Consider the following 72,089-nt stretch of genomic DNA (forward strand, 5'->3'; position numbering starts at 1 on the left):
AGTCATGACATATTATATTCTTGGAAATCGTCAAGAAACGTACATATATTTTCAGGTCCTGACTTTGTTTATATTCCCTTGTTTTAGCTTGACCCAAAATTCTCAAAATTCTCGTCTTAGAAAAATAAAATACTTAAATCAAAATTAAAAGGTCCAAGAAGCTACGTCATGCATGATTGCGTGACTTATCATACTTCATTAATTTATCCAAGATTAAGTTTAAACCTTTGAAGCTTATTATATCCATGTTGTTTTATATTATCTTTCATTATCTTTAACAAGTAATGTAACATGAATGTCAATTGTAAACTTTTTGTTGCTTTGTATAAATATTCATTCACCTCTTTCACTTCGCCCCTAACCTTATCGAATATCTTAGTATACATATACACTAATCCAGCATCCAATATAAATACACTAGAAGTTGCAGATAAATTCGAGTATCATTCCTTTTACAAAGAGAAAGATTCAAGAGAAATTACGGATATAATTTATAATTTATTAGGATCATCAAGCATATATGGAAGGAGCTAATAATAACAGAACAATATTTGTGAGGGGCCCACAGTTCTTCAACTATCGATGAAAAAGAAAAATTACTTCTGTGGTGGCTATGGATATGCAGTTAAAGATGCTAATGGTAATCTCATCCTCACTATTAAAAAAGTGTTAGGATTCTTTAGTCGTACCAAGGTGCTCATCTTTGATGCTGCTGGTATACCAATTCTCACCCTAAAAGGCAAGGTACGTACGAGATCGATATAATCAAGTTTAATTTGTTCTTAGATATGTTCCTTTTTTCGGAAATATCAGTAAACACTAGTTGATTTCGTCAGGATTGAAATAACAAGGTGTCATGCTGTCTTGTTAAAATATCTTACATAGGTGGTTTAAGAGATGAGTGACTCCTTATATGTACTTGTGCAATCCTCCCTTCATGAGTTAGTTTTTGAGGTTGAGTTAGGCCCAAGATTCATATCTTTACATGGCATCAGAGCAAGACTCATCCAATTATTATTTCCCGATAGTGGGCCCCATATTAAAATTGCCCACGCACTAGATTTCCAGCACTGGGCGTGAGGTGGGTGTTAAAATATCCCACATATGTGGTCAAGCAATGAGTGTACTCCTTATCTGGACTTGGGCAATCCTCTCCTCATGTACTAGCTTTTGGGGTTGAGTTAGAACCAAGATTGATTTCTTTACAAATCTAATAATTGCGAACCTTGAATGATGATAAATCAGAAACAAAAAAAACTCATTGTATACGGTAAAAATCGGGTATCTGCTGGACCGGTGGACCGGAGGAGTGTTTGGACCGAAGAGAGGAAGGACCTTCATTTGGTCCGGTTTCTTCATGGCCGAGTTGATCGTGGCCGTTCCTCCGTTTGATTGTGGTCGTTAGTCCGTTTGATCTTGGCCGTTGGTCCGGGAGATCCGTTGTGTTGTTGCCACGCGTCGATAACGTCCTGCCATGTTCAACTGCTAATCGTACGGATGTCAGACCGTACGGCCAACCTAATCCAACCTAATATGTTTAAGAGTTTTTCTTTATTTTTTAGTTTCTCTTGTTGTATGGAGCCCATGAGGCAACATTATAAATAAGGGTCATTGCCCACTTTTGAGGGGTTGGCTTCCTCATATCAAGAACTCTTGTAATAGCAAAATTATATAAATCTCTCTCTCAAATATCTGAGTTCGGTCCACATTTGCTGTGTTCATCTCTTAAATTTATTCAATCAAGTAACACTCATATGTTAGTAAACACACAAATCTACAGCAAACCACCGATTATCAGTTGCTTCTTCATAGTATATTCATATATTTCTTTTCTCTATTTCAAATAGATTCAAGGCACAACCACATATCCTATACCTCACTCACAAATTTAATTTATTATCCAAATTCGGGTTAAACACTCATAATAAAAGAGACATACTCCCTCCGTCCAAATTTATGTGCCACCTTTCGAATTTTAAGATTCAAACAAGTCTTTATTTGACCGTACTTTTTTAATATATCATTTGAATATTTTGAATTAATAATTACTGTGACTTATGTTCCTTTTACGTAGTTTTCAAATATGTAAATTTTATTTCAAAAACTTAAAGATTTTATGCTCGAATTCACGGTCAAAATCAAATTATTTGACTCTCGATATCCAAATTGTGCCACATAATCTGGGACAAAGGGAGAAATATACTTTAATAAGGTTTGAGCAATTGACCTACATATTAGAAAACTAATATGAAAAAAAGTATAAAAACTATTGAGAGAATAATCTTCCCATAAACAAGACTCTTTTAATAATCATAAGAAAAAAAATTACTAGTTTTCTTTTTTAGAAATAAAACACAATTATTATAGTTAAATTTCATAAAAGTACAACTTAGAACAGTATATTACATTTACATAGCCAAATTAAAAAATTACAATCATGTAGCCTTACAAAATATAGCCTAAATGTCCAAAACTCAGATTTGTTCAGCAAAACTACATATTTCACCATCTACCAGTAGTTTGATGATTTTTTTTCTCATTTTCGTTTTTCATTCCTAAATCAGATCGCTTCTTTTGTTTCATTATTTTTATTTTTCATACTTATCTAGTGTTATAAAATCAAATAAGAAGGAAGGTCTCTGAAATTATCCCTTAAAATAATTATGGATCAAAAATATTAGTTTGAATATGCATTATTGTCGAAAATTAACTTTGTTTACAAAATTATGTATGGAGAAAACATTATTTCTAAAACTCGTTTCAAATAACAGAGTACTTGTCTTTAAAGTTAGGCAGAACTCATTGGGAGCCTCCTTAGGCGAACACGATCTTTCACTTAAACAATCTTGTTTCATGTAGACACCTGAGGTGGGCTCTGACTATGTCATTTAAACTCTTTTCAATGATCTTGACAAGTTTTGTGGATTTCAGGGGTGTGGAAAGGTCAAAAATCAGATTTTTTTAAATTTCCTTCTTCATTCCTTTTTATTCTCTTCTTTCTCCAATTTTTTTACTACTGTCTTCTTACCATCACCAAGATCACCGTCGCTGCTATAACTATCGGAAAAGAACATCAATTACATTTTAATTCAACTCGATTTCTTGCTCTCTCTCCTAGTAAAAAGAAAAAGAAAATCAAAGGAGCTTATCGAATCACCATTAACGGGTTCTTTTGAAAGCTTGAAGATTTAAAATGAGTTATTTTATTTGATGAGAATTTTGAGAAATTAATGTTTGGGTTGTATTCGGGTCTTTGTGGAGAATCTTTAGTTGAAGTTATAACAAATTTGGAGGAGTTTTTCTTGAAATTTTTAATTAAAATCATGATTGGAACAAGAACACACATGAAGATGGTGAAGAACACCATGAACATGATTTCCGGATTTTTCTTTTGTTAGTAAATGTGTGTGTGTGTGTTTTTTTTTCGTGTTAATAATGTGTAGGGTTTAGAAAATAGATTTTTTTTTCTTTTTTGAAATATTAGTTTTTATTCAAAATTTATTTTTTATATTATAATGGGATCAAACGACACATGTTTGTTTACTCCGGATTCGGATAATCAATTGAATTTGTATGCGGGTATAGGATATGTGCTTGGATCTTGATATATGTTTGATAGTGGAAAATAAGCGTGTGAGTATTTAGTAATAAAACGGCTAATAACGATAATTTGCTCGATTTGCTATGGACATGAACATTTAGAAGCTATGTTCAATACTTAATGGAAGAAGCACAACATAAATGGAAACAAATGGCCTTGGCCGGATCAGATATTGAGGGAGAGAGATTGTGTATATGAGCTCTTTTATTATAAATGTTCTTGGAAAGTAAAGGAGCCAACCCTTACAAAGGAGGGGGATGTGCTCTATTTATAGTGGTGCCTCTATAGGCCTCTTCCCATACAAATGATTAGAATAATAATAAAAAGGACAGCTCTGAGCAGATTTGGTGGGATTAGGTTGGCCGTACGATCTGACGCACGCATAGTTTGTGGTTGACCATGGCAGGACGCTATCGATGTGTGGCAACCGCGTAACGGATCTCCCGGATCAACGGCCATGACCAAAACGGACTAACGGCCAGGATTTCCTAGACTAACGGCCACGATTTCCCAGACTAACGGCCACGATTTCCCGGACTAACGGCCACGATCAAACGGACTAACGGCTATGATCAAACGGACCAGCGGCCACGATCAATTTGGACCAACGGCTATGATCAAACGGACCAGCGGCCACGATCAATTCGGACCAACGGCTATGATCAAACGGACCAGCGACCACGATCAATTCGGACCAACGACTATGATCAAACGGACCAGCGGCCACGACCAATTCGGACCAACGGCCCCGGTCAAACGGACCAACGGCCACGATCAATTTGGACCAACGGTCACGAATGCTCGGGTCACCGGGCTTGGTCGTTCCAATGACGAAGAAGGCAGATCAGTCGGTCCCCTCGCTCCACCGGTTTGCCTCGCATCCAATTTTTACCGTATACAGATAGCCCCACACTTCCCGGATCTCCGATCTATCGGAGTAACGGGGAGTGGATAACTTTCGAAACCGGTGGCCCTGTCAGCTCGTCGTTACCTTCTTATTTCTTCGTTTTGAATGTTTTCCATTATTTTTGTCATGATCGTTGGTCCGTTTTAGGATAGGTCGACTCATAGTCGTTAATTCACCGTGCCCGTGGGACTTATCCGATGCTTCATAAGTTCAGATGTCTCCGAATTACGATAGGAATTTTCTTTAGGGTCGGTATTTTTTCAACCTTGGCAAAGTTTTTGATGTAGCAGTCCCCGTTTTGGGAATTTGCCGAGCTTTGGCTTGGGTCATTGTGACCTTGTCGCCTTTGTCGAATTTCAGGCACAATCCTCGATATAAGAGTATGTGAGTGGGGCAGTGCCAGAATACGGCGGTTACCATCGGGGCGAAGTCCTTTTAATAGAAAGACACCCAAGATTTTGTTATACCAGCTTTTGATAACTTTGTGTTTGCAAAATGTTTGTACATATGAGAATTTTAATTCCTTCTGCCTTTGCTGTAGCAAATATACAACGGGACACGATTCGTTACGATCGTTTGGTCCTTACATCGAAGGCTATGGCCGGTGACCGGGCCTTAGTTTTGCTGTAGCAAATGCTAAATGGGACACGATTCATTATGATCGTTTGGTCCTTACATCGAAGGCTATGGCCGGTGACCGGGCCTTAGTTTTGCCGTAGCAAATGCTAAATGGGACACGATTCATTATGATCGTTTGGTCGTTACACCGAAACCTAATGCAGAAGGTCCGGTCTTGATTTTGCCGTAGCAAATATTGGGGGGACACGATTCATTTTGATCGTTTGGTCCTTACACCGAAACCTAATGCAGAAGGTCTGGTCTTGATTTGTTGAGCTCCTCCGTTTTCCACTAACCGGGGTAAACCTCGATGTGGGTATAAGTCCCCTAGTGTTTATCCGAGCTGCAAGATCAGGCGAGCGTTATCAAGTCCCCACTCGTAGGCCGTGACCCCGAGTTCCCGGCCGTTTGTCCTTATTTTTGTTAAGTAACACGTTGTACTTGTTGCCTCATTAAAAACCTTGTCGAAAAACCCATTTTGGGACAAAACCGTACTAAGGAAAAGAGTGCAACACGCGTTTTCAGACCTAGATCCTAACTTTATCCGGTACTTGACTTCCTGCAAAAAGAAAAAGGTTAAACATGAGGTGTCCATACCTTAGCAGTAATATCCCTTGAAATGAGCCACGTTCCGGTTGTTGCACAATCGCTGCCCGTCCACGGATTCCAGCTGATACGATCCTTTGCCCATTACCTCGGTTATTTTGTACGGTCTTTCCCAGTTCGGACCCAGTTTTCCTCCGTTGGGATTCTTGGTGCTCAAGGTATCTTTCCGAAGCACCAAGTCCCCAACTTAGAAATGTCAAAAATTGGCTCTCCGATTGTAGTACCTTTCCATTCTCTGTGTCACGACCCAACCCCGTGGGCCACGACTGGTACCCTAACTGGGTACCCATACGTACCTACCTAACAGAGTTGGCGAACCAGACAGAAAATTCACAATAGGTGTTCACATATTCAAGCCAATACAATTACGGCGCGCGCGAGAATATATACATACATAAACATAGTGAAACTTATACATAAGCCGATGAGGCTAACATAACGGACGGAGTCACAAAATCGTACGTACCTACCTGAACAGTAGCAACCCGTAACCCACATACATATCTACAGGCCTCTAACAGACATACAGAGTCATATGACGGGACAAGGCCCCGCCGTACCCGGAGTTACCATACATACAGAATATACAGAAGACAGAAGATATATACCAAAAGTACACGCTCCGGATCAAGGAGCTTTTCAAAATAGCAGAATCTGAGCCCTAGACTGGCGGCGTATCTCCAGGTGCGTCTGTACCTGCGGGCATGTAACGCAGCCCCCGAAGAACCGGGGGTCAGTACGAAAAATGTACCGAGTATGTAAAGCCGAAACATAACAAACATAATCATAGCCTGAACCGGAAGCACAGATATATAGCGGACAGAACCATAAATCAAACGGACGGACAGAATTATGGTCCAGACGGACGGGCAGAATCACAATCCATACGGACAGACGGAATCATAATCCATACGGACAGACAGAATGATAATCCATACGGACAGACAGAATCAGAATCCATACGGACAGACAGAATCAGAATCCTTACGGACAGACAGAATCAGAATCCAATCAGACAGACAGAATCAGAATCCATACGGACAAACAGAATCAGAATCCATACGGACAGACAAAATCATAATAGGGCACAGGAACGTGGTCGCCACTCCTGCCTTTGGCGCCACAACATATCATATTTCAGAAGATTTCATATCTTCGAACATTTCCATCACATACCACATCATATCATAACCACGGTAAACCCGAGGACAGATCACACGCCGGGAAACCGGACACATCATACTTCGTAACATATACACGGTAACCGCGGACGGACATATACCACAGTACCCTGAAACCGGACACATCATACTTCGGAATTCATACATGGGACCCGGCCCCCGACAAGGGACTCGGTGGCCCATCCGCACGATATCAACCGGCCCGGGATCCGGTGAAAGGAAGCATTGAGACATCCACGAACAGATTAATGAGAAACCACATACATACAGATCGTTATACCGACTCAATCAAACTGAAGTATGCCAAACGGCGAGTCAAATCAGAGTATTCGGATAGTGTCCATAATACGCGCCTATATCCTACTTGGAAAGGCACGACAGATTATTACCGGAATCAGATTCCCAGATGTCAAAACCATTTTGTAAGATTTATATAAAAATTAGTCCTATCGTGATCAGAATAATAGTTCTGATGTTGTTTGTGAAAAACGGACAGAAATAAGACAATTTAGGTCATACAATAGGTATCGGGGCTCCGTGGGCCCACCTCGGACCAACTCGAGGCGACATGCGTAAATTACTGATAATAGACCTTATGAAGTCATCCATAATCATGTGGAAGTATTCCGACTCCGTTTAGGAAGGTTTCATGCAAAAGCTCACTTTAGGGACAAGTTATAAGAAAAATGATTCAATCTTACTGAAGGAATTGGAGCGGATTTCCATCTCGAATTCCGAGGAACAGAGTCGTATTTAAGGCTCGCGGCCGAGCCTATTACGTTCAGAACATGCCTAAGAATGAAGGGGTAGGCTTTACATACCTCGATTGCGTCTTACGCTCGCTTGGCTTAGATTCCAATTTCGTCCAGAATCTACAAATGGTCTAGTTTACCAATTGTCAAATTCAAACCTTAAGACTCCAAGTTTATTATATATTTGCCTACCGAAATTTCGGCAGCACTTCCCCTATATATATAACATCCCCGAGACTTAGCTCGGCTTAATATATCAACACAGCAACCCAACAACAACATCAATAACAACAACAAGTATCACAAAACACATAATATGGCATACTAGCCATCTTTCTGACATAACATCACATCTTTCATTCTGACCTTACATTTCCAAACCAATCTTACCATTTTCATATTCATCACTTATCAAGGCCATTACAACATGATTCGGAGGCATGTCATATCATTTTCACCAAATATACATAAAGTATACACAATATACAAGTCTCCTGGCAAAGACATAATTCACCCACAACTTCCAATCTTTTAGCAAGCATGTTCATGACATATTCATATCTTCCAACTTCATCAATGACAATCCTAATTTGCCTCTTACTACTTTCATTTCCATATTTACATAAGTTACAATAAATTTGCATAATTTCTTATAACAACATAGCAACCATTTTTCCATGACAACAAGAACTATTATCTTTTCATTTACTTCACCATAACACACTTAACATACTAACAAAACTTAATTCACTTCCATTTCACTCCTTACATCTCACGGCCACATACTATTTTTTTCCAACTTTCACTAATTCATTCAACTTTCACTTCCAATACACTTTCTACCACAACCACAACTAGATTTCATCATGAATTCAAGTCATCATGAATATGCAACACATGCATACATACGACCAATATACATACACACCCAACACACAAAATTTTCATGCTTTTCATTCATTTCCACACACTACATCATACAAGCATCTTCCATAACATAACAAGGCATGAAATCCTTACCTTTTCCAAGACTTTCCACTTGCCACTAGAGTTGTCCTCTTGCCAAGATAATTGTATCACTTTGTAGAGAATCTTGAGCTTAGTAGTAATTCCAAAGAAGTTGGATTTTTGAACCAAGAATTTAGCTCCAAGATTTTTTTTTCTTTCTCCTTTCTCTTTTTTCTCCTCTCTAGTCGTGACCTCTTTCTTTTTTGTTCTTGATTTTTCTTTGTTTTTCTTGAAGCTTCTTTGGATAGAGATGACTATATAATGTCACATGGAAATTAATTAATTCCATGGACTTGGGCCATGTTGTGGCCGGTTGGGCTCCCATGTTTTGGGCCTCATTTTCTTATTATTTTGTGAGCCCAAATTGTAGGCTAAATATTATGATTCATGGAACAAGTTTCCAAAATTCCAATTTTTCCCTTGGCCTCCTTTCGTAATTTCACACCAATGTTATCCTAGCCGACACATTCATACCAAGTAAGGTCCAAATATGGCCTTATTCCTTACAAGTCAAGTTATCTCGAATTTTTCGAATATGCAAAAATGCCGGATGTAACATCTTCCCCCCTTTAAAACATTCGTCCTCGAATGTTAAATTGAATTCATGGGCGTCATACTACTTCGGGAGGGTTCTTTTTATAATTGTCCTTTGTTGACGTTTCGATATGGATTCTTTACCAATATGATGGAGTAATTCTTCACATTACTGACTCATATGTTTTCATAACGTATTTTCTCACATCCCACACAGTCACTGAGCCATGAACTATATCCTAGTGACCGATGAATGCTTTTCGCCCTTTCACGGACATTGTGTCCCTTCTTCCTTTCCTTCAAAGCTTTTCAAACGTTATAATTTACCACTTCTTGTCACACTCCTCGGTTCCTTACAACGTTATCATAATCCACGTCATACCAAACAGATTCATAATTGGGATCGGACGCATAGAAGCGTATCGGACAGATTCGTAATCGGAGGCAAACGTACTAAACTATGGCGGACAGATTCGTAGTCAAAGTCAGATGTATGGGAGGGTATCAGATAGATCCGAGATCAGAGTCAGACGTACAGAGATGTATCAGACAGATTCGTAATCAGAGTCAGACATACAGAGTTATATCAGACAGATTCATATCCAGAGTCAATCGGACAGAGGTGTATCAGACAGAAACGTAATCGGATTCAGAAGTACAGAGGCGTAATAGACAGAGCCTTATCAGAATCAGAGATGCAGAAGTGTAACAGATAGAGTTTTGATTAGAATCGGACCACTCCTATTAAGGCTCCAATGATTTACGAAAATTTCCCTTTGTCGACATCTCATTATTCACCCCGACCATTGTATCACAGATTATCTCATCGAAACCTGTTCACTCATTCATAAACTTGTTCGTCAAATTGTCATTCAAATCGTCTTACGTGTCGCTTGTCAGCTCTTTCACAGATTCTGCTTATTCACATTTCTTATCCTTCATCTTTCCTACTACCCATACTCATTTTCTTTTCCAAATATCGTCGCACTAGACTAAGTGATAACGTAACCTAAGTTTATCTATTATATATATTTTTGACAACATTCATATCCTTGTCTCCGCTTTGTTTCATGTATTCGGTTTAGTAAAACCTTTCGTCTATCACAACATTAGTCGCCGAGGCTCAGCTCTTGATCCATATGATCACCAGACGAAAATCATACACATACATATACATTTACTAATATCTTATTTGCGAACGTCTTCGACCGTTATTCAAATTGGCCCAAATTCTCGAGCGATATCACACTTCTTCTTTTCGCCCATTTAGTCCGTCTCGGCCTGCGCGACTCCCGTAAGGGTACTAGTTACTCCACACATTCTCTTTTCCTTTTAGGTTACCCCAAATTTCCATTTACATATATCATACTTACACTTGTGAAAAATTTTGTATTACTTCCTAGGGGGTCACATCCCAGAATTGCCCTGGCCTTAGCACGCTTAACCTCGAAACTTTCATGCATTTTGACGCGTTAGGGCTGGTATAATTTCGTCGACAGCCCCGCACGACCTTTGTCACATAATTTAGGGCAGATCGGGATCTTAATAAATTTTTGGAAAATTCTCATAGTGGGTCCCATCCCAGGCTAAACCATACAATTACCATATCGCCCTTCCGAATTCTCAATGTCTATCAGGTTAACAATTACCTTGCTCTTATTAATATTCAGAAGAAGAAAATCACATAATATGATAAAGTATAGACCCATTCATACACATATCCCTCAAGAAAAGATCACTAACATACCTGGGTGTGCACTTGAAGACGCTCCTGGGTCCTGCCGGCCGGTCAAAGCAAATACGCGGTTCGTAGGACCGCTGTAACCAGAAGCTGCACCTCGACCTCTGCCACGACTCGCTGGCGCTGGTGCTGGTGCTCCTCGCCCTGTGGGGCGTATGGCTGCCGAAGGAGAAGGTGAGCCAGCAACTGACCCGGTAAGCTGGGCTGAACCACCTGGACCACCCCTATACGGACACTCTCTCATCGTATGACCTTGTCGGCCACAAGAAAAGCAGGCACCAGTGGCACGATAACACTCACCCGAGTGACGCCTCCTGCAATAAGGACACCGAGGTATGGATGACCCCATCTGACTGAAACTCCCATTTACTCGCGAACTCGAAGCCATGGAGTTCTGTCCCGAAAACTGTGGGGGCGTACTGTGTGCTGGCTGGGACGAATACCTGTTACCCTGCCGCTGAGAAAACTCACTCTGAAATCCCCCTGAATACCCCGCCGATCTGGCTCTCTTAGGACGGCCCCTGTCGTGGCCCCTATCAGGCCGACGTTCCCTACGTCGGTCCTCCATGCCCTGGGCGTGCGCCTGCACCCGAGCAATATGCATCCCTGGCTGAGAAGCCACCGCCAGGCAGCTATCGATCAGATGGTCATCCAGCCCCATCACATATCGGCGCACCCTATCGGCCATATCCGCTACTATAGCGGGTGCATACCTAGCTAGTGAGTCAAACTCTAGGTTGTACTCTCGAACACTCCTACCGTTCTGTCTCAGGTGCAAAAATCGATCAACCCTAGCTCTCCGTAGCTCTGGAGGTAGAAAATGATCCAGAAAAGACTTAGTAAACTCAGCCCATACCGCTGGGGCAGCCTCGTCACCCCTGGATAGCTGCCAGGACTCATACCAGTTCGCCGCTACCTCATATAATAGATACGAGGCCAATTCAACGGACTCAGTCGGCGAAGCCTTAATCAACCGTATCGTGCTCTCCATCTTTCTAATAAACTCCTGGGGGTCTTCTTCGGGTTTTGTCCCGGAGAATTCTGGAGGATTACACGTCAAAAACTCACGAGCCCTGGAGCTTTCATATCTGTCCGCACGACCACCCCCAAATCCTTGCATGCGAACCTGCTCCGCCATCAGTGTGGTCAATAACTGAACCGCATTTCGCATGGCCCTGTCCTCCGCCCCTGGCTGTGGAGCTGGAGGCTCGGGCACTGGAACCCCGGGAGCTCGCGGTGGAGTCGTCCCTTGATCAGCAGCTTCTGCTGCTCCGATCTCCTCCGGTAAGGGGGGTGTAACAGATCCGGCTGACGGGGGTTCATCCTCAAGCGCTAGCCGCACACTGGCCTGGTAACTCTCTGGGCCCGGCTGGTCTCTCCTACCTCCACCCCCGCTTTGCCCTTCTGGACAGCTGTTGCCTTCTTCGGAGGCATCGCTGAAAACATAACAAATCGTAAGGAGGGGATCATCCTACTAATACAGTTCTATCGCACGATCTAAGATTCAAAGAAGGGTAACATCCTAGATGCCCTGTAGCCTCCTGTTTATAGATGTGGTGCACAACACACCGATAAACAAGACTCTACTAGACACGGCCTGTAGACATACCGAGGACTAACAGCTCTGATACCACTTCTGTCACGACCCAACCCGTGGGCCACGACTGGTACCCTAACTGGGTACCCATACGTACCTACCTAACAGAGTTGGCGAACCAGACAGAAAATTCACAATAGGTGTTCACATATTCAAGCCAATACAATTACGGCGCGCGCGAGAATATATACATACATAAACATAGTGAAACTTATACATAAGCCGATGAGGCTAACATAACAGACGGAGTCACAAAATCGTACGTACCTACCTGAACAGTAGCAACCCGTAACCCACATACATATCTACAGGCCTCTAACAGACATGCAGAGTCATATGACGGGACAGGGCCCCGCCGTACCCGGAGTTACCATACATACAGAATATACAGAAGACAGAAGATATATACCAAAAGTACACGCTCCGGATCAAGGAGCTCTTCAAAATAGCAGAATCTGAGCCCTAGACTGGCGGCGTATCTCCAGGTGCGTCTGTACCTGCGGGCATGTAACGCAGCCCCCGAAGAACCGGTGGTCAGTACGAAAAATGTACCGAGTATGTAAAGCAGAAACATAATAAACATAATCATAGCATGAACCGGAAGCACAGAAATATAGCGGACAGAACCATAAATCAAACGGACGGACAGAATTATGGTCCAGACGGACGGGCAGAATCACAATCCATACGGACAGACGGAATCATAATCCATACGGACAGACAGAATGATAATCCATACGGACAGACAGAATCAGAATCCATACGGACAGACAGAATCAGAATCCTTACGGACAGACATAATCAGAATCCAATCAGACAGACAGAATCAGAATCCATACGGACAGACAGAATCAGAATCCATACGGACAGACAGAATCATAATAGGGCACAGGAACGTGGTCGCCACTCCTGCCTTTGGCGCCACAACATATCATATTTCAGAAGATTTCATATCTTCGAACATTTCCATCACATACCACATCATATCATAACCACGGTAACCCCGGGGACAGATCACACGCCGGGAAACCGGACACATCATACTTCGTAACATATACACGGTAACCGGGGACGGACATATACCACAGTACCCCGAAACCGGACACATCATACTTCGGAATTCATACATGGGACCCGGCCCCCGACAAGGGACTCGGTGGCCCATCCGCACGATATCAACCGGCCCGGGATCCGGTGAAAGGAAGCATTGAGACAACCACGAACAGATTAATGAGAAACCACATACATACAGATCGTTATACCGACTCAATCAAACTGAAGTATGCCAAACGGCGAGTCAAATCAGAGTATTCGGATAGTGTCCATAATACGCGCCTATATCCTACTTGGAAAGGCACGACAGATTATTACCGGAATCAGATTCCCAGATGTCAAAACCATTTTGTAAGATTTATATAAAAACTAGTCCTATCGTGATCAAAATAATAGTTCCGATGTTGTTTGTGAAAAACGGATAGAAATAAGACAATTTAGGTCATACAATAGGTATCGGGGCTCCGTGGGCCCACCTCGGACCAACTCGAGGCGACATGCGTAAATTACTGATAATAGACCTTATGAGGTCATCCATAATCATGTGGAAGTATTCCGACTCCGTTTAGGAAGGTTTCATGCAAAAGCTCACTTTAGGGACAAGTTATAAGAAAAGTGATTCAATCTTACTGAAGGAATTGGAGCGGATTTCCATCTCGAATTCCGAGGAATGGAGTCGTATTTAAGGCTCGCGGCCGAGCCTATTACGTTCAGAACATGCCTAAGAATGAAGGGGTAGGCTTTACATACCTCGATTGCGTCTTACGCTCGCTTGACTTCGATTCCAATTTCGTCCAGAATCTACAAATGGTCAAGTTACCAATTGTCAAATTCAAACCTTAAGACTCCAAGTTTATTATATATTTGCCTACCGAAATTTCGGCAGCACTTCCCCTATATATATAATATCCCCGAGACTTAGCTCGGCTTAATATATCAACACAGCAACCCAACAACAACATCAATAACGACAACAAGTATCACAAAACACATAATATGGCATACTAGCCATCTTTCCGACATAACATCACATCTTTCATTCCGACCTTACATTTCCAAACCAATCTTACCATTTTCATATTCATCACTTATCAAGGCCATTACAACATGATTCGGAGGCATGTCATATCGTTTTCACCAAATATACATAAAGTATACACAATATACAAGTCTCCTGGCAAAGACATAATTCACCCACAACTTCCAATCTTTTAGCAAGCATGTTCATGACATATTCATATCTTCCAACTTCATCAATGATAATCCTAATTTGCCTCTTACTACTTTCATTTCCATATTTACATAAGTTACAATAAATTTGCATAATTTCTTATAACAACATAGCAACCATTTTTCCATGACAACAAGAACTATTATCTTTTCATTTACTTCACCATAACACACTTAACATACTAACAAAACTTAATTCACTTCCATTTCACTCCTTACATCTCACGGCCACATACTATTCTTTTTCAACTTTCACTAATTCATTCAACTTTCACTTCCAATACACTTTCTACCACAACCACAACTAGATTTCATCATGAATTCAAGTCATCATGAATATGCAACACATGCATACATACGACCAATATACATACACACCCAACACACAAAATTTTCATGCTTTTCATTCATTTCCACACACTACATCATACAAGCATCTTCCATAACATAACAAGGCATGAAATCCTTACCTTTTCCAAGACTTTCCACTTGCCACTAGAGTTGTCCTCTTGCCAAGATAATTGTATCACTTTGTAGAGAATCTTGAGCTTAGTAGTAATTCCAAAGAAGTTGGATTTTTGAACCAAGAATTTAGCTCCAAGAATTTTTTTTCTTTCTCCTTTCTCTTTTTTCTCCTCTCTAGCCGTGACCTCTTTCTTTTTTGTTCTTGATTTTTCTTTGTTTTTCTTGAAGCTTCTTTGGATAGAGATGACTATATAATGTCACATGGAAATTAATTAATTCCATGGACTTGGGCCATGTTGTGGCCGGTTGGGCTCCCATGTTTGGGCCTCATTTTCTTATTATTTTGTGAGCCCAAATTGTAGGCTAAATATTATGATTCATGGAACAAGTTTCCAAAATTCCAATTTTGCCCTTGGCCTCCTTTCGTAATGCCACACCAATGTTATCCTAGCCGACACATTCATACCAAGTAAGGTCCAAATATGGCCTTATTCCTTACAAGTCAAGTTATCTCGAATTTTTCGAATATGCAAAAATGCCGGATGTAACACTCTGCTTCTGGGTTGCAATACGGACCAACGCGTTTTCGCGAAGTTCATCCGTGAGATCGAGTTTCACAGTCGTGGCCTCCTCGTTTGACTCCTCGGTGGTATACCTGAACCGGGGACTCGGCCCGTTTATCACCCCCACCCGGAGAAATGACTCGGGCCATCCCTTGATTTTTCCGACCTGAAGCTTGGTTTTCGAGAGTATGGCCGATACCTTTCCCTCGATGGTCCGGCCTCCGGTTCGTAACTCTTTCGTGATCTCTTCGAGCTTTTGTTTATTTTTTTGGGCCCCGGGGGAAGCTCGAGTTGGTCATCCTCTATCCGAATTTTTGACTCGTATCGGTTATGGACATCCTCCCAGGTCACAGCCTCGTATTCCAACAAGCTTTCCTTTAATTTGAACGAAGTCGTCGAGCTCTGAACATTGAGCCCCTTTGTGAAAGCTTGTGCGGCCCATTCCTCCGGAACCGGGGGGAGCTCCATTCGTTCCCTTTGGAACCGGTTGACAAATTCACGCAATAGCTCCCCGTCTCTTTGGGCTACACGGAAAATATCCGCCTTTCGAGCCTACACCTTTTTGGCTCCGGCGTGTGCTTTTATGAAGGCATCGACGAGCATTTCGAAAGAAGTGATTGAATGCTCGGGCAGATGATCGTACCAAGTCAATGCTCCTTTTGACAGAGTTTCCCCGAACTTTTTCAGCAACACGGATTCGATTTCATCATCTTCCATATCATTGTCTTTTATAGCACAGGCGTATGAGGTCACGTGTTCGTGAGGGTCCGTTGTGCCGTCATATTTTTGGATATCCGGCATTTTGAACCTCTTCGGGATCAATTTCGGAGCTGCACTCGGAGGAAAAGGCCTTTGGATGTACCTCTTTGAATTCGGCCCTTTCAAGATAGGCGGAGCCCCCGGGATTTGATCCACCCGAGAGTTGTATGTCTCCACCCTTTTTTCGGTCGTGTCCACCCGTTTCGCCAACGTTTCGAGCATTCTCAAAACCTCGGAGGATGGACTAGCTCCGGAGCCATTGCTTTCAACCATCCGTGCCTCAGCTCTTCTGGGTTCAGCAACACTCTTCGCCTTTTCCGGGGTCGTTTTATCTTCTCCGTTATGCAGCTGGGCTATTGCGATTCCCTGTTCGGCAATCGCTACTCTCTGTTCCTGCAACATTTCAAAAATTAAACGCAAGTCAATATTATCATTCGAGGTATCCGGTTCTTTCCGGACTTGTGTCCCGGACAAAGTAATTGAATTGTTAGTATTTAAAGGGTCAGTGGGGTTTGGCAATCCTCGTGGCCCGCTGCCTTCATTTTCGGCCACGATCTCGTTGTTGTTGACGTGACCAAATTGCCCACTGCTAGCCATTTGGTTCGTTTTTTCAGAGACGGACAGCAGATGTTTCTGATTTTGATGGGTAAGATAGAGATCAAGATCAAAGATCACTATTATCCTAGCCCCACGGTGGGCGCCAAACTGTTTACCCCGGATTCGGATAATCAATTGATTTTGTATGCGGGTATAGGATATGTGCTTGGATCTTGATATATGTTTGATAGTGGAAAATAAGCGTGTGAGTATTTAGTAATAAAACGGCTAATAACGATAATTTGCTCGATTTGCTATGGACATGAACATTTAGAAGCTATGTTCAATACTTAATGGAAGAAGCACAACATAAATGGAAACAAATGGCCTTGGCCGGATCAGATATTGAGGGAGAGAGATTGTGTATATGAGCTCTTTTATTATAAATGTTCTTGGAAAGTAAAAGAGCCAACCCTTACAAAGGAGGGGGTGTGTGCTCTATTTATAGTGGTGCCTCTATAGGCATCTTCCCATACAAATGATTAGAATAATAATAAAAAGGACAGCTCTGAGCAGATTTGGTGGGATTAGGTTGGCCGTACGATCTGACGCACGCATGGTTGGTGGTTGACCATGGCAGGACGCTATCGATGTGTGGCAACCGCGTAACGGATCTCTCGGATCAACGGCCATGACCAAAACGGACTAACGGCCAGGATCTCCTAGACTAATGGCCACGATTTCCCAGACTAACGACCACGATTTCCCGGACTAACGGCCACGATCAAACGGACTAACGGATATGATCAAACGGACCAGCGGCCACGATCAATTCGGACCAACGGCTATGATCAAACGGACCAGCGGCCACGATCAATTCGGACCAACGGCTATGATCAAATGGACCAGCGGCCACGATTAATTCGGACCAACGACTATGATCAAACGGACCAGCGGCCACGACCAATTCGGACCAACGACCCCGGTCAAACGGACCAACGGCCACGATCAATTCGGACCAACGGTCACGAATGCTCGGGTCACCGGGCTTGATCGTTCCAATGACGAAGAAGGTAGATCAGTCGGTCCCCTCGCTCTACCGGTTTGCCTCGCATTCGGTTTTTACCGTATACAATGTTCTGACTTAATTTTACACAAACATTACATACTTGACTGATTATACGAAAAGTGTCTAAATGACACAGTTGGAGCTCACCTCAGATGTCTAAATGAAACAAGATTTAGTTGGAGTGTTTAAGCGAAAAATTCGTATCCACCGCATTGGGCTCCCGATTGGTTCTGCCTTAAAGTTAACGTGTTGCTGAAATTAATTATTTGGTGCAGAATTTTACGTGGCATAACAGATGGCAAGCTTTTAAGGTGACAGCACAATTGAAAAGGACCTCATATTTAGTGCTAAGACTTCTTCAGCGTTCCAATTCAAAACAAACTTGGACATTTTCTTAGCCAATAATGTATCAGAACAAATTTGTGATTTTAGATTGAAGGCCAACTACATGGAGTCAAAATATGATATTTTCGCTGGACAGGCATCCACTCTAGTAGCTCAGGTAAAAACTATTTCATGCTCTTTTTATGCTTGCTAGAAAGAGAATATTTATATGATAATTAAACCAAACAAGTACATATTACTACTATATATAAGGGACAATCAAGGGGTATTTGTAGTCCTCACATAAATTTTCAATTTAATGTTAACCTTTTCAATTAATTACTTCTAGGTCCCAAATTCATTTTTAAAGTTAAATTTACTTTTTGTTCTTATGTATGTCTACTTTACTAAAATTGTAGGATCTCTTACTTTATTTCTCATGTTACTTTCTTTTACTGATTTTATCTATTAATCTAAAAGACAACTATTTCTTTGCTAGATATTTTGGCTTCTTGTTGCTCTCTCGTTTTCTTCTTTTTCATTTGTTGCTTATTATTCTCCGATTTTTTTCTCTCATGTTATTGGTTCGTTTGTTTTAGATTTTGACACGTAGGCATTTCTTTTAATTTATATTTGTATTATGAAATCTGAGAATTCTGAAAACTCTTTAACTTACATGTAGGCATTTCTTTTACTTTTTTATACTTGAATGATTCATATGTGTTTGGAAAGATTTATATTAAGACAATTTCAAGATTTACTTTAAAAGAATTATTTAGTTTAAAAGAATTATTTAGTCTTTTTTGACTATTTTATCTAAAATATTTGTTATTTTAGAAAATCAAGATAGAATTAATAGTTTTTTCCGCCTTTACCCTTACTCTATAAATATGGAGAGAGATTAATATGGTGAAAGACAGATTAATATCAACTGAGAATAAAAAATGTACATAAGGTAATTTAGTTAAATTATCCTTTTAGTTAAAATTTTAAGAATGTATTTTTTTATATATCGCTTTTGAAATATCTATGATTTATTATAAAGATAGAAAGTAAAATTTATTAAATGATGCCATATATTGTTGAAAATGAAGACATTGTTATCAGTTAAGATCGGGATATCTTTAAAATCTCTTGTTTGGTTAACTAAACTATTTTTAAATATAAAGTATCTATGAAGAATTAAATTTTATCGATTCTTGAGGTTCATTTTAATAAATATAGGTTATTTCTTGAATTTCGTTTAAAACTAAGGTTAAAAATCACATTTAACTACCATAAATCCTTGACACAAAATAATAAGTGAAAATTTAATAAATATCAAAATAAATCTATTTTTATCTATATAAAAATCACAAATTCACAAATTTGCAAAAATACGAAAATATTTTCCAATTTATGATCTTCGGATGTTGTAATTATCATACTTTATCACGTTATTATAGAATATCGAATCACTTTTGTCCCTTTGATATTCACTAACTTTTCTACTTAACTTTCTTCCTCATAAATAATATTTTCGGTAAAAATCATCTAATTGTATGACGAAGAAACTTTAATAATTATGAAACTTATCCATAAGATATCATTAACTTGTAAATACATTAAATTGATTACGCAATAGAAAAACATGACACATTATCTTATTTAATAAAAAATATTATTTTTATATTTTGAGTTTGGGTCTGGGCTTAGCACGGGCCTTCCGTAACTAGTATAAGGGAGAATACCCATTTTTTGTAATCCTCACATGAGTGTTTTTGTTTCTTTTTGCCCCGATTAAAGTGATAATGACTTATAAAGTCCTCACACATTTTGGTAAATTTTAAGAACTTTAAGGACTTTTTCCATACAATTAGAAGTAATGATGACATAGTGGGACTCACAAAGCACACTAATCATACATATTAGAATCTTTCTTTTATGTGAAATGTTATTAAACTTATTTCAAATTATATTAAAAAAGGAACTATAGAAGATTATTTTCATATATATTCTGAAAATGTTTGAAAAAAACTATTGTTAATGAGAATACAATTTGATCTCCAAACAGTAATAATACTAAACAATTGCAAAAGTACAGTTCTCACTTTTTCTACTATTAAAATGTTTTGCAAAATACGGGATAATCAATATTTTACATAATTTAGGACTAAATAGTTAAGTTTAACATGAAAAGGTTATTACAATATCGATTTCATAAAAAGGTTTATTAAATTAAGCGGAATAAATGTTATTTCTTAACATGCATCTTTTGGAAGGAAAAATGATAGCTTAACGTAAGAACAATTTAGTTTTAATGACTTTTCAATTTTTTTTTTTTTGAGGTTTAATTTGAAAGAACATCTAAAAAAGTATCTTGCAATACCAAGACCTTTAATTATTTATATTTTTTTATAAGTTAACTTTATTGATTTCATCATACAACAATAATGTAGCATTAAATATTTTTGACATTTGTTGAATACTGTATAGCTTTTGCAAAACATAAGTTAGCTAATATGAGTACAATTTAAAGAAACAAATGAAATTAATTTTACATATGATAAAGCTTAATTTGGATCATCTTCAAAAATATCAGTAAAATAAAAATTATAAGAGCTTTCATGCATGCATTTATTTAATTTTTGTTTTTAAAAAGTCTAATATATAGATTAAGAAAAATTCTCTTTAACTTTTACAAAAATATAAAAAATTATAAATTTAATTTTAATGTTAATTTGGACCCGGACTTAGTACGGGCCAAATGACACTAGTAGAGGAATACATGTCGATTGCATGCACTACTCCTAAGATTCATAATTTCTAAATCAATAGTTATGACGTGCCGTTATACTTCTTCGTTTTAGTATATTATGACATTCTACTTTTTATTTTCTTTTAATTAAATTTTTAAATTTGTAAACTCTTAATTTTAGACTTATTATTCTACCATTAAAGATATGCTTTTATGAATATCATGACAGGTTTCGGATCCTAAATTCTATACTTCTGAATATATTCACCAGTTTTTTTTTTTTTTTTGCTTTCATAAATTTCGTGTCTAATCAAAATCTGTCAATTATAAATGAAACGCACGAAGTATTAGTTATTCCATTATGACAATGTCTAGTGTAACACATATGGGCATATATTGAAAGAATTTAAATTAATACATAGTAGTATATTTTATTGGCGTTGAAGGCAAATGATGAACATCTATGCTTCCTGGTCTCCATTTTTTTCTTCATCACTTGTTTTTCCTATTTCATACCCCAAAAATTTGATTTATTTATTTATTTATTCCATTATTCGATTTCGGAATTGCAGATGAATAAGAAGTACACTGCAGGAAGTATATTCCTAGGAAGCGACAAATTCATGGTGACAGTGAATCCAAACGTCGATCATGCCTTCATAGTTTCACGTATAGTTATCCTCGAAGAGATCACTAGCAACAGTCATTCCTCAATAGATTAATGTATCTAGCATTTCTTTTCCTTTGTTAACTCTTTATTATTATTTTTGGTATATTGATTTGAATAGGCTATTCGACATTTTGTGTTGTTTGATTCTTTTCTCCAGCTGTAACCATATTTGTTACATTAAGTTTAACAATCACACATTAGTACCGCCTTTGCATTGCTATATATAGACCGTTCGTAACACATATCTAATCTCTTTATTGAATTGTGCATGTGGTGCAATAATTTCTTCTTTCGAGCATCCTTGTTTCTCCAATCCAAATGATTCAACTTGCCAAATGAATCTCTATATAGTTAATTCAAGAATCAATTCAAAAAGTCACAAAACGTCCAACTTTAAAAACCCTAGGTGTGGTTCTTCTCAATTTCTGGGTTCATAGTTAATTATTCTAGGTTTTCGTAGTAGTTTTTAAGAACAAATATCAACCACAATCTTCTCTAACTATCTTAGTTGAAAGCGAGTTATGAAGTTTACCTTGAGCGGCAAAATCCTAGGTTGGAGAAAAGCTTTGTTCTTGAGTTTTTGTTAAAGATGAAACCTTATCATAATCTCTGTGGGGGAGTAATAATATAACTTGAATCATGTTATAACTCACATTGAGTGATGGGGGATTGGTCCATGTCAGGGAGATACCTTGGACTTGATTATTTTGGAACTAAATCTTTTGTCCTTATTTTTTCTTTTATATTTTGCGTTACAAGATCACATAAGCTAAAATTAGTCTGGCATCTCATGTCACACGTAGCAGGGCACCTTGTGCCGTGAGGTATTTTCAGAGACTTGCATTTTTGCACATCTGAGCTGAAAATTGCCATGGCACCTTGTGGTAGGATAATTTTCGGTAAAAAGGCTGGTCTGCTACCTTTTATGTTTAAAGGCCATAATCGTTTGCAGAAACCTCTAGATCACTGACGGGTTGAACCATTCAAAGCTAGATTTTAAGGGATACAACTTAAATGCATAAATCATAGCTGTAATAGTTGCACATTGAAAGTAATATCCCGTTGAAGTTAAGCCGTGTGCGACCTAGGGCGCCTTTTCTAGTGTTTTGTTTCCCTTGTCCCTTTTTACCACTCCAAACGTTCTCTAATGCACATCCTAATCTGCAAAAAGAGCGGAAATAAAGTGGGAAACTAGGAAAGAAAAGAAAAGAGGTAAGAGAAAGGTATGGCAGAGCCCCACAGTGACCAACAACAAAACAACACTCCACAACCCCCTCCCAAACTAAACTACCTAGACACACTTTAAAAAAACAAAAGTCCGGCTAACATCGACTTCGAATGTGATTGCTTGAACAATATATGTTTAGACGACGAGCTTGATAACACAGACAACCATCCCTATTTTATCCCTATCATATCAACAGACAAAAAGAGACTTTATCAGTCCTGGATACAGGCAGTAATCATTAAACTACTGGGCAGGGCCATGGGGTACAACCAGTTTCAACTTAGAGTCAAAAAGCTATGGAAGTCCCAGGCCCCTTTTCACCTAGTCGATCTAGGGAATGACTACTACCTTATTCGTTTCACAGACATGCTACTCTACAATAAGGTCACCAATGGTGGGCCTTGGTTCATTGGTCACCAACTACTCTCCGTCACACGATGGACTCCCAAGTTCAACCCCAACCACCATCACATTACCTACACCACTATATGGATACGGCTGCAGGAACTACCCACTGAGTATTATGACCTGGAAATTCTCCAGCGTATTGGCAACTCTATAGGAACAGTACTAAAGGCGGATAGTTGCACCTCCAACGCCTCAAGGGGAAGATACGCACACCTCTGTATCTGTGCTGCAATGGGGAAAAAAATGCCTCAAGATGTCATGATTGGAAAGCACCTGCAAGAAATAACATACGAAACCACCACTACCCTGTGTGTGCTATGCGGTTGCCTAGGACACTTGTCCACACATGCCCATCAAAAGTGGCCCAATCCCACACAATCAACGACGATAAGGACCAGCAGCACACCTCTGGGATAGGAGAATGGAGGACAGTCTCTTACAACAAACGACAGCCCACCGGTACAACGGCCACAGGAGCAGGCCCAGCGACCGCCGGACCATCTGAACCAATCACGACCAAGGGGAAAGAGACAAGGGACACAATAGATCCAGATAAGGACACGGAAAAGGAAAAAGAAAAAATAGAAAAAGGTAAAACAAAAGGAAAAGAAAAAGAAAATGCAAAAGAAAACAATATTAAAAAAAGAAAAGCTGATTGCAAAAATGAATCACAAAAAAAAAATGAAAAGGAAAATGTAGCGTCCACGTCTGATATTGTGCAGGTTACCCAAGAAGTGGAAATGGCCATGGACACATCACCTATGGCAAAAGAAGAAGCACAAGCCACCAAGGCCAAAGATAATTCTGGTCATGAGATAGACAACAAGGCACCTTTAAAGGTAACAGGAAAAGGTATTTCTATCACACATCTAATCAACAAATTTGACCACTCCACAACTACCACATCATCAAAACTATTACTCCACCCAATCGCTTCCAAAAACACACAACAAAACGTCACCTAAATTCAGAAAAGGAGTTACCTCTGTCGCCCACCTAATTCCTTCAGAGAAAACCCGAACATTAGAATCTTCTCCACAAAAAACACCACCACGAAACAAGGCAACATCACCAGTGACTTGTCCAAAGTCAGTCCATTCACTTACACCAGCGGGACCAATCACCAATCACACATCCACATTTGCAAAAAATAAAAAGATAAAAGAAGAAAACACACAGAAAACAGAAGATAATCCTAGTCTAATAACACATACGACAATTCCTAAGAATGCCCATTAGTTGCACTTAATGCACCAAACCTGCGGGACCCTACTTCCAAAGAAACTCGTTACTTCCACCAAAAGTAACTCAGCAAATTAAATTAGATCCCAACCTTTTAGCACCACTACAACCTAAAACCTCAAACTCTTCCACTTCCATAAGTGGAAATATACCTAGTACCTCAATTATGTCAACTGACAAAACCAAATCAGGGAAAACTTATAATAATTACACCTATTCCTCCTTTTTCCTTCCCGAGGCCACGCATCAGATAGAGTGCCATTATGGCCACCCTCCATCAATCAACAGAAATTACTGTCACTAACCTTTCCCCTTCCCCACACGATACTATCACCTTATTACACCATCACCCCAACCTAAAAGTTGCACTCATGACCTCCATCACAAACCAACCCCTCTTACCTTCAACCAACCACAACAATGCCGAGACATTTCCCACCGGTGATATCGCCGCCACCACCACAACAGAGACAACTACCAGAGAAACTACCAACAACCAGAATACGACACCGAGCACTTACCTCAGACAACCAACCTCCAAATCCACAGTCCCACCACAACTTACTACATTCAAGCAACTTTCCTCCCAATCGAAGTACTCATCAGCCACCAAACCTACTGTTACTCACCGATTCAGTTGCCCTTCGCGTATGCCAACCCCCAAGAGGCTCAACTACAGACATTGCTAGCCGTGGAAGGACAAATCCCGGCTCCACTTTGTAACTTAGCGTTACTACCCTGATGCTCTTAGAAAACACCCAGCTACTGACCACCATGGTCAACTAGGGTTTATACTCCCAAATGCAAACCCAATCAGCATTGCAACTACTCCAAGTTCAGGAGATAGGTGCACTGGAACTTCTCCACCAACTCAGCTTGTTCAACCTTATTCCACAGGACAACAACCAGTCAACTACAACGAAGAACAGGGAAGAGGTAGTGATACAACTCCACCAAAGCTCATACTAACCAAGGAACTTCTCCAGCTCATCTCTTCCACTACCTTCCGAGGAAAACAGAGTGGAATCTCACCTGGAGCCGCTACCACCCCTACCGAAAAATTTGGACCTAGGCGAAGATCAAGTTGTTCCACAGTTGACACAGCCATTACTCCCTATGGACCACGACGAGGAAGTACCCAACCCTTTCAATTTCAACAACGATCGGGCCACAGACATCTTCGCTCAGATTATGCAGAGTGTGGAGTTGATCGAATCACTATCAATGACGCTACACGAAAACGAGGAAAGAAAGTTCCTTGTCACCATCCCACTGGAGACTCTACGAGTAGCAATGCACATCAGGACTTATCCCTAGACTCTGGTTCACAAATATGGGATCTTGCTGATACTAACTTTAACCATCGAAGACCTGCCATTGATGAAGACACCTGCACATCCTTTATTGGCCCATCTGGAAATGTCACTGACTCAAGGAAGTGGTTCCATCAGCCCAAACAATCCCCAGATGAAGATTCTTTTATGGAATTGTAGGGGCTGTAACAATCAAGATTTTCAAAGAAACTTCAAAGCAATCGTCGAATGGAACAACCCCAATGTTATCTGCTTAATAGAGAAACGCATAAGGGACTATGCGGTATTGGTAAATCTGGTTAAATTTACTGACTCTTTTGAAATAAGTGCAAATGGATATTCGGGTGGAGTAGTTTTTATATGGAAATGTGACCAGCTTGTAGTCAATCCTGTTGCTATCACCGACCAGGAGATCCATGTCGATATCCAGGTAAGCCTTAACTCTAAAAAATAGATGCTCTCATTGGTCTATGCCAGTACTACTTTTGGTAATAGGAAAGTACTTTGGATCCCTGTGCCTTGGCTATTATGTGGGGACTTTAATGAACTTACTTTGTCCAATGAAAAATTTGGGGGAAACCCCATTAATTTACCTAGAGCTAATGCTTTTTGGATTGTTTAAACAATATTGATATGGTCGACCTAGGATTCATAGGTAGTAAGTATACTTGACTAATAAGCGCAATAGTAGGAGCCACATTATTCTAGAATGTCTAGATAGATTCCTAGTCAATCCTGACTGGTTAACGCTTTTTCCTGACAACACTATTACTCATTTACCTCGTACGCACTCTAACTATTGCCCTATCCTTCTTAACACCGACAAATCAATTAGCAAGCCTACTAACATCTTCTGTTTTAAAACTATGTGGCTTAGACATCCTAACTTCAAATATGTTGTAAATTAACACTGGCACCCTAATTCTATCTACTCACCCGCCCTGACCAACTTTACCAAACACGTGACCGAATGCAATAAACAAACTTTTGGAAACATTTTCAAAAGAAAAAGGGACCTTATTGCAAGAATAGAGGGACCGCAGAAAATGGACCCCCTTTACAAAGACAATTACCACTATGACCTGGAAGAGCACCTCATCTTAAAATATAACAATACCTTAAAGGAAGAAGAGAATTTCTGGAAACTTAAATCTAGAGTTCAGTGGCTAAATGATGGGGACGCCAACACTAAATTCTTCCACTTATCCACAATCCAAAGACATAGGAAGAATGGGATCCTTGGCCTTACTGACTTGGTGGGAAACTGGACTTATGATACAGTCCACATCTCTCATATCATCCTTCAACACTTCTAGGACACCTACACTACTGATCAACTCACTAGCAGACCCCTCCTCGTTTCCCACAGACCCCCCAATGCTCTTACCCAAGCCGACCCCTAAATTGGGATGAAATCCACAGGGCACTGTATTCGTTTAAACCTCTCAAAACACCCAGACCTGATGGACTTCACCCTGTCTTCTTCCAAAAATTCTGGACTGACACTAAGCAGGCTATCTCCACCATCCGCTTTGATAGCTTCAACTACTCTAAGATACTCGCCGATATTAATAGTACCTTTATTACTCTCATTCCCAAGATGAAGAACCCTTCTACCATATCCCATTACAGACCTATAAGCCTTTGTAACACTAGCTACAAAACCATTACCAAAATTATTGTTAATAGGATTAGACCCTTCCTTAATAAAATTATTAGCCCTAACCAATGCAGCTTCATCCCTGGTAGAAGAGCAGTTGACAATGCCATCATTTTACAGGAAGCCATCCACTCTTTTAGAAAGCCTTCCCACACCAAACAGAAAATGATGCAGAAGTTAGACCTAGAAAAGGCCTTTGACAAACTGGAGTGGTCCTGCATGTATAACTCTCTCAATGAGCTCAACTTCCCTCCCACCCTCACTTCCCTAATCATGAACTACATCACCACCACTTCAACTGCTGTGATTGTGAATAGCAAACCTTCCGAGTTCTTCCATCCATCTAGGAGGATCAGGCAGGTAGACCCACTCTCTCCATACCTATTCATTATATGCATGCAAGCCCTTAGCAGAAGAATTGAGTATGAAACTGAAGTAGGCAATTAGAAACCCATCAAAATAAGCCAATCTGGGCCCCTACTCTCCCATCTCTTCTTTGCTGATGATATTGTACTATTTGGAGAAGCCTCAACCCACATAGCTTCTTCCATCATCCACACCTTCAATGACCTAGCATATCACTCAGGTCAGAAAATTAACTTTAAGAAGTCATAAATATTGTTCTCAAAAAGTGTACCACAAGATTCTGTCATCCACATCTCTATAATGTGTAACATCAAACCTTCCCAAAACGTTGGCAAATATTTGGGTTTCCCCATCACAAATCACTACCCCAAAGCTATTGACTATCAACCAATCCTAGATAGAATGAATACTAGACTAAAATGATGGAAAACCAAAAAACTGATGAACATGGCAGGCAAATGCACACTCACTCAGGTTGTCCTTAATGCCATTCTTGTGCATCAAATGCAAATAAACTATCTACCTACCTCCACTCGCAAACATATAGATCGCATCCAAAGAAATTTCATCTGGGGCACCACCCCAAAAAAGAAAAAAGTCCACCTGGTAAATTGGAGCAATGTAACTAAACCCAAAGACTAGGAAGGCCTTGGGCCTAAGCCAAGCCACTGGTAAAAATATCTCCTTAGTCTCCAGCTTACTGTGGAGAATGCATACCAACAAAGATAGCCTCTGGGTACAAGTCCTCAAAAAGAAATATAATAGGAACACCATCTACTGCAAAACCACTGACTCCTATATTTGGAAAAGCATCACCAGATTGACCCCACCTTTAACAAAGGGACTGCTTAGTCTATATGTAAAGGAAACATGATTAACCTTTGGCGAGATAGATGGCTACCCTTCACTACCTCCCTTAGAGAACTAATCCATAGACCCATCAATAGAAATGATCACCTCTTCCACCTTTGTTCCGTGCTATCAAACAATTCATGAACTTTGGACAACCTATCCTTTGATCTACTACCTGCCATTATACAACAAATTCAGTCTACCCACCTATCCTTTAGTGAAAATGCTAAGGATTCACCCTTTTGGATTAACTCTCCTGATGGTTCCTTCTCTACAAAGGATGCCTACTTGATCTATCAAACTTCTATAGGGAAGAACCTACACCCACCAGACCCCAGCCACGCTTGGATTTGGAAACTTAAGTGCCTCTCTAAGCTCAAGTTCTTCCTCTGGCTCTTAATCCAGCATAGATTACCCTCTGCACAACTCCTACATGACAGAAACATTATCAATTCCAACCTCTGCAAACACTGCAACTACCTTGACACCTACTACCATATATTTTTGAATGCCCCAAAAAAATTATAACATGGCAGTACCTTTCCCTCCCCACACCAGTCAGTGCTAACTTCATAAACTGGATAAAAACACATTGCACCTCTGCCACCACCATCATAACTCTTTATCAGGAGCTTCCACTTCACACCTTCATCCCTTTTGCACTATGGCATATCTGGCTAAACCGTAATCTAACATCTTCAATAACCTCAATCTCCACACCAGCACAAACACTATTGTTACTCACACACTTGAGTTCCTCCACATTGCATCACCCCACACTACCCCAACCACTATCCAGCCAAACCCCCACCAATGGGATAGAGCACATTAGTGGAGCAGGAAGCCTGATTAGAGACTCCTCAGGCCATTGGAGAGAAGGTTTTGCAAAGAGACTCAATGAACAATCACCACTGCATGCAGTAATGCAAGCACTATTCATTGGCTTGGAACTTGCTTTTACAAAGAATCTCTTCCCACTTATATTGGAAATGGATTCTCAGGTATTGGTAGACCATTTTGCACACAAAAGAACTATCTGTGCTCACACCAATTTATTTCTTGATTGCAGCTTCCTACTAGCAGCAATGAACAACCCCCAGGTGCAGTACAAGAGTCGTGAAGCTGTCACGCCCCAAAACCCACCCTAGACGCGATCGACATTCGACGTCATGAACAACATCGGAAGAACCTAAAAGATGCACAATGACACTTGAACCCGCCAGGTTCAATAATCACCTCCAACAGTTTATAAAATAAATTTAAACAAATCATGATGTAAGAATAAAATTAGTGGAAGTCTTTATAATTTAAATAATTCAACCCAAAACATGAAAGTCTGCCCGAAAGAGTTAAGCAACAACTCTTCTTCTACCCACATTCGAATGTATACTAAGGAGCTTCTACGAATAAGGAATAAATGTCTTAACTCATCGGGACGCAGCCCAGAAACTAATATAAATAAATGGAATCAATAAATGGGGTGTCCCACAAACAAGCATGTGGACTCACCAAATCAGCAACATCAGCAAGTTCTCCTAAACGTTCTGAATGTCACGAACCTGCTCTTCTTTGTTACATAACATATCATAAAAAAAACAATAATGGTATACCTGAGTACTTCATACTCAGTGAATGCCTTGGGGACAACAAGTGGTATGAAAATAAAGTGTAATAACATACTCAGTGAATGCCTTGGGGACAACAAGTGGTATGAAAATAAAGTGTAATAACATATAAAGAAATCAGTTCTGAGGATAGTGTGACACAACATGGAAACAGTTATTCAGCTTGTTTATCTCAAGGAAAGACAATTATCAAAACAGGTTATAAGTCCTTGTCAGGTTCCAACCTCCAAATATGCCATTTCAGTTGATCATGATTATTAACAATAGTTCCATTAAAGAATAGGAATATCATACTTGCCAATACAGGCCCAAAAATCAATCATAACGAAGGGATGACCTTTGAGGTTCCCTAATCATATCATCACATCACACCGGAATATGAAATTCAACTGTGACTATCCTTCCTCCCGAATAGCTAGGTATAATCACACCCCAGTTAGCGAACCCGGAAGGGACCACTCTTCCTCCCGAATGGCTAGGCATTATCACACGAGGATCCATAGTGGCTACCCTTCCTCCTGAGTAGCTAGGAAAAACACAACAACCAGTTTTCATAGCATAGAAGCCAATTCATAATTCATTTGTAATGTAGTCACATCATCAATTGTCATTAAGGTTCATTATGCCCTATTGAAAGAATAAGTCATTCCAATCAATGTTCTGAAAACGTTTAACTTCTTTACGAAAGATTTTCATATCCTAATTCATCAATGAGAATATCATTACCTACCCTTAACCATCATTATTAAGCATCTCTTATAGAGGAAAACGTTCATAATATCATATATATATACAGGGTTTGTTACAATCTAGGTTTAATGTGGGTTTGTCCCCTCACACACATTAACCACCATTTAGACATGAATTAGAGTTCAAGAAACATGAAAAAATTACTTTTCTTTTCATTCATTAAAGAATCTTGAATGAAATTTATACTTCCAACAATAGTTTCAAAAAGTGATTTTCATTCAAAATAAGTTTTCAAAAGAGAGGCATACCTTAATTATGCTTTACGTATCTTAACAATTCACCTTCTTAGCGAAGAACACCCAAAACCCTAGCTTGAGTCACTTTGAGATGGATTACTTTGCAAACCCTAGGTTTTTGTTACAAGAATTATGTTAAGAATCATGAGTTTGATGCTAGGATGGATTAATAATGATAAATATGTTCTCACCTTTGAGTTCAAGGCTTGGAGGAATGGTTTTCGTTCTTAGAATTTTTCAGAAAGTGGAGGAGTGAATAAAATAACTGAAATATTTATAATTTTCGAGTGAAAAAAATTGACGTTACGATGGGTTTTACGGTCCCGTAACGCCTCACCGTAACGGGACCAAAATTTCCAGAATGTTTGGTGAAAACATTTGACGTTACGGTTCGTAACGCCTCACCGTAACGTGGACCAAATTTTCAGCGAAGACAGGCTTCAGTAAAACAGGCATAACATTTTGTACTTAACTTTTCTCAGGTTGGGCAACCTACCGTTGGAAAGCTATTTCAAAGATTTATAACTTTCATCAAGGTGGTGTTTCCAAATTCTCAACACAATTTCACAGAAATCGCCCAGAAGATAGACCTACCGAAACTTAGGTGAGATTAAGAGCACTTAAGAACTCCACTAGTTGGTTTGACTTCAAAACAACTACTTTCCACCCGAATTCACCCCGAAAGGAATCATATCGATAAAATATCATCTTAACACTAGATGTTTACACATTCACAACTAGTTCAAGTTTGCGGGGAGTTACATTATCCCCCTCCCGTTAAGATCATTCTTCCTCGAATGAGAATTGTATTCTAGGAAGGTCACTAACCACCACGAATTTTAACCACGCAATCACCTTGCGAATGAATAGCTCGAAACTTAACTCATACCTGAAATAGGGAATAATTCAAGGTAACACGGCTTGAGTAACACTACAACAACTAGATACACTACAAAAAAAACAACATTTAGCGACGGACGTATTCCGTCGCTAATCAACATATATCTGTCGCTAAACATGTGTTGCGACGGAATGTCGTATGTTACGATTTTGCGCATTGCTAACCTCTTAGCGACGGAAAAATGAAATCCGTAGCAAACTTAGCGACAGAGTAGCTACGTATGAGATCCGTTCAACATTATAGCAACGAAATATTTTGTCGCTATTGTTATGAATTCCGTGACTAATTTCATATTTCATTTCGTCATTTTAGTAAATTAGCGACGAAAACCATTGTCGCTAATCCGTCGCAAAACATTTGAATTATGTATGCTCTGCATTTAGCGACAATACAATGTTTGTCGCAGTCTATAGCCTACTATTCTCTCTCTAGCAACGACCAAAATCCATCGCAAATCTGTCACAAATATTTTTCTTCTAATTATTTATTTATTTTAAATACACATGTTGAAACATACTAAATATAAATTAATAAATACTCATAAAAATAACTGCCATTCACATAAAATAATATTTATAATGATAGCGAAATTCTAATCGTTAAGTCCAAAACACCGACAACACCAAGCTATCAACTACCAAAAGAACCCACGTTAAGTCCAAAATACCGACAACACCAAGCTATCAACTACTAAAAGAACCCACATCCATCAAGCATTGTTGGTGCATAATTTTGGAATCCGGAGCCTAAAGGGTATAAAAATACACGGTATAAACCAAAAGGGGATGTTCAAAAATTTATATACCAAAACGGGTATAACGTGGACTGATCCACGATATACCCGATTTTTTTTTTCATCTGTCAGAGATTGGACCGATTTTTTTTTTTTTTTTTTAAATGTATAACGTGGACTGATCCACGTTATACAATATATTTTGTATAACGTGGATCAATCCACGTTTTACAAATGTATTTTGTAAAACATGGACTGATCCACGTTATACAAAATATATTGTATAACGTGGATCAGTCCACGTTATACAATATATATTTGTGAAGTGTACTGTCCATGACTCACTCACATTTGTTGCCCTAAAATTTTCAGCTAAAGCCTCCGCCTCTTCCTCCATTAAAAACTTACAGAACCTCTCCATCTCTTTCTCCTTTTCCTTCTCCTCCATTTATTTTCTTTTTAAACCCTGCATTACAGTCTAATTTTTGAAGCAACTTCTTCATCTTTATCTTTTGTTGCTATTTAAATTAAGGTATTTTTTGTAACTCATATAATATTGTATATTTATAGTAGATGTAGATCTTTTTGTCTTATATATCTTAATTGTTATTTTTTATTTGTGTTATTTTAATACGTTTGTGTTATTTTAATAAGATATATGTTTGTGTTATTTGTGTTATTTTAATTTGAACTTAAGATATGATTGTTAGAAGCATTATTATATAAAAGGTCCGATTTGTTTAGTAACACTTTTGAAGAAATTTGTTGTTATGTTGCTGTTATTTTTGTGGATTGTTATATAAAAGATCTGAATAACTAATTGTTTTTTATTGTACCTTTAATGTGATATTTATATAGCCAGAAAAGTGAAACTTAATTAATGCCTCAGTAGCAAAAAAAAAAAAGATACTTAAAATGTCATGATAATGCTTTGTTATATAGGACCTAAGTCTAAGTGGGTGGATAATTATTTTGTCTATACGTTATAGGTATTAATGTGGTCCACTATCAGTGGTTTCTAAATAAGGCGTATGGAAGTTGGCTTTATCTATCCAGTGCATATTTGTTCTGCTAAAATTGGAATAATATATTTTTTTTAATAGTGAGTTACTCCAAATAGCTTGATCTGGACTTCATTTTTTTTTATATAAGGTATGGAGTTTTCACGGGTATGCGTACATCCGGGGCCAGAAGTGTACGATGTGTTAACACTCCAGGAGAAACATCGATCACAGGCTGTGTGGGATGGTGCCTTGAGAGGACCGACCGGATGCCTGTTTCCTCGCTGCGCGGATACCGAATTTTGGAAGCATGTGAGGCGTCATCCTTTTCATCCTCGCATCCTTGACTACTTTGGCCTGTGTGGATTTAGGGGAGTAGTAGAGGTAGGATGTGCATCATATGATTGGGCAGTCATCACTGCACTTATAGAGAGATGGCGTCCTGAGACGCACACCTTTCATCTGCGTACAGGTGAGGCGACCATCACATTACAAGATATTGAGCTTATGTTTGGCTTGGTTGTTGATGGTAATCCCTTGAATAATCTTAATGCTAGAAATATAGGTACTGTTGGGTGGCAACAATTGATCCATGAGCTTACTGGTTGGCCACCCGATCTGAATTGTTTTAATGGTGTTAGTAGGTTAGAAGTACATAAATTAATTGAATATATTAGAGGCTTAGATGACATTACAGATCAGACCCCAGAAATTGATGTGCAGCAGCGGGTTAGGTTGTACTTGCTATGGCTTTGTGGCGGCACGATATTTCCGGATAAGTCCGGTGACTTACTTAATTTAGACTATTTTCTTGACATGCGTGACCTTAGAGCAATGAGTAGACAAGCTTGGGGAGCGGCTGCATTGTCATATTTGTATACTTGTTTATGCCACGCTTCATTGAGGAAAGTCAAGGATGTGTGCGGTTTCATTTCCTTATTGCTGGTATGTGACCTTTAAAATTATATAATTTTATTTGGTTGTCCTATTTGATATTTATAAGGTTTTTATGTATTTATTTTAAATTTTTAATATAGGTTTGGGCTTGGGAGCGAATTATACCGATGCAGCCACCACCCAGGGCCCTTCAGCCACACACGGCTCTTGTACGAAAGTGGACTCATCGTAAAGCTCGCGAAAATGAGGCACGTGTTGTGCTATCCATATGTAGGGATGTATTGGACAACCTAACAGATGGTCAGGTATTTTATCATAATTATGGTTGTTAATGGCGTTTTGATATAATAGTTACGCTTATGTGTAATTTATTTATTTTATTATCATGTAATTTTATGTTCTTTCTATCGTAGTTTGTGTGGCAGCCTCATTCAGAGGCCATCATTAATGGACTCCCTGAGTGGTGTCGGCATGGCCGAGTTATTTGGATGGCGCAGGTTCCCTTTATTTGTGGGATCTATCGAGAGTGGCGCATGGTAGACCGCGTTCTCCGACAGTTCGGTAGGAAGCAACATATTCCGGGACCATGTGCTGAGATTGTTCCTTTTCATTACAACCGTGACAAGCGGTATGCTATAACAGTGGAGGATCAACAAAATTTTGCACAACGGACTTTTTGTGGGAAAATCGTCGACAAAGGGTAATTCTGGCCGAGTATGAAACTCAAGACCCAGAGTCATTATCAGAGTATTTTTGTTGGTATCGACGTCACTCGCGCACTTTCATAGGAAATCCTGCGTATAAAGTGGATAGAGGATAGCAACACATGGCAGGCAGGCATGAGGCACTGGTACGTACATTAGATGTTTGATGTCTTTATATGTGTCTTAGACCACTATCAAATCTTGCAATTTTTTTTTTTAGGCTTTAGGACATCAAGAATCGTACAGGTTGGCTCAGCAGACTATCCAAGATCCGACTAAGTCTAATGAAGTGAAGGAAATAGCAGAGATGTTTAGCCTCATTAATACAGAGTCCATGGCTGCTGCCTCTCCGGGGACGATGTTGAGTTTCACTCCCAATTATACACCACCGGCAGAGTATGTTGAGCCGCCTACTGTGCAAGTGCCTCGTCATCAACGTCCTAATGTACCAAGACCTGCGGCACATGGTAGTGGACGCCAATCAGGTAACAGACGGGGTCGAGGTCCCGTGGATCACCAGTTGGTTGATGAGGAAGAGGTTCGTTTTGATCAAGATATGCGCAGCTCAACGATGCCTGCAGCTGATGATGCATATTACCCAATAATAAATTTTATGTCTAGCTCATCGACGTCTGCTCCCGAGGTTCAATCACCAGAGGTAATCAGAAGTGAGGGGCCTTTTCAGGCATTCGCATCGTCTGAGCCTATTAGCCTCACATTTATGGCCTAATAGTTTGGTGTTCAGACAAGCAGCTCTTATGGGATGACTGAGGGGCCTTTACCTGCTCTTCAATTGGGAGGAGATTGAGTTTTACCGACGTGAGTATTCTAACCACTCAAATAACTTGTATCTTGTTTAATTTCATTAATGTAATGACTCCCTTATGTGTCTATATCATTTATTTTGCATAGTCTCCCATGGCATTTGATGTTGGATCCTCACACATTCCTGTGCCGATGTACAGACTTTAGAGCCACAGGTTAGCTTTTAATTCAAAGTTGTTGGAGACTTGTGGTTGTTATGTGGTGTTTTGTCTTGATTGCTTTGGTTGTTTGTGTTGGTATATGGTATTGGAGGAAGTCCTTGTTACAAGGGAGATGCTGCCTGATTTTACGTAGACAATCAAAGTAATTGCTAATAAAATTAATCATACAAAAATAACTTCTATTTTTATGGCATTTACAGGATGCGGATGTGATACAAGAGGAGGTTCACCAACGTAGATCAAAACGAGAGCGCCGGCAAACTCGGTGTGGCACGGGAGGGGTGGGGGGGGGGGGGGGGGGAGGGAGGGAAAGGGACACTGTAAAAATTAAATTTTTATTAATTATTGAATTTATCTCAAATCTCAATAGTTATGTAACCTTTCAAGAATAAATAAAGGTTAGATTTGAATGCTTGACAATGTTTTACAACAAAAACAATTGCATTCTTGATGTTACGATTACATGGCAGATTTAACGACTGCATGGATTCTCAGCTAAAACGTGCATAAAAAAAAGTTTCATGCATCAATTACTGCAAAACTGCCAACGTTTTACAACAAAACAAATTGTTGCAAAACGTTGGCGGCCAACGTTTTTGCAACAATAAAATTTTGATGTAAAACGTTGGCCTGCCAACGTTTTAAAACAATTCATATTTTGTTGCAAAAATGTTGGCAGCCAACGTTTTTACAACAAAATATGAATTGTTGATTGGTAATTGATTCTTGAAAATTTTTTTACGCCAGAAAATCGTTGCAGTCGTCAAATCACGCATGCAGCTGTAAAAGCAAAACCGATCAATAATTTGTAAAATTTTTGGTGTTAAAGCGCAGAATGCATGCAGTCGTCGAATCTGCCATGCAATCGTCGAATCTGCCATGCAATCGTCAAATCAAGTGTGCATTCGTAAAATCAAACAGTAAATATATTTTTTCAACATCAACATTATGACATTCAAAGGTCCGTGAATCATTTGTTTTATCTACCAGTTAAGATTTGTATTCTGCATATCTCCCTGAATTCTCCACTTCTCTATTGTAGATTTCATTTTTGACGAATTCTTAACTTCTCTCTTGCATTCTCCATTAATTTTTACCTTTGTATTCTGTTAAAAATAATATGGCGGAAAATTATGTAAGAGTTAATTTATATTGGGGTGGTGAAGTTTTCTACGAAGAAGGTTCAGTGAGATATAACCGTCGTCCGGGAGCCGTACAAAGGTTTCCAATTTCCCTCAAATACGATCGTCTACAACGTGTTTTCATAAGCAAAATGGCCATATCTGATCCTAACCTTTTAGTGGTTATCACTGGACGATATCCAACATCAATTACGGCTAGGGGATTTCCTATTTACGAGGAAAAACTCTTATTTCGGACGATGACTCCTTATCGTTATTTCTTCGAAGTCCTGATATATTTAGCAATCATATCAGTATAGCGACACTTGACATGTATGCAACTGTTGAACGCTCTACTAATGTTGAAGCACCCACTGACGAAGAGTTTGATATTCGGGGTACTACGTATCTTGCCGCTATGAATATTGGGCTTCAAAGAGGTACACTTCAACAAGAAATAATGGTAGGAGTTGGTAGCCAGTCAGTTAACTTGGGTTGGACTATGCAGAGCTGTGATATTCCTGGACCGAGTAGTGCTCCAGATACAAGTGAATTAGGTGGCGGGAGTATATGTCACGACCCGACTAGGGGGCCGCGACGAGCACCCGGTGCTATCCCACCCGAGCACCCCTTGACATACTTTCACATAACATCTAGGTGAGCCATATAGTAAAAACATACATTTTTATCCATCAATTATACTAGTCCCTTTGGACAACCACCTCTTTATATCATTATAGACATCTATGCCACATCAATGTACATGGGCCGACGAGGCCAACAAAATGGTATACAAAATATAGGCCGACAAGGCCAAACACATCTAACCACATAGACAAGTTTACGAGCCTCTAAGAAGAGTATAACATATCACATAAGCGGGACAGGATCCCGCTATGCCCATAATTATGTACACAAAAGAATAAGTACCCAAAAGCTATGGCTCCGAAGGAAAAGGAGCTTTGCTATGTAGTCTCTGAGAATGTAGCTATGGATCGAGCCTGTCTCCCTGTGCACCTGCGGGCATGACGCAGCGTCCACAAACGAAAGGACGTCAGTATGAAAAATGTACTGAGTATGTAGAGCATGATCAACAACAATATAGAAGCATAATACACAACATATGAGACAACATAAGATGAGAGATAATAATATCGTCGTCATGGCACTTACTTGCTTTTTCACAAGGACAACCCAATTCTATTGCGTATCCGTGTACATACATCCATATCCGTACTTATTTACGTTCACATTCATTTTCGTATTCGTATTCATGTTCCCATTCATCTTCATTCCTATCGTCTACATCTCATATACATTGCTTATACATAGCCTTTGCATAGCATTTACATATTCTTAGCATATTCGTACTCATATTGATGTCATATATATATATATATATATATATATGTAGCTTTTATATAGCTTTTGTATAGCGTACCCGACCATAAAGGATCGGTGTTTCATACATACTTGGCCAACCAAGGCTCAAGGTCATACATACCTGGCCCTACCAAGGCTTCAGGGTTATCCGTACCTTCTGCAGAAGTGCGCGCGCGTTACATAATCATATACATACTCTATACATATTAAAATACATACATCCTACCCGGCATCATAAGCTCGGGGTATTATTATAGCCCTTCATAGGCACATACACATACAATAGCCCGTAGGCATCTTTAACATCATATTATTCTCATCATCATTACTATCATTATCACTATCTTCGTTGTTATCATTACATCTATCTTATAGGCCTAATCGTCATATGAGGAACTTGGTGCAGCCGTAACGTATCAAGCATCGTGAGCTTACTAGCTCGGAAGATCAAATCATTTGAAGAAATCATAGTCTTATAGAAGGTTTAGACGTTTGGCCAAGAACCATGTCTTATGAAAGAAGGGTTAGCCTTACATACCTTTTCGTTCGACTATTTACCACTTACACGTTCTCTTTCAACGGTTGCGTTTATACCTTCATTAAAGTCATACTATCGTTAGAATCGACAACTAGCACACATGGCTAAAGTTAGAGAAAATCGGACAGCATCTCCTTTATTTATACAACATTCCTCCATATCGTAATTCAACTCCCAAACGTCAACAATACATTCACAATACCATAACAATGGCCATTAATCATTTACATTAACCACATTATCTAGATTTCTCAATTCGCTCCCAATTCGCCCATATTCATGGTCATATCACCCGACTTCGTCCATTCATATACAATGCCCATTTTCATGATCTTAACATCATTTATAACACATTCATATCACAACACAACAAGAATCATGGTTCAATTCAAACTCTCTCTCAAAATGTCACTATTCATCATTCATGACCCATTTTTCTATACTCATCTAATGTCCAAGCATTTTAACTCTCAACTACCTTGAACAACATATAAATACCATAAATATTACCTTAGATGTTGTAGGAACGAGCCTTGGTCGAAATACTTCACTTGAGCGAAAACCCTAGTTTTCCTTCAATAAGATTTTCTTGACTTGAATAATCCTAATGGGTTTCCTTACAGTTGATTCACTTGATTTGTGTTGTTGATGACTAATAATCCTTGAATCTTGTGCAATAAATGTATAGAGATGTTTTAAAGATAAGGGATGAAATGTGGAAATGAAATAATAAACTTGGATCCCTTATTTAATGACTTAAAATCTGGTCTGTAGTGAACAACACAGTGGTCGTAAACTTGGTTTACGGTCCGTATTCCAGTTTACGGACCGTCCTTCGTGCTCGTATTTAATCATAACAGAACCAGAAACTCAGACTGAGACGTGGTGATTTACGGACACAGTTTACGGGCCGTAAACCACTTTACGGTCCGTATTTCAGGTCGTATTTAACCATTTGATCATTTGGCAGAAAGTTGAAGTTTTGGAAGCCAAAATACGACATGGCAGTTTACGGGCCGTATACCACTTTACGGTCCATATTTCATTTTACGTGCAACTGGCCAAAATGCAGATCTGCAACTTTTCACCTTTTTTCAGAACCTATAATTATTCATTATGGAGCATAAACTATCTCTTATTGCAATTGCCTTCAGAATCTTACTTGGGGTCGTCAAATGTTATTACTTACTAATGAAAACATCGGATACTCGTACCCCTCGCGGGTCCATTCACTTGGACTACAATGGAGGATTTTTTCTGAGGTGTAACATTCTTCTCCCCTTAAGAACATTCGTCCTCGAATGTTAAAGTCTTCGGGGATTCTATAAAAATTTCGCCAGAGTCTCCCCTATAATATGGCACTACCATCCTGTCACAACAACCCATAATATCGATGCCTCTCAGGGCCATAACATAATAGCAATAGAATTTGGCCACACACGACCAGAAAGTATAAAAGGAAACATACCTACCTCATGATCTTGATATCTCATCTTGTGTTACACCTCGGAAAAATCCTCCGTTGTTGTCCAAGTGAATGGACCCGCGAGGAGTACGAGTATCCGATGTTTTAATGTGTAGGAAATAACATTTGACGACCCTAGGTAAGATTCCGAAGGCAATTGCAATAAGAGATAGGTTATGCTCCATAATGAATAATTATAGGTTTTGGAAATGTGAGAAGTTGCAGGTTTGCATTCTGGCCAGTTGGTCGTAAAGTGAAATACGGATCGTAAAGTGGTATACGGTCCGTAAACTGCCATGTTGTATTTTGGCTTCCAGAACTTCAACTTTTTGCCAAATGATCAAATGGTTAAATACGGACTGTAAAGTGGTTTACGACCCGTAAACCGTAATCGTAAATCACCATGTTTCAGCATGAGTTTCTGGTTCTGATATGATTAAATATGACCACGAAGGATGGTCCGTAAACTAGAATTCGGACCGTAAACCAAGTTTACGACCACTGTGCACTTCAAATCAGATTTTTAAGTCATTAAATAAGGGGACCAAGGCTTATTTCATTTCACTTCTACATTACACCCCTCCTCTCTAGAACATCTCTCTACATATATTCCACAAGAATTCAAGGATATTTGGTGATCAACAACATAAATCAAGGGAATCAAGTGTAAGAAAACCATCAAGATCATCCAAGGCCAAGAAATCCAAATGGAGATAAACTAGGGTTTTGCTCAAAGTGGAGTATTATCAACTAAAGCTTGTTCCTACAACATTTCAGGTAAGATTCATGATATTTCTATGTTGTTTAAGGTAGTTAAGAGTTGAAATACTTGGATTGTAGAAGAGTATAGAAAAATGAGTCATGAATATGGAATAGTCATTTTGAGAAATAGTGTGAATTGAGCTATGGGTCTTGATGTATTGTGATGTAAATACGATATAAATGATGTTGAGAACATGAGATGAACAATGTATGTAAATGGACGTCATGTGTGTTATGGCCATGGTTATGGATGAATTGAATGTAAGTCTAGAAATATGGATAATATGAATGAGTAATGGCTATTGTTATGGCATCGTGAATTTATTATTGACGTTTGGGAGTTGAGATACGTTATGGAGGAGATGCTGTCCGATTTTCTCTAGCTTTAGTCATATATGCTAGCTATCGATTCTAATGATAGTATGACTTCAATGAAGGTAGAAACGCTAGCATTGGAGGAGAACGCGCAAGTGTAGAATAGTGCAACGGAAAGGTATGTAAGGCTAACCCTTCTTTCATAAGGCATGGTTCTTTGGCCAACCATCTAAATCTTCTGTAAGGGTATAATATCCTTCAATTGATTTGATCTTCCGAGCTAGCAAGCTCACGATTCTTAATACGCTACAATTGTACTAATGTCCTCGTATAACGAGTACGCCTATAAAGATGGATGTGACGAATGACGATGATAGTGATAATGATATCGACGACAATAATGATGAAGATGATGATAATGACGTTGATAATAATGAAGCTTATGAGCTATTATGTATATGTATCTATGAGTGACTATTATAGAGCCCCGAGCTTATGAGGCCGGGTATGATATGTAAATAAGTATGTATACGATTACGAAACACGCGCACACCTCTGCAGATGGTACGGACAACCCTGACGCCTTGGTAGGGCCAGGTAGATGTAACCCTGAAGCCTTGGTAGGGCCAGGTACGAGTAACCTTGAGCCTTGGTTGGCCAAGTATGTATGAAACACCGATCCTGTATGGTCGGGTATGCTATGTAAATAATGATATATATGATATGATTATGTATATGATATGAATACGAATATGATACGATATGAATGTGAATAAGGGTGTATATACGAATACGAGCACGAATATGGTACGGATGCGAGTATGGATACGGATATGGATGTATGTATATAAATACATATTAGAGATGGTAAGATCCTATGTAAGGCAAGTAAGTGCCCATGATGATGACGTTACTATCTCCTACCTCATGTTGTTTCTTATGTTGCACATTATGCTTTCATATTGATATTGATCATGCTTTACATACTCAGTACATTTTTCGTACTGACGTCCTTTTGTTTGTGGACGCTGTGTCATGCCCGCAGGTGCACAGGGAGACAGGTTTGATCTATAGCTGCTTACTCAGAGATTACATAGCAGAGCTCCATTTCATTCGGAGCCATAACTTTTGGGTACTTATTCTTTTGTGTACATAATTATGGGCATAGCGGGGTCCTGTACCGCTCATGTGATATGTTATACTCTTCTTAGAGGCTCGTAGTCATGTGTATATGGTTAGATATGTCTGGCCTTGTCGGCCTATATTTTGTATATCATTTTGATAGCCTCGTCGGCTCATGTACATTGATGTGGCATAAATGCCAATGACGATTTAAAGATGTTGTCGTCCAATGGGACTAGCGTGATTGATGAAAAGAAATGTATGTTTTACTATGTGGCTCACCTAGATGTTATGTGAAGGTATGTCAAGGGGTGCCCGTGGTGGGATAGCACCGGGTGCTCGTCGCGGCCCACCTAGTCGGGTCGTGACATCTTGGATCTCCTCCAAGGGCTGAAACAAATGCGGGTATCGGGATCGCATACTTTCCTCCGCTTCCCATGTCATTTTCTCTCGTTTACTGCTTCTCCATAAAACCTTGACTGATGCCACTTCTTTGTTTCTAAGCCTCCGTACTTGCCTATCTAGTATGGCAATGGGTACCTCTTCATAAGTCAATTTCTCTGTCACTAGCACATCATTTACTGGGACGATCCTAGTAGGATCTCCAACACATTTTCGAAGCCTTAAGACATGAAAAACTGGATAGACTGACTCCAAATCCGGAGGTAGATCTAATTCATAGGCCACTTGGCCCGCTTTTCGCACAATCGCATAAGGCCCAATGTATCGGGGACTAAGCTTCCCCTTCTTGCCAAATCTCATAACGCCCTTCATTGGCGATACTTTCAAGAACACCCAATCTTTCTCTTGGAACTCTAAGTCTCTTCGACGATTATCCGCATAGGACTTTTGACGACTTTGAGCGGCCAACAACCTATCTTGTATGAGCTTGACTTTCTCTATGGCTTGCTGGACCAAGTCTGGCCCCATCAATTTAGCCTCTCCTGTTTCGAACCACCCGATTGGGGATCTACACTTTCGCCCATATAAAGCCTCATACGATGCCATTTGAATGCTAGAATGATAACTATTATTGTAAGCAAATTCAATGAGTGGCAAATGATCATCCCAATTACCTCCAAAATCTATCATACATGCTCGCAACATATCTTCAAGAGTCTGGATGGTGTGTTCAGCTTGCCCATCGGTCTGCGGATGAAATGCCGTGCTAAGGTTCACTTGGGTCCCTAAAACCTCTTGGAAAGACTTTCAGAAATTAGCTGTAAACTGAGTCCCTCTATCAGAGATAATAGATACTGGAACACCATGGAGCCTCACTATCTCCCTAAGATAAAGCTCTGCATAATCTTCTGCCACATAGGTCGTTCTGACCGGTAAGAAATGAGCTGACTTGGTGAGTCTATCCACAATCACCCATATAGAGTCATACTTACGTCGAGAACGGGGTAAGTCTGAAATGAAGTCCATGTTAATCACTTCCCACTTCTAAGTTGGGATTTCTATGGCTTGCAACAATTCACCCGACTTTTGGTGCTCGATTTTCACTTGTTGACAATGGGGACATTGAGCTACGAATTCCTCTATATCTTTCTCCATCCCATTCCACCAATATATAGACTTAAGATCATGATACACCTTCGTCGCTCCGGGGTGGATAGAATAGCGGGAACAATGGGCTTCCCTCATTATTTGGTGGCGTAAGTCTGCCACATCGGGAACACATAATCTGCCTCGACATCAGAGAACTCCGTTGTTATATCCCGTACTTTCGCATGTTCGGGAAAATTCGAAATAATCTTGATTTGTAAGGAATAAGGTTATATGTTGGTTTGAATTAATATGTGTGTGTGTGTTGTCTATGAGAAATATTATTGTGGAGGTGTTGAAGAAGGCCAAGCGCAAAATTGAGATTTCGAAAATTACAAAACGAGATTTTTAATGATTGGGCTCAACAAAATGAAAACAATTTTGGGCCCAAATGTTAAGGGGTGGCCGGCGATGATGGCCTAGGCCCAAGCCCATGGGAAATTCTCCATGTGACAATTAATTGTAGAAGGATTAACATTATATATGTGAAGCCTATCCTTAGAAGATTCAAGAAAAACAAAAGCAAGAACAAGAAAGAAAAAAAAAAGGGCATTCGGCCTAGAGAAAGAGAGAAAGAAAAGAAAAGAAAAAAATTCTCTAGCTTCCAATCTTGATTCAAAAATCTTGTTCCTCTTGAATTCTTAACAAGTGCAAGACGCTCTACAACGTGGTGTAATTAGTTGGCGAAGAAGGCAACGTTAGTGGCAAGTGAAAGTTGGAAGAAAAGGTAAGGATTCTATGTTCTTATTATGTTATGGAAGCTTTTATATGTGTTGTGACGTGTAGAAAGGAATGAAAGCATGAAATTGTAAATATATATAGATGTAGCCGTGTATGTGTGTGATGAAGTTTTGGCCGTGAGCCATGGTATAGGCAAGGGAAGGTGAATTGAATTCTATTTAGTCCGTTAGTTATGTCGTTGTGGCATTTGTGACGTAAATTAAGGTTTAATGACTTAGGACGGCGTTGAAATGGCATGTATGTTGTTATGGAAAATTATGTGTTTTACTATGGTTTTATGTAATCATGCAAGTAAAGGTTTAAAGTGGGAAATGATGTTGTTGTTAATGAATTTGGAAGAAGACGACGCGACTTTATTGTTTTGTCGCATTTGTTGAAGTATCGGATAGAGTATGGAATTGGCGAATTGTTTGAATCCTTAAGTGTTGCTTGAAATGTCATTGAAATGTATTTAAATAATCCTTAATTAGTTAATGGATATGGAAAACGTGGATATCAGCGTGGTATTGTGAAGTTGAAATGAAAGTTTTTGCTTTATGAAGAAAAGAGGAATCTTTGCATTATAGTGCGATTTGTGATAGTTGTTTATATTGTTGGATGGGTTGTTGTTGTTGTTGATATATTGAGCCGAGCTAAGTCTCGGGGATGCTATAGGTATAGGGGAGATGCTGCCAAAATTTCGGTAGACAAATATAGACTTAAGTGATTTCCTAAAAGCTCGCAACTCACAATTGGTTAATGTGACCAAATTGTAGATTTTGGCGAACTTGAGGCTTGATTTTGGAGACGTATAAGGGGCGGAAAAGGTATGTAAAGCTTATCCATTCCTTCTTTTGGTATGTCCTAGGTATACTAGGTTGGGATTTGAGCCTCGGGGACAATTCTACTCATAGAAACCCGAGATTGATTTTTGATACTATTCATTCAGCGCAATTAAACTCCAAAAGGCGCATTTTGTTGGAAAAATGGTTAGGCATCCGTAACTTTCACAAATGTAATCTGATTGCTCTGAAACTTTCATGGATGACTCCGTAGAGTCTAATGTTCGTGATTTTTTGCCCGCCACCTCGACTTGACCCGAGGTGGGCCCGCTATCCCCGACTCCTCTTCTATGGTCCTGTTTGTCTCGTTCTTGTACGCTAAGTCCAGGGAACTTATGGTTCTTGTTCCGACTACTAAACGAGAGTCATTTTAACTGTTCTGAGTGTGATTGAAGGTTATTAAAACAACTGTGGAGACAGAAACCCTGATATACTCTGTATGGCTTTAGCCAATGCACTTTTGTCCGGAGCTCACAGGTAGCTCCTGGTTATTATGCTGTTTACTATATGATAGGTGCGATGACCACCTTTATGAGCCTTATAAAATATTTTTGACATCTAGAACGTTTTCGGAAATCTTACCCTGATATTCTGGATAAACTACTTATCTTCTGTATTTTCCTGATATACGATTTTGGCATACGTGAATCTTGTGTGATGCATGAATCTGGCATGCGTGTGTGTGGTATTGGCCGCTGGACCCTAGACCGCGGCGTGTCCGACATTGACCGCTGGACCCTTGACCGCAGTAAGCCGGATGTGTGGCATTAACCGCTGGACCCTTGACCGCGGTATGCCGTATTTGTGATATTGACCGCTGGATCCTTGACCGCGGTATGTGTGATAGTGACCGCTGGGTACTTGATCGCGGTATGTGTGATAGTGACCGCTGGGCTTCTGGCCGCGACAATTTTGTGTTTGATTTTCTGTGTGTATAAAACAAAAAATGTTTTCCAAAAGCAAGCATTTTGGCATTCTGATTGCTGTATTGATCTTCCGGAACTTCTTGTGCCTGTTTTGTACGCCGGCTGCAACTCTTTAGTATTCTGGTTATTGTGCTCACTTTCTATATAGCGTACTTCGGTTGTGACTTCGCTTTCTGTGTTATATGTTTTACATACTCAGTACATATTCCGTACTGACCCCCTTCCTTCGGGGGGGGGGGGGCTGCGTTTCATGCCCGCAGGTACAGATTCACGTTTTGGTGACCCACCGGCGTAGGATTTCCCTTTTGCTGTTCGGAGTGCTCCCTTTGTTCCGGAGCCGACGTTTTGGGTTCATACTCTTCTGATGTATATGTTTATGTTTATTCAGGGTACGGCGGGGCCCTGTCCCGCCATCTGATTCCGTTGTTCCGTACTAGAGGTCTGTAGACATAGACGTGGGTAATGTACAGTTTTGTCTGGACGTGTTGTGTGAATTGTGTTTGGGCGGCTCATCCGCCGTGGCAGCCCTACCGGTTGCATGTATGTATGTTTTGGTACGTTATGTATGGTCTGAAAGCCCTGCTGGCTTCTATGCAGTAGATATGGTTGTAGGCACCCGTGTGGAGCCACGTCTGGTAATTATTTATGTACAGGTCATTTGTATGTTGAATCTGGTAATTGAGCGCGTAGGGGGTGCCCAGCTCGGGCACTAGTCACGGCCCACGGGGATGGGTCATGACAGAAGTGGTATCAGAGCGGTTCATCCTCGGATTGTCTACAGACCGTGTCTAGTAGAGTCTTGTTTATCGGTGTGTTGTGCACCACATCTATAAACAGGAGGCTACAGGGCATTTAGGGTGTTATCTTTCCTTCTGGTCCTAGATCGTGCGATAGAGCTGTGTTATCAGGATGTTTCTTCCCTGACGAATTGTTATATTTTCAGCGATGCCTCCGAAGAAGGCCACAGCTGCCCAGAAGGGCAAGTCTACAGCGGCAGGTGAGACCAGCCGAGCTCAGGTGACTACTAGGGCTCGTGCCCAGATTGAGCCAAATGTTGTGCCTTCGACGGCCAGTTCTGCTACGCCACCAGTATCGGAGGGATTTGGAGCAGCCGCAGCTGCAGCACAGGGGGCGGCTCCACCGCCAGCTCCCGCGGCACCAGTACCTTTACCTCCAGCCCCCCAGCCAGGGGCGGATGATGGGACCCTGCAAGAGGCAGTCCAGTTATTGACTCAATTGGTAGCAGGGCAGGTTTACAGACAGGGAGCAGGGGATGATCGTGTAGACAGACGCGATAGCCAGAGGGCCCGTGATTTTCTGCTTTGTCGCCCCCCAGAGTTTTCCGGGTCAAAGCCCGCAGAAGACCCTCAGGAGTTCATCCGACAAGTGCAGCGTACCCTGCGATTGATTAGTGCCTCCGAGACAGAGTCGGTTGAGTTGGCGTCGTACCGGTTGCACGATGTAGCAGCTAATTGGTACGAGTCTTGAATGTTGTCCAGAGGCGAGGGTGCCCCTCCAGCCGTATGGGGAGAGTTTACAGAGGCCTTCCTGGCCCATTTTCTACCTCCGGAGGTGAGGCGGGACAGAGTAGACAGATTCCTGCTATTGAGACAGAGGGGCAGGAGTGTCAGGGAGTACAGCCTCGAGTTCGATTCGCTGGCCAGATATGCGCCCGCTTATGTCGCTGATATGACTGACCGGGTGCACCGGTATGTGATAGGGCTAGATGATTATTTGGTTGATAGCTGCACGGTGATGGCGGCCCAGACAGGGATGAACATTGCCCGTATACAGGCCCACGCCCAGAGTATGGAGGACTGACACCGAGGGCGTCAGCCTGACAGGGATTATGACAGGGGTCCGCCCAAGAGGTCCCGATCCGCGAGATATTCTGGAGAATCGCGAAGCAGGCAGCCTCAGCAGCAGCAGAGCAGATATCCTCCCCAGCCAGCACCGAGCACACCCCCACAGTTCCCCGGCTGTGAACCGGATGGTGTAGAGTATTCGAGGGCAGGCCAGAGCTCTAGGGCTTCAGACTTACAGATGGACAGAGGTTCCAGCCAGTGGAGGCCACCTTTACCCCGCTGCCCTCTCTGTAGGAGACACCACCGGGAGGGGGAGTGACGTCGTGCCACGGGTGCTTGCTTTACCTGCGGCCAGCAGGGCCACTATATGAGAGACTGCCCACTCGGGGACCGCGCCGGGGGAGCAGCCCAGCCTACCGGGTCAGTCGCCGGTTCGTCTTCCCCTTCCATAGCTATGCGCGTGATGGGATGGGGCACACCGGCACCAGCAGGCCGTGGCAGAGGTCGTGGCGGAGCCCCCAGTTCCGGCGGTCCATCGAACCGCCTATATGCGCTGACCAGCCGGCAGGACCCAGAAGTGGTACCAGATGCAGACCCAGGTATACTATTAATCTTTTCTTGAGGAATGTGTGTGTAGATAGATCTGTACTCTATCATATTATGTGATTTTCTTCTTCCGGGTGTTAGTAAAAGTAAGGTAATCTTCAACCCAGTAGACCTATATGAGATAACCATAAATACACATATGGAAATGGACATTGAGGATTCAGAAGGGCGATACGATAATTGTATGGTTTAGACCGGGGTGGGACCCGCTACGAAATCTTTTTAAAAATCTACCAACACTGCGATCTGCCCTAAATTGCGTGACAAAGGTCGTGTGGGGCAGCGAACGCAATTATATTGACATTAACGCATCAAAACGCATAGAAGTTTCAAAGTTAAGCGAGCTTGGGCCAGAGTAATTTTGGGATGGGTGACCCCCTGGGAAGTACCCCGAAATTCTCATAAATGTAGCTATAAAAGGAAAATGGGAAATTTGGAGTAACCTACTGGAAATTAGAAGTACTAAATGGTTAGAAACCTTGAATAGGTCGAGTAGGCTAAGGCGGACCCAGTCGGTAAAGAAAAAAGAAGCGCAACACAGCTCCGTGATCAGAATAAGTTTGAGCAGATGTTCGGAAATGTTTTGGTGGGCAACATGGCAGTAAATGCATAGATAGGTATATGATGTGTCGTTCATGATTGTACCGATCCGTAGTGGGCCCCAGCGGCCAGTGTTACGATATGTGAGAGATGTTAGCTAAACAAAATTCGGGAGACAAGTAAAAGGTGTGATATGGAAATGTTCTGAAGTAAACGGATACTGACCTCGCCACAGTAAGGGTAGAAGCTTCTGGTACGACGGTATTAAGGAAGAAGAGAAAAGTAAGTGGACGAAAGAAAAAGAGATAACAGTTGCAACTTTTAGAACTCCTCGAAGGAAAGACGGGAACCTCCCCGGGTATATCAAGAGACCCCACAAGGTCAGTCTAACATTCGAGGACGAATGTTCTAAAGGGGGGGGGGGGGGAGGATGTTATATCCCGTACTTTCGCATGTTCGGGAAAATTCAAAATAATCTTGATTTGTAAGGAATAAGGTTATATGTTGGTTTGAATTAATATATATGTGTGTGTTGTCTATGAGAAATATTATTTTGGAGGTGTTGAAGAAGGCCAAGCGCAAAATTGAGATTTCGGAAATTACAAAACGAGATTTTTAATGATTGGGCTCAACAAAATGAAAACAATTTTGGGCCCAAATGTTAAGGGGTGGCCGGCGATGATGGCCTAGGCCCAAGACCATGGGAAATTCTCCGTGTGACAATTAATTGGAGAAGGATTAACATTATATATGTGAAGCCTATCCTTAGAAGATTCAAGAAAAACAAAAGCAAGAACAAGAAAGAAAAAAAAAGGGCATTCGGCCTAGAGAAAGAGAGAAAGAAAAGAAAAGAAAAAAATTCTCTAGCTTCCAATCTTGATTCAAAAATCTTGTTCCTCTTGAATTCTTAACAAGTGCAAGACGCTCTACAACGTGGTGTAATTAGTTGGCGAAGAAGGCAACGTTAGTGGCAAGTGAAAGTTGGAAGAAAAGGTAAGGATTCTATGTTCTTATTATGTTATGGAAGCTTTTATATGTGTTGTGACGTGTAGAAAGGAATGAAAGCATGAAATTGTAAATATATATAGATGTAGCCGTGTATGTGTGTGATGAAGTTTTGGCCGTGAGCCATGGTATAGGCAAGGGAAGGTGAATTGAATTCTATTTAGTCCGTTAGTTATGTCGTTGTGGCATTTGTGACGTAAATTAAGGTTTAATGACTTAGGACGGCGTTGAAATGGCATGTATGTTGTTATGGAAAATTATGTGTTTTACTATGGTTTAATGTAATCATGCAAGTAAAGGTTTAAAGTGGGAAATGATGTTGTTGTTAATGAATTTGGAAGAAGACGACGCGACTTTATTGTTTTGTCGCATTTGTTGAAGTATCGGATAGAGTATGGAATTGGCGAATTGTTTGAATCCTTAAGTGTTGCTTGAAATGTCATTGAAATGTATTTAAATAATCCTTAATTAGTTAATGGATATGGAAAACGTGGATATCAGCGTGGTATTGTGAAGTTGAAATGAAAGTTTTTGCTTTATGAAGAAAAGAGGAATCTTTGCATTATAGTGCGATTTGTGATAGTTGTTTATATTGTTGGATGGGTTGTTGTTGTTGTTGATATATTGAGCCGAGCTAAGTCTCGGGGATGCTATAGGTATAGGGGAGATGCTGCCAAAATTTCGGTAGACAAATATAGACTTAAGTGATTTCCTAAAAGCTCGCAACTCACAATTGGTTAATGTGACCAAATTGTAGATTTTGGCGAACTTGAGGCTTGATTTTGGAGACGTATAAGGGGCGGAAAAGGTATGTAAAGCTTATCCATTCCTTCTTTTGGTATGTCCTAGGTATACTAGGTTGAGATTTGAGCCTCGGGGACAATTCTACTCATAGAAACCCGAGATTGATTTTTGATACTATTCATTCAGCGCAATTAAACTCCAAAAGGCGCATTTTGTTGGCAAAATGGTTAGGCATCCGTAACTTTCACAAATGTAATCTGATTGCTCTGAAACTTTCATGGATGACTCCGTAGAGTCTAATGTTCGTGATTTTTTGCCCGCCACCTCGACTTGACCCGAGGTGGGCCCGCTATCCCCGACTCCTCTTCTATGGTCCTGTTTGTCTCGTTCTTGTACGCTAAGTCCAGGGAACTTATGGTTCTTGTTCCGACTACTAAACGGGAGTCATTTTAACTGTTCTGAGTGTGATTGAAGGTTATTAAAACAACTGTGGAGACAGAAACCCTGATATACTCTGTATGGCTTTAGCCAATGCACTTTTGTCCGGAGCTCACAGGTAGCTCCTGGTTATTATGCTGTTTACTATATGATAGGTGCTATGACCACCTTTATGAGCCTTATAAAATATTTTTGACATCTAGAACGTTTTCGGAAATCTTACCCTGATATTCTGGATAAACTACTTATCTTCTGTATTTTCCTGATATACGATTTTGGCATACGTGAATCTTGTGTGATGCATGAATCTGGCATGCGTGTGTGTGGTATTGGCCGCTGGACCCTCGACCGCGGCGTGTCCGACATTGACCGCTGGACCCTTGACCGCGGAAAGCCGGATGTGTGGCATTAACCGCTGGACCCTTGACCGCGGTATGCCGCATTTGTGATATTGACCGCTGGATCCTTGACCGCGGTATGTGTGATAGTGACCGCTGGGTACTTGACCGCGGTATGTGTGATAGTGACCGCTGGGCTTCTGGACGCGGCAATTTTGTGTTTGATTTTCTGTGTGTATAAAACAAAAAATGTTTTCCAAAAGAAAGCAAGCATTTTGGCATTCTGATTGCTGTATTGATCTTCCGGAACTTCTTATGCCTGTTTTGTACGCCGGCTGCAACTCTTTAGTATTCTGGTTATTGTGCTCACTTTCTATATAGCGTACTTCGGTTGTGACTTCGCTTTCTGTGTTATATGCTTTACATACTCAGTACATATTCCGTACTGACCCCCTTCCTTCGGGGGGGGGGGGGGCTGCGTTTCATGCCCGCAGGTACAGATTCACGTTTTGGTGAGCCACCGGCGTAGGATTTCCCTTTTGCTGTTCGGAGTGCTCCCTTTGTTCCGGAGCCGACGTTTTGGGTTCATACTCTTCTGATGTATATGTTTATGTTTATTCAGGGTACGGCGGGGCCCTGTCCCGCCATCTGATTCTGTTGTTCCGTATTAGAGGTCTGTAGACATAGACGTGGGTAATGTACAGTTTTGTCTGGACGTGTTGTGTGAATTGTGTTTGGGCGGCTCATCCGCCGTGGCAGCCTTACTGGTTGCATGTATGTATGTTTTGGTACGTTATGTATGGTCTGAAAGCCCTGCCGGTTTCTATGCAGTAGATATGGTTGTAGGCAACCGTGTGGAGCCACGTCTGGTAATTATTTATGTACAGGTCATTTGTATGTTGAATCTGGTAATTGAGAGCGTAGGGGGTGCCCAGCTCGGGCACTAGTCACGGCCCACGGGGATGGGTCATGACAGAAGTGGTATCAGAGCGGTTCATCCTCGGATTGTCTACAGACCGTGTCTAGTAGAGTCTTGTTTATCGGTGTGTTGTGCACCACATCTATAAACTGGAGGCTACAGGGCATTTAGGGTGTTATCTTTCCTTCTGGTCCTAGATCGTGCGATAGAGCTGTGTTATCAGGATGTTTCTTCCCTGACGAATTGTTATATTTTCAGCGATGCCTCCGAAGAAGGCCACAGCTGCCCAGAAGGGCAAGTCTACAGCGGCAGGTGAGACCAGCCGAGCTCAGGTGACTACTAGGGCTCGTGCCCAGATTGAGCCAAATGTTGTGCCTTCGACGGCCAGTTCTGCTACGCCACCAGTATCGGAGGGATTTGGAGCAGCCGCAGCTGCAGTACAGGGGGCGGCTCCACCGCCAGCTCCCGCGGCACCAGTACCTGTACCTCCAGCCCCCCAGCCAGGGGCGGATGATGGGACCCTGCAAGAGGCAGTCCAGTTATTGACTCAATTGGTAGCAGGGCAGGTTTACAGACAGGGAGCAGGGGATAATCCTGTAGACAGACGCGATAGCCAGAGGGCCCGTGATTTTCTGCTTTGTCGCCCCCCAGAGTTTTCCGGGTCAAAGCCCGCAGAAGACCCTCAGGAGTTCATCCGACAAGTGCAGCGTACCCTGCGATTGATTAGTGCCTCCGAGACAGAGTCGGTTGAGTTGGCGTCGTACCGGTTGCACGATGTAGCAGCTAATTGGTACGAGTCTTGGATGTTGTCCAGAGGCGAGGGTGCCCCTCCAGCCGTATGGGGAGAGTTTACAGAGGCCTTCCTGGCCCATTTTCTACCTCCGGAGGTGAGGCGGGCCAAAGTAGACAGATTCCTGCTATTGAGACAGAGGGGCAGGAGTGTCAGGGAGTACAGCCTCGAGTTCGATTCGCTGGCCAGATATGCGCCCGCTTATGTCGCTGATATGACTGACCGGGTGCACCGGTATGTGATAGGGCTAGATGATTATTTGGTTGATAGCTGCACGGTGATGGCGGCCCAGACAGGGATGAACATTGCCCGTATACAGGCCCACGCCCAGAGTATGGAGGACCGACACCGAGGGCGTCAGCCTGACAGGGATTATGACAGGGGTCCGCCCAAGAGGTCCCGATCCGCGAGATATTCTGGAGAATCGCGAAGCAGGCAGCCTCAGCAGCAGCAGAGCAGATATCCTCCCCAGCCAGCACCGAGCACACCCCAACAGTTCCCCGACTGTGAACCGGATGGTGTAGAGTATTCGAGGGCAGGCCAGAGCTCTAGGGCTTCAGACTTACAGATGGACAGAGGTTCCAGCCAGTGGAGGCCACCTTTACCCCGCTTCCCTCTCTGTAGGAGACACCACCGGGAGGGGGAGTGTCGTCGTGCCACGGGTGCTTGCTTTACCTGCGGCCAACAGGGCCACTATATGAGAGACTGCCCACTCGGGGACCGCGCCGGGGGAGCAGCCAAGCCTACCGGGTCAGTCGCCGGTTCGTCTTCCCCTTCCATAGCTATGCGCGTGATGGGATGGGGCACACCGGCACCAGCAGGCCGTGGCAGAGGTCGTGGCGGAGCCCCCAGTTCCGGCGGTCCATCGAACAGCCTATATGCGCTGACCAGCCGGCAGGACCCAGAAGTGGTACCAGATGCAGACCCAGGTATACTATTAATCTTTTCTTGAGGAATGTGTGTGTAGATAGATCTGTACTCTATCATATTATGTGATTTTCTTCTTCCGGGTGTTAGTAAAAGTAAGGTAATCTTCAACCCAGTAGACCTATATGAGATAACCATAAATACACATATGGAAATGGACATTGAGGATTCAGAAGGGCGATACGATAATTGTATGGTTTAGACCGGGGTGGGACCTCGCCACAGTAAGGGTAGAAGCTTCTGGTACGACGGTATTAAGGAAGAAGAGAAAAGTAAGTGGACGAAAGAAAAAGAGATAACAGTTGCAACTTTTGGAACTCCTCGAAGGAAAGACGGGAACCTCCCCGGGTATATCAAGAGACCCCACAAGGTCAGTCTAACATTCGAGGACGTGATTTTCATGGATGACTCCGTAGAGTCTAATGTTCGTGATTTTTTGCCCGCCACCTCGACTTGACCCGAGGTGGGCCCGCTATCCCCGACTCCTCTTCTATGGTCCTGTTTGTCTCGTTCTTGTACGCTAAGTCCAGGGAACTTATGGTTCTTGTTCCGACTACTAAACGGGAGTCATTTTAACTGTTCTGAGTGTGATTGAAGGTTATTAAAACAACTGTGGAGACAGAAACCCTGATATACTCTGTATGGCTTTAGCCAATGCACTTTTGTCCGGAGCTCACAGGTAGCTCCTGGTTATTATGTTGTTTACTATATGATAGGTGCTATGACCACCTTTATGAGCCTTATAAAATATTTTTGACATCTAGAACGTTTTCGGAAATCTTACCCTGATATTCTGGATAAACTACTTATCTTCTGTATTTTCCTGATATACGATTTTGGCATACGTGAATCTTGTGTGATGCATGAATCTGGCATGCGTGTGTGTGGTATTGGCCGCTGGACCCTAGACCGCGGCGTGTCCGACATTGACCGCTGGACCCTTGACCGCAGTAAGCCGGATGTGTGGCATTAACCGCTGGACCCTTGACCGCGGTATGCCGCATTTGTGATATTGACCGCTGGATCCTTGACCGCGGTATGTGTGATAGTGACCGCTGGGTACTTGATCGCGGTATGTGTGATAGTGACCGCTGGGCTTCTGGCCGCGGCAATTTTGTGTTTGATTTTCTGTGTGTATAAAACAAAAAATGTTTTCCAAAAGCAAGCATTTTGGCATTCTGATTGCTGTATTGATCTTCCGGAACTTCTTGTGCCTGTTTTGTATGCCGGCTGCAACTCTTTAGTATTCTGGTTATTGTGCTCACTTTCTATATAGCGTACTTCGGTTGTGACTTCGCTTTCTGTGTTATATGCTTTACATACTCAGTACATATTCCGTACTGACCCCCTTCCTTCGGGGGGGGGGGGGGGCTGCGTTTCATGCCCGCAGGTACAGATTCACGTTTTGGTGACCCACCGGCGTAGGATTTCCCTTTTGCTGTTCGGAGTGCTCCCTTTGTTCCGGAGCCGACGTTTTGGGTTCATACTCTTCTGATGTATATGTTTATGTTTATTCAGGGTACGGCGGGGCCCTGTCCCGCCATCTGATTCCGTTGTTCCGTACTAGAGGTCTGTAGACATAGACGTGGGTAATGTACAGTTTTGTCTGGACGTGTTGTGTGAATTGTGTTTGGGCGGCTCATCCGCCGTGGCAGCCCTACCGGTTGCATGTATGTATGTTTTGGTACGTTATGTATGGTCTGAAAGCCCTGCTGGCTTCTATGCAGTAGATATGGTTGTAGGCACCCGTGTGGAGCCACGTCTGGTAATTATTTATGTACAGGTCATTTGTATGTTGAATCTGGTAAATGAGCGCGTAGGGGGTGCCCAGCTCGGGCACTAGTCACGGCCCACGGGGATGGGTCGTGACATCCGTCTCCTGAAATATCGAATGATGACTCCTCCTTCTGAGGGAGTGAGTCTCTGTACTGCATTAGCATGGAATCTTCGTATTGCCGCTCTTTCGCTTCTGCTACTAGCGACGAGACTGCCGAATTCTGAATTGTAGTTCCCCCGCTACCTGAGTCCACTACTCGAACTCCTAGACTAGCTAACTGCTGGAGCTCACGAGCCATTTCTCTCTTCTCTGGTTGTACATCACATAAACTTCCCATAGATCTGCGGCTAAGAGCATCAGCTACAACATTTGCCTTTCCGGGGTGATACAAGATATCAACATCATAATCTTTTAGCAATTCTAACCATTGTCGTTGCCGCAAATTCAACTCTTTCTGCTTGAATACATACTGAAGGCTCTTATGATCTGTATAAATATCCACATGGACACCATATAGATAGTGTCTCCATATCTTTAATGCATGAACCACTGCAGCCAATTCTAGATCGTGGGTCGGGTAGTTCTTTTCATGTTTCCGTAATTGCCTTGAAGTATATGCAATCACCTTACCATGTTGCATCAATACATAGCCTAGCCCAACACCTGAAGCATCGCAATATACAACATATCCTTCCAATCCCTCTGGAAGTGTCAAGACTGGGGCAAAAGTCAACCTATCTTTCAACTTTTGGAAGCTACGTTCACAAGCATCTGTCCATTGAAACTTTGCCAATTTCTGGGTCTACTTTGTGAGTGGTGCTGAAATAGAAGAGAAACCTTCAACAAATCTCCGGTAATATCCTGCTAAGCCCAGAAAGCTACGAACCTCCGTAGGAGTCGTGGGCCATGGCCAAGTCTTCACAGCCTCAATCTTTTGGCTATTTACTCGAATACCATCGGCTGCAACAATGTGCCCTAGAAATGTTACTAAGTTTAACCAAAACTCACATTTAGAAAATTTTGCGAACAAATCTCGAGTTCGAAGAACTCCAAGGACAATACGCAAATGATCCGCATGCTCTGCCTTGGATCTAGAATACACCAAGATATCGTCGATGAATACAATCACGAACAAATCCAGAAAGGGCCTGAACACATCGTTCATCAAATCCATAAACACTGCTGGCGCATTTGTTAGCCCAAACGACATTACCCGGAACTCAAAATGACCATATCTTGTCCTGAAGGCCGTCTTAGGGATATCTTTCTCCCTAACTCTCACTTGGTGATACCCGGACCTCAAATCTATCTTTGAAAACCATTTGGCACCTTGCAATTGATCAAATAAATCATCAATCCTCGGAAGAGGATATTTGTTCTTAATCGTCACTTTATTCAACTGCCGATAATCAATGCATATTCTCAAAGAGCCATCTTTCTTTCGGACAAACAATGCGGGTGCTCCCCACGGGGACGAACTAGGCCTAATGAAGCCTTTCTTAAGCAAGTCTTTCAATTGATTTTTCAACTCCTTCGATTCTGCGGGAGCCATTCTATAAGGAGGAATAGATATAAGCTTAGTGCCTGGCAACACATCAATAGCAAAATCAATTTCCCACTCGGGAGGAAGGCCTGGAAGTTCTTCCGGGAACACATCTGGAAATTCATTCACCACTGGAACTGACTGTAGAGTCGGCGACTCAGCTTTTACATCTTGAACTCGCACTAGATGATAAATGCACCCTTTCGTGATCATTTTCCTTGCCTTTAGATAGGAAATAAACCTACCTTTTGGTGATGCCGTATTCCCTTTCCATTCTAAAACTAGTTCTCCCGGAAATTCAAAACGAACCATTTTCATCCTACAATCCACTTTGGCATAACAAGAAGCTAACCAATCCATGCCCATAATAACATCAAAATCCACTATGTCTAACTCATGCAAGTCAATCAGGGTACGACGATCACAAATCACAATTACATAATTTTTATATACCCGGCTAGCTATTACCGATTCACCCACGGGTGTAGACACCTCAAAAGGTTTGATTGACTTCGGTTCGACTCTAAATCCACCCGCAATATATGGAGTAACATAGGACAATGTGGAGCCCGGATCAATTAAAGCATATACATCATGAGAGAATACCGATAATATACCTGTGACCACGTCAGGAGAAGACTCCAGATCTTGGCGTCTAGCCAAAGCATAAATACGGTGCTGGGGATCGCTAGAACTGGGGGCTCTCCCTTTGCCTCTACCATGGCCGACTGGCGCCTGTGAACCTGGTCCCATAGGGCGCATAGAAGATGAAGATCCGGCTACTGACCCTGAAGGCTGGGTCCTACCTCTACCATGAACCGAGGGGTAATCACACATAATATGGCCTGGCCGACCAAATGAATAGCAACCATCTGAACCTGATCGGCATTGACCCCAATGCAACTTCCCACACTGGGGACATCGTGGCACGGGCGACCTCGCCTGACCCGAATCACCTCTAAACTGGGACCCTGAAGAACTCGAACTCGACCCTGCACGAGCAGATCTATCAAATCTCTGGCCTGAAAACCGTGGAGGTGCACTGGTCATAGAATAGCCTGAATGCCTTGGAAACTGCTTCCTGTGCCGACCTATAAACTCACTCATCAGACCCGAAGATTTGGCCCTCTTGCTATGGCCCCTATCTTGCTCGCGTTCACTTCTTTGCTGTTGCAAGCTTTCTTCTAAGTTCCTAGCATGGGCCTGAATGCGTGCAATATCCATACCGTCCTAAAGGGACGCAGTCAGGCATCTATCCATCAAGTGTGGCCCTAGGCCTTTCAAAAATCGGTGCACTCGGTCACCCATGTCCGCTATGTCCCGACCTGACTAGGGGGCCGCGACGAGCACCCGGTGCTACCCCACCCGGGCACCCCTTAACACACATTCACATAATATCTAGGCGATTCATAAATCAAGTCATGCATTTAGTCATCAATCATATTAGTCCCGTTGGGCGACATTGGATAACATCATAGGCATCTATGCCACATCAAATGTACAAGGCCGACGAGGCCAACAAAATGATATACAAAACATAGGCCGACAAGGCCAAACATATCTACCCACATACACATGTCTACGAGCCTCTAAGAAGAGTATACATATCACATGAGCGGGACAGGACCCCGCTATGCCCATAACTATATACACAAAAGAATAAGTACCCCAAAAGCTTTGGCTCCGAATGAAATGGAGCTCTACTATGTAATCTCTGAGAAAGATGCTATGGATCAAGTCTGTCTCCCGGTACACCTGCGGGCATGACGCAACGTCCACAAATAAAAGGACGTCAGTACGAAGAATGTACTGAGTATGTAAAGCATGATCAATATCGATATAGAAGCACAATATACAACATATGAAGTAGCATAGGAGGGGAGACAATAATATCATCATCACTGCACTTACTTACTTTCCATAGGGACTTTTCATTCCTATTGCGTATCCGCACTCATACATCCATATCCGCACTTAATTACCCTCATAATCATTTACATCTCTTATACGTAGCATATTCACATATATACATATGTACATAGATACATAGCGTGCCCGACCATAAAGGTTCGGTGTTTCATACATACTTGGCCAACCAAGGCTCAAGGTTATATCAACCTGGCCCTACCAAGGCATCAGAGTTATCCGTACCGTCTGCAGACGTGCGCGCGCGTTACGTAATCATATACATACTTTATATATATTCATATACATATATTCTTACCCGGCATCATAAGCTCGGGGTCTCATTATAGCCCTTCATAGGCACATATACACCTAATAGCTCATAAGCGTCTTTAACATCATTTTTACTCTTATCATCATACTATCATCATCGTTATCGTGACATCTATATTCTAGGCTTACTCGTCATATGAGGAACTTAGTACAATCGTAGTACATCTCAAGCATCGTGAGCTTACTAGCTCGAAAGATCAATTATTGAAGAAATCATAGACTCATAGAGGATTTAGACGTTTGGCCAAAGAACCATGCCTTATGAAAGAAGGGTTAGCCTTACATACCTTTTCGTTGAACTATTCTACACTTGCACGTACTCCTTGGATGCTCACGTTTCTACCTTCATTAAAGTCGTACTATCATTAGAATCGATAACTAACACACATGGCCAAAGCTAGAGAAAATCGGACAACATCTCCTTTATTTATACAGCATTTGTCCATATCGTAATTCAACTCCCAAGCGTCAACAATACATTTATAATATCATATCAATGGCCATCAATCATCCACATTATCCACATTATCAAGGTTTCTCAATTTACTTTCATTTATCCATATTCATGGTCACAACACCCAACTTCGTCCATTCATTTACAATGTATATTTCATGGTCTTAACATCATTTATAATACATTCATGTCACAACACAACAACAATCATGATTCAATTCGAACTATTTCTCAAAACGTCACTATTCATCATTCATGACCCATTTTGCTATACTCTTCTAATGTCCAAGCATTTTAACTCTCAAATACCTCAAACAACATATAAATATCATGAATCTTACCTTAGAAGTTGTAGGAACAAGCTTTAGTTGATAATACTCCACTTTGAGCAAAACCCTAGTTTTCCTCCATTTGGATTTCTTGACTTGAATGGCCTTTAATGGGTTTTCTTACTTTTGATTCACTTGGTTTATGTTATTGATGGCTTATAATCCTTGAAAAATTGTGTAATAAATGTAGAGAGATGTTTTAGAGAGAAGGATGAAATGTGGAAATGATTTCATGAACTTGGTCCCTTATTAAATAACCCCTCACTGATCTGTCGGGGTCCATTATACGGTCCGTATAATTGACCGTAAAACGTGACTTTCCTTCACCCTTCACTGTGACCATTTGACGGTTCATTATACGGGCCGTAAAAATTTATACGGTCCGTATAATTGACCGTAAAATTACACCAGTGAGCAACCTTCGTTGTGATGGTTTTACGGCCCATTATACAGTCCATAAAACATTATGTGGTCCATATAATGTGCCGTAAAACTCACCAGTCCACTGAACTTGTTCTCGTCACTTCGTTGGTCTCCAATCCTTATGGAACCTTCTTAACACTTGTTTAACACTTCATTTGCAATCTAAGGGATGTTATAACTCTTTCCCAAAATGCCCTTAAGTCATCATTAACCCGATACTCGTATTTCACTAGTTCATTCACTTGCGTACCAACGCAAGATTTTCCGAGGTGTAACACGCTACCATGGCCGACGCATACCTAGCCAAGTAATTGAAGCGGAGACTTTACTCTAGAGCACTCATACTACCTTGCTTCAAATTTAAGAACTTATCGGCTCTAGCTCGCCGAACTTCCGGAGGCATATAGTGTCGGAGAAAAGCATCAACAAACTCTTGTCATGCCGGGGGAGGTGCATTGACTCCCCGTGAAGCCATCCAAACTGTATATCATTGGATTGAGACATCTCTCAATCTATACGATGCTAACTCCACCGATTCGATGTCCGAAGCATGTATCAATCGAAGCGTCCTCAACATACCATCGATGAAATCCTGAGGGTCCTCCTCCGGCTTTGACCCAAAGAATTCCGGAGGGTTTAAGGTAATGAAATCACGGGCCCTTGCACTAACAACCCTATCACCTTGCCCTGTACTTTGCCTCTGAGTCTGGGCCGCAACCAACTGAGTAAGCAAATGTATGGCCTCTTTCACATCTTGGCCTGAAGCGTCCGGTGGAGGAGCCGGAGGTGCTGGAGCTCACACTCCTCAGTAATAGGCTCTCTCACGCTCCTCAGTAATAGGCTCTGTCTGGGAGGACTGAGATTGAGCTGCATTCTGGGACTCACTTTCCTCTACTACCGGTGGCGGTGCTCTATCAGCCCGCTTTTCTGCCACCGTCTTTCCCTTTTGGGCTGGTGTAGCTTTTCTCTTTCCAGGCATTTCTGAAATACACAACACACGATTAAGAAACAAGAATTTCTTATATCATAGCTCTATCGCACGATTCTTATGAAGAAAGAAGGTCATTTATTCCTAAAATTTCTGCAGCTTCTTGTTTATAAGTGTGGCGCGCAACACACCCATAACTAAGACTCTACTAGACACGGCTCGTAGACACACCCTAGGACTGAACTGCTCTGATACCACTTTTTTCATGACCCGACTAGGGGGCCGCGACGAGCACCCGGTGTTATCCTATCCGAGCACCCCTTGACATACTTTCACATAACATCTAGGGGAGCCACATAGTAAAAACATACATTTCTATCCATCAATCATACTAGTCCCTTTGGACAACAACCTCTTTATATCATCATAGGCATCTATACAATAACATTTTCATGATCTTAACAACATTTATAAGACATTCATATCTCAACACAACAAGAATCATGGTCCAATTCAAACTCTCTCTCAAAATGTTACTATTCATCATTCATGACCCATTTTTCTATACTCATCTAATGTCCAAGCATTTTAACTCTCAACTACCTTGAACAACATATAAATACCATAAATCTTACCTTAGATGTTGTAGGAACGAGCCTTAGTTGAAATACTTCCTTGAGCGAAAACCCTAGTTTTCCTTCAATAAGATTTTCTTGATTTGAATAATCTTAATGGGTTTCCTTACACTTGATTCACTTGATTTGTGTTGTTGATGACTAATAATCCTTGAAATCATGTGCAATAAATGTAGAGAGATGTTTTAGAGAGAAGGGATGAAATGTGGAAATGAAATAATAAACTTGGATCCTTTATTTAATGACTTAAAATCTGGTCTGGAGTGAACAACATAGTGGTCGTAAACTTGGTTTACGGTCCATATTCCAGTTTACGGACCGTCCTTCGTGGTCGTATTTAATCATAACAGCACCAGAAACTCAGGCTGAGACGTGGTGATTTACGGACACAGTTTACGGGCCGTAAACCACTTTACGGTCCGTATTTCAGGTCGTATTTAACCATTTGAGCATTTGGCAGAAAGTTGAAGTTTTGGAAGCCAAAATAAGACATGGCAGTTTACGGGTCGTATACCACTTTACGGTCCGTATTTCATTTTACGTGCAACTAGCCAAAATTTAGATCTGCATCTTTCCACCTTTTCCGAACCTATAATTATTCATTATAGAGCATAACCTATCTCTTATTGCAATTGCCTTCGGAATCTTACTTAGGGTCATCAAATGTTATTTCTTACTCATGAAAACATCGGATACTCGTACCCCTCGCGGGCCCATTCACTTGGACAACAATGAACAGCATAGTTCAATATCGCCCTACTCAAGTGGAGTCATTTATAGAAAGGTAAATATAACGATGTTTTTTTCGCTCAAACTAGGAGACTTCTAACTAATTGTTTCTGAGATTTGAACCCCTTGAAATTTCCTATGTTTGTAGGTGTAACGATTTTGAAGAAAACCCCGTATTAACTCAGCTCACCCAAATTGTGAGCAATAATGATGTAGCTAATTATCACTCCGATGAGTCATATAGTGATATCCCATTAGATCACACAGAAACAGACGATGATCACTCATCTGATGATGATGGTCATTCTTATGAAGACATTACTACTCGAAGTGATGGTAACTGTCACGACCCAGCTAGGGGCCGCGACGAGTACCCGGGGCTAACCGCCGAGCACCGCTCGTACTAGTACTCCTTAGGCTTATTTAACAATCATTTATTGGATTCATGCTTGATTTATAAGAAAACCCGTTTTCCTTTAAGAACATAATGCTTTTATACACATGATCCCTCAGGCTAGCAAAATAATATATATGTATATATTTACACAATGACCACGCCATGGGACACATGACCCACATTGAGCATCTGCGAGCCTTTATGAGATGACATTTATAATTGTACACAAAAGAATCATCATGGGAACCTCCAGGACAATGGGGTGCTTTCAGTCAGCTAACAGCCTCTAAGAATCTGGAGCAAGATCTCCTCCCTGTCTACCTGTGGGCATGAACACAGCGTCCAAAGAAAACGGACGTCAGTACGAATATGATACTGAGTATGTAAGGCAGGAATGAAATAAACAAACATAATAGGGAGATCATGAGTCGAAAGGAAAAGGTATAATCTGCACAAGTGTCATAGTAAATCGCATTCTTACATATACCACATTTTATATAATCATGGTATACATGTCATCACATCATATAAATCATCTCATCGTAGTCCTCGTCGTTAACCCGCGTCCGGGTAACCATCATATGCCGCCCACTAGTGGTGATAATACCCGGACCTCCAGGCTCGGTGTAACATCGCAGCCCGCCTTAGCGGTGACATGCCCGGCCATCTAGGCACGGTGGAATCATATGCAGCCCGCCTTAGCAGTGACATGCCTGGCCATCGTGGCGCGGTGAAATTATATCATCACAAAATCAATCATCACACATCACTCTTACCCATCTCATACCATAGCATCATGCTATCATTTCTTGGTATTCCATGCATCCCATAGTCGTATTACAAGTTAGCATTATTTATCATCTTATTGTCATAGCATACATTAGCGCTAGGAGCATACATTAGGCTTTAAGGCAACTACACTATGTCGGGGTGACGTAAGGTCGTGAACCCCCGATTGTGTTATGGACATTTCATGGGTATCATGCCTTGCCTTGAAGGAAATAAGGCATAAGGCGAGTGGTAACAATAATAACATCATTAGCATTGTAGGAACATCGTGCCACAATTTCTTGAATCTCTATACTCTAGCTCATTGTCATTATTATCATGCTTATAGGTGATTCGATATATAGAAGGACTCATAAGCTTCATCTTATAGAAGGATTATAGAAAAATTGAAAGATTCATGCCTTTTGAAAGAAGATTTAAGCCTCACATACCTTTCTCATTTAAGCAATCTAGCGTTCGCTTATTCCCCTTTAACGTCACGTCTCTACCTTCAAAAGAGGATTCGTACTAACGTTAGTTAATCAACTATAAGAATGCACTACTATTCCTAGAGACAATTGGGCAGCGCTTCCTTTGTTTATAATACTTTTCCCATATTCCATATCAACTCCCAACACCCACAACAACAACTACAATATAGCAATCAACAATCATCATTTATATACAATGACCATGATCCACCATTTCTCTTAATTTCTACCACCTTTATGGTTTTGGGCTCGCTATTGTATTTTCTCATGTATCACACTTATATCATGGTCTACATGTCGTTTATAACGCATTCATACTCACAACACACTATCATTCATGATTCAATTCAACTACCATTCACTCATGGCACTATTTACTCATTTATGACCCATTTGCTATGCTTTTCTACAATTCGGGTATCTTAACCTTAGAATACCTTAAACAACATGAAATGATCATGAAACTTACCTTGGATGATTGTGGAACAAGCCTTGAGTGGAGTCTCTACTCTAGCACCAAAACCCTACTTCACCTCTTTTGATTTTCTTTAAGGAAGATGAAATTGAGCTAGGTATCACACTCTTGTTTTCATGAATTTGGCGTTGTTGATATTGATTTTCCCTTGATTTTCTTGAATTCTTGTGGATGAAGTGTTTTGGAGTATTCTAGAGAATTCTTGAATTGTGAAGATGAGAAATGAAATGAAATGAGCTTGGGGTCTGATACACTCAAATTACACCTATAAATGGTATAACGCGGACGTTGTCAAATATAGTAACCCAACAAGGTTGGGGTCGAATCCCACATGGAATATGGTGTGAAAATGGTACTAAAGTCGTAGATGCTAAGTTCTAGGTCTAATGTCTTAATCCGATAATTTGTGTAAAAGTTGGTTTTTCTATGACTAGTTGCTAAATTATTGCTTTGGTGAATATTTATGGTAAAAGAAACTAAGGTTGTGTCCCCGTCAGATAGAGTGTATGATCATGGGTATTGATTTTGATATACTTGTAATGGATCATTATATGAATGCACTTAATCTCTATGTGAATCTCTACTATTTCCCAATAAATAAAGATTATATCTTTCTATGATTTTCCCAAATATAAGAAAGTGATTATGAAGAACGATTAATCATGCCAAGTAAATTCCTCTTATTCCTAAGTGAATTTATTAAACAAAGTTTAAAGCTTTGAGTTCTTGTTAATTATTCTTACCAACCCTAATTATTTTTCCAAATAAATTTAGGGTTTATTGGTTTAATCAATGTTTGCAACCATTAATTATGAATGAAGAATGAAGAATAATTAAACCCTAATAATCCATTATTTGTATATCAATCACAAACCCAATCACAAAACACCCATCATTGGGTTCACAACCCTAGTAAGGGAATTTAGCTATTCATGACCAAGAACAAGAAATAGATAATTGAAGAATTCATAATTGCTTACTTTGAAAGAAAAGATGAATTGATAATACTTGAATTGATGTTTGAATCTTCAAAAACTAGAGAGTATTTGATGTTCTAAGTCAAGAGACAAAAAATATAATAACTGATGTCTATTAAAAACCCTACAAAGGCTATTTATAGGTTTTGGAATTATAGAAGTTTCAGATTTGCACTTTAGTCCCGTCATGGCGAAATACGGTCCGTAAATCACTTTACGGACCGTAAAATTGGTTTACGCCCAAGTTGGCTGCTCAGTTGTGTGCCACTTCCCCTTTTGAAATACGGACCGTAAAGTAGTTTACGGTCCGTAAACTGCATGGTCGTAATTCAACATCCAATACTTCGACTTTCTGCCAGATGCTCAACTGGTTAAATACGTGATGGAATACGAACCGTAAACTGAAATACGGTCTGTAAACCTAGCTTGTAAACCACCATCTTCTCAGCTTGACTTTCTAGTTCTGTTATCCTTAAACACGACCATGCAATACGGCCCGTATTGTAGAATACGGACCGTAAACTTCAATTTACGACCTGGTTCTGCACTTCAACTGTGATTGTGCCGAATCTGTTCCTTTACCTGAAAAACACTAAAAACCACGTAAAATCACATAGGCTTGCTTAAAAACAAGTAAAACTTAGAGTCAAAAAGCATCGATTGTGGCGTAAAACCACGCCACATCAACACCCCCAACATAAAGTATTTGCTTGTCCTCAAGCAGGCCATACCACACTACGACTCAATCTAACACTTAGATATCATAAAATAACAATGTCTACATCGGTTTTGACTTGGAACTTTTGGCATGCATGTTTCCTTCCAACTGACCACCCCAACTGTAATTTGTAAAGCAATATACACACTTGAAGACCGTTATGACTAACCATGAAACTTCTATACATGCCATCACATTATCGACCTGATTTTGTGCACACAGACGCTACTTTCAGCAGTCACTTTATTTTGTTCAATTCTCATCCTTATGCCCTCACATAGACCAAAGAATGTCCCAACACACATATATACAATAAGAATGGGACGAAGATGAAAGAGAAGAAAACACTCACACTCACAAAGAAATTCATATCTACACATGCAAATACCATAGTCTTGCCCTTATTTTCTATGTTTCAATCCTAGGCTCATTCGGTTGTGATCACATTAGGACTTGTTCCGGCTTGTAACGTAGGCTTAGGTACGGGTAGGATACTCTTTGGGTATTAGTGACTCACCCTCCTTGACACTACAACATCTTTTTACCTTGATTCGCCTTTTTTCTTTCCAACCCCTTTTATTTTATTTCACATTTTTCGACCTCGATGTGGTTTTATTCCTATCCAGCTAGCAATTCTTTTTGTGTTTAAATTTTCAATTTTTTTTTTTTTGTGAACTACCACATTGACTCTCTGTTAGCAAATTCCACCACCCCCAACTTTTGTTCTCAACATCCACTTCACATTTGATTCACCCCCAACTTAGGCGCTTGGCCTCGTCTATCTAGTAGCATCAAGGAGGGAACGGGTGTGAAGATGGTTAAATTACACAACAGGTGAGGTTTCATTCGGCTAACCAAGAAAAAGGTCAAAAAGGCTCAAACAGGGACACTAGTGATATTTTCAGCTTTTGGAAAGGCTTATTTAGGCACAGTGACTTTTGACAAAGAAAGCCTAAGATCATTTCACAACCAAACTAACCTTCGTATTTCAACAAGACCAACCAGGCAAGTTCTAGATTATACATGCGTAAACAGAATTAAACTAACGACTCACCCTTACATCGGCATAAGGACAATCATCTTTACACTTGTGACTCCTAAGCAAGCATTCCTCACACACAACACCCCAATAATCACAATGTCATATAAAGAATCAATCATGTCAGACAATAACTGATCTAAGTATGCATTTTTCAAAAATTCTGAGGGGTCCAAATTTTCAACAAGCTACAACACATGCCATCAGTTACAAAGTAACACCAAATAAGTCAAAATTATTCTATTCAACCTAAGAAACATCCTAAACATGCCAGTTTCAACAAAATAAAACCCCCCTCAGGAAAAGAACTCTGGCAAAGAAAAGCCGAGGGGGTTCCTAAACACATATTTACACTATTCTACTATCAATTACTCCCACCCCCAACTCAAGAATCAAGCACTGTCTCAGTGCTCCAGTTATAAGAACGAGGGAAAGGAAATGGTACCTTGGTGCTGGGAGCACCTCATGACTAGCTTGCCGCATCTGGCGGTTGACTGGAGGACTCTCCTGGTTGGCTCTGCAGCTCAACTAGTGACTGAAAGATCGCCTGCTGCAGGTCCTCCTTTTCACTCCTCTTTAATCTCCTAGCCAACTCCTCCGGGTCCTCGGATGAGGCAAGGACCCTTTTTCCAGTATTTCGAACAGATGGTTCGGCCTCCTCCGTCTCCTCCTCAGAATCCAGCAAGTCCAGCACCTTGAATGAGGTAGGCAAAATGGGATGTGGTGCTAGTGCTGGTGTGGCTATCATCCCGTTCCCCTTGAGTGTTTCAAGCTCCTTTCTCAGCTTCTCCAACTCACTCCTCAAGGAACTAGACTCCCCTCCGGGTGCGGTCTGCTCTCGAGTCAACAATCTCGCCTCAAAGCTGTCAAGCCTAGCCTGATACACCTCGTGCTTTTTCTGAAACTCATCACGGATCTCTGTGGTCGCCTCAGTAACCAGCTGCTGCACTATTTTCTTCACCGTCGGCCTGAATTGTAGCAAGATTTTGTCTACTTGCATTCTGGCTGTAGTTAGCACCGCTTTAATTGCATTCTGGCTGTAGTTAGCAGGACTGAAGTGCAGCAATCCCAGCTCTGGATCAGCAGGGTCGGCTATCGCAGCAGCAGTGGCGGACCCCGAAGGATGATCGTGTGTGGCCGGAGGTGGTGGTGGAGGTCTTGCCTCAGAATTACCAAGTGTGGCAGCGGCCTCCTGTGCATGGACAGTACCAGAAACACCTGTCGTGGGAACCTCAGGCCCAGTAGTAGCAGCACCAAACTCGGACCCTATTGGATCAATCCCATAAGCACGGCTCGGACTCAACTCTAACTGAGTGTCGTCGTCATCACCGGACTGATCTGCCTCCCGGTCCTTTTTGCTTACCGGCTTGTTTTTCCTCCAATCCCCTACATGTGCGGCTGTAATGGTACCGTCCCACTCTGGAAGTGGAATTATTCTTGCCCGTCAACACAATGCCGTGATAAGGCACGAAAAGACCATGTTCTGGTTGGGCTTGTGTGCCCGGACATGCAGCTCCTTAGCTATCAATTCCCCAATATCCATCGGGTATCTCGACATGAAGGAGGCAATAGTGACTGCCTGATTGGTGGAAAGGGTATTATCTGCCTGTGTTGGAGTGATCCGATACCGCAGCAAAGTCCACCAAATTTGGCCTCTGTGGACAAAGAGCTTTTAGTGATCTTTACCTTCCCATCGTTAGTCCATTTCTGCTCATGTGGCTCAGATGTGATAAGTGCTGTAGTCCGTTCCCTGACGGATTTGTTGTCCTTCCTGTCTCATTTGTCTAAGAACAGGCTCAGATCAGTGGGAGCCACAAAGTCATCACCAAACAGGACCCTATTGATGGCTTTGGCGGAGATATCAACCAGGGAGTTCCGGACCGTCACATTTTCCAGTATTGGGATCTGATGCCAGGCAAGACTTGGCTTTTTCATCGACCTCAAGACGGCCCCATAGGTTGCATAGAACTCCCGCACAATATGCGGAGCATATTCTCCCGGCTCATGAGTGAATGCATCTAATTTGTATCCTTTGATGGTATCATCCAGCTGTGGGTGAGCTGAAATACCCTCGAAAATCAGCCGTCGTTCTTCAAATATTTTCCTCGACGGCTGCCCACCATTCTCATACCCGACCATCCCTTGGTCATACAACTCCTTTGACCCCTTTACCGAGAACCACAGCTTCTCTTCATCCAACTGTTTGGTCCTTACGACCAGCTTGCGACCCTTAGGCGGCGTTCCATCAACCGGATCACTGCCCTCACTCAACCCTGCTGAGTTACTCTCTGGTGGAGTTTGGGTGGTAGCTCCCCTGCTTGATGCTTCCGCATCGGAATCCCCCTCTTCAGACTGGGAGGCTTCCGACGTGGATTTGGACGGGGTCATAGGTGAGGGCTGTGATGTGGTTGCCGCTTTGTCTTGGGTCGGGGGCCCCCTGACTTTTGGTGGTGGTATCAC

The 72,089-nt window shown here is 41.3% G+C and overlaps 1 protein-coding gene and 1 pseudogene across 2 annotated transcripts; both read left to right on the plus strand.

The window, feature by feature from the left end:
• The first annotated feature begins 582 nt into the window (after positions 1-582).
• On the plus strand, positions 583-22,188 carry LOC132630861 (protein LURP-one-related 15-like; annotated as a pseudogene).
• A 2,150-nt stretch (positions 22,189-24,338) lies between these two features.
• LOC132631288 (serine/threonine-protein phosphatase 7 long form homolog) lies at positions 24,339-37,135 on the plus strand. Of its 2 annotated transcripts, XR_009578834.1 has the most exons (8): positions 24,342-26,573; positions 34,419-34,739; positions 35,098-35,212; positions 35,305-35,469; positions 35,578-36,014; positions 36,089-36,687; positions 36,781-36,848; positions 37,055-37,135. XR_009578834.1 is itself a non-coding variant. In XM_060346882.1 (7 exons), exons 2-4 carry the CDS (start codon positions 34,421-34,423, stop codon positions 35,866-35,868), a joined length of 1,248 nt encoding a protein of 415 aa, XP_060202865.1. In that variant the 5' UTR covers positions 24,339-26,573; positions 34,419-34,420; the 3' UTR covers positions 35,869-36,014; positions 36,089-36,687; positions 36,781-36,848; positions 37,055-37,135. The 2 variants fall into 2 exon arrangements, 1 of the variants encoding a protein (XP_060202865.1); XM_060346882.1 differs by having other exon boundaries at positions 24,339-26,573; positions 34,419-35,212.
• The last annotated feature ends 34,954 nt before the right edge of the window (positions 37,136-72,089 follow it).

This window comes from Lycium barbarum, chromosome 3, assembly GCF_019175385.1.
Source record: "Lycium barbarum isolate Lr01 chromosome 3, ASM1917538v2, whole genome shotgun sequence".
Lineage (NCBI taxonomy): Eukaryota > Viridiplantae > Streptophyta > Magnoliopsida > Solanales > Solanaceae > Lycium > Lycium barbarum.

Bases quoted from the DNA above. Each gene is read 5' to 3' on its own strand.
- LOC132631288 (XM_060346882.1), top strand. From the start codon at position 34,421: ATGGAGTTTTCACGGGTATGCGTACATCCGGGGCCAGAAGTGTACGAT. The intron at 35,213-35,304 runs GTATGTGACCTT...TTTTTAATATAG, and splicing joins GTTTCATTTCCTTATTGCTG to GTTTGGGCTTGGGAGCGAAT. The intron at 35,470-35,577 runs GTATTTTATCAT...TTTCTATCGTAG, and splicing joins ACAACCTAACAGATGGTCAG to TTTGTGTGGCAGCCTCATTC.